Source organism: Cajanus cajan, chromosome 10 (genome assembly GCF_000230855.2).
Source record: "Cajanus cajan strain Asha chromosome 10, NIPB_CcT2T_4, whole genome shotgun sequence".
Classification (NCBI taxonomy): domain Eukaryota; kingdom Viridiplantae; phylum Streptophyta; class Magnoliopsida; order Fabales; family Fabaceae; genus Cajanus; species Cajanus cajan.
The window spans coordinates 47,127,867-47,188,814 of NC_138526.1; the positions used below are offsets into that span (position 1 = coordinate 47,127,867).

Below are 60,948 nucleotides of genomic sequence, written 5' to 3' on the forward strand. Positions count from 1 at the left end.
TTCTGAAAGTTTTCCAATTCACGCAATATATTTTGAAATGTATAGTGTAAAAACACGTTTTTTTTATATAATGAGAAACTTACACGTGTTGGTAAAAATAACTTGCCTTAAAAATTCAATTTGTTAATAATTACTTCAAGCAATTGTTCACACTTGTCTTTCTTTTAATAATGTCGAGTATGATTGATTAGAACTCAAAATCTAATAATTTTTCGAATGTTTTGAAAGGTATTTTGTTTGTCCATAAATTTAATTTGTTTCTATATATCTTATAAGTTCAGACTATATATAGTCTATGTAACAATTTGCCACGATCATCACATTTATAAATAAATTATAATTATTAATAACGAAATTATCTCATACTAAAGGATTTATATTCAAAATCACTTGATATATACATATTATAACATATATATATATATATATATATATAAATATAAACAACTAAAAATAACTTTACAATTATATACAATATATATGAGTTAATCACTTATACATTGCTAGTGTAAAGTTTTTTTACACTAGCAACCAATTATATCTTTTAATTGTGTCATGTCATTATAAACACACTTACTTTTAACAGTGACATGACACAATTAAAAGATATAATTGGTTGCCAGTGTAAAAAAACGTTACACTGACAGTGTATAAGTGATTAACTATATATATATATATATATATATATATATATATATATAGTCATCTAGTATAAACAATATAAAATCTTAAGTTTGTGGTTACAACTAATGGAGATGCGCATTGCAAAGAGGGAAAAACTGTCCAACATCCGCGGGAAGGTGAAGCTTCCAACAGAAGAAGAAGAAGAAGAAGAGGGATATGAAAAATGGTATGCTGAAAACCAAAAGGTGAAAACATGGTTACTGATGTCCATGGAGCCAAAAATCATGAAAATGCATCTTTGACTACCCACTGCCCTTGATATTTGGAATGTTTTGCCAAGTCTTTGTCTTGAATCAAAGGGCATTGACTGCAAAACAAAAATAATAGAATACTAAGGACCCTAATGATGTGAAATCATATCAAAAGTCAATTGAGAGATTGGAGGTACATATATTCCTTGCTGGACTGGATAATGATTTTGAGCAAGTTCATGGAGAAATCTTATGCAAGGAAGTAATACCTGATTTAAAAGAACGTTATGCCTTGATTAGGCGAGAGACAATCTGACGAACAACATTGGAGACAAAAAATATGAATTCAGATTCCACAATTATGATGACAAGGAAGCAAGCCAAACAATCAAAAAAGGTTATGAAAAGGGTATCTACAAGTGTACTCAGTGTAATAAGGATGGACACACCAAGGAATAATGCTATGAAATCATTAATTGGATATCCCGAGTGGTGGGATCATAGTCAGGCATCGAAGAAGAATTCAAAAAAAACATTCAATTGTTGCTACTATAATTACCAATGAGAAAGAGGATGACAAAGGCATGTTACTTGCTACAATTATAGGCAGTGGTGACCTTAATGGTAAGGCCTTAATAAGTACATCCATTATTTTGAATATTGACTTTGCATGTTCCGATCATGTGACTTTTAACACTAGATATATTAAAAATCTTAAATCTTCCTTACAAAAAAGAATTTTCACAACCAATGGCAATAAATATCCACTATCATTGGAGAGGGAAGTGTCTCTATTTCAAACAATTTGAACCTTGTTGTTCCTTCTCTAAAATATAACATATTATCAATCTCTCAAATAACCAAAGCGTTATTATGTGTTATAATTTTTGGACCTGACTCTTGTGTTTTTAAGGACATTCAAACCAGAAAGATGATTGTTGTGGTATTAGATGAGGAAGCTTGTATTACCTAGATTTGACAAAAAAAATATTTAGAGAGCCTTAGTCAAGTGCTAGCAACAAAAGGGTCTCAAGAAGTATGAAAAGGCGATGATATTTGGTAACGGCATAAACGTTTAGACATGCATCTTTTGGTTACTTAAAGAAATTATTTCCAAATATAACAAATAGACACTTCAACTTTGAATTGTGATGTTTGTGAGCTTGCAAATAGTCATAGAACTTATTTTCTTTTAATTTCAAGCAAGTTCTTTTTTATTTATGATTATTTGCTTTGATGTATGGCGTCCATCGAAGGTTCAATACAAGAAAATTGTGACACAATACGTATCACTAAAAACTACTTTTACTCACACAATAAATATAATATATGTTGGTATATTGTTAAAAAGTGTAGGTATAGACTATAGTGACACACAAAATATGTTGTTAAATCTCATTCAAAATCAACACTAAAATTGTATGTAGCTATATGTCAAATAGGTATATACTTATATATATTATACCTATAGTGACACTTTTTGTATGTCACTATATGGAACATTTTTTGTAGTAGTTACAACGTTGGGTGGCTCAACATGGTTTGTAATGTTCATTGATGATTGTACTCAAGTGACTTGGATTTGTATGATGAAGTCTAAAAGTGAAGTTGGATGACTATTTCAAAAATTTTGCAAAATGATTGAAACTCAGTACAAAACACAAGTTTAGGTACTACCTAATGACAATGAGGAAAAGTATATGCAATTAGAACTTCAAAAAAAAAGTTATAACTAAAGGAATTGTTTATCAAATGTCTTGCGCCCAAATACTCCACAGCAAAATGGGGTGGCAAAATGAAAGAACCAGAGGTGGTCTGAGTTGCACTAATTGGAGCTCACATGCCAGCAATATATTAGGGAGAAGCTATCGTATGTGTTGTATACATTATCAACTAAACATCATCCAAATTTCTTGAGTATAAAATACCATTTCAATCACTTATAGATACAGTAGTAAGTCCTAGAATTTTTGAATTGGCACACAGAGTTTTTGGTTGTATCGCTTATGTTCACTTACACACGCATCAAAGAAGTAAGTTGTCTCCTAGAGCTAAAAAGTGTGTGTTCCTTGGCTATGTTACTCATGGAAAGGATATCGATGCTACCATTCACAAACCAAGCGAATGTTCACTACTATAGATGTAATTTTTCATGAGATATTAATGTATTTTTCATCGAGTCTAAAATTCAAGGGGAAAATTGTAATGAAATTCATACTTTTGTCCCTCAAGAAGTTAATACTAAGGTCACATTGGAGAAAGAAATTACAAAGTTGTACTAAGAGAAGATGACAGTGTGCAACAATCTGGCAATCTGCAGTCGCATAATAAAGAAGAGGTACATCATAAAAGATTTGAACATATCGAGATTGAAAGCTTTCCACTTAATATTGACAATGTACCACACCAGTTGTTTCAACAAGAACCAAATACAGTTAAAAGAATCTTATCATATCGTGTCACTAAAGGTGTCCCTAAGCCTACTTATGATCATGACCTTATTAGTAAGAATAGATACCATATGAACAATTACACTTATAAACAAAATCTGTCTGTCTCAAATAACGCATTTATAAGTCAATTATCTAGTGCATCTATTCCTAATCGTGTGCAAGAAGCTTTATCTGACTCAAGGTGGAAAGATATTGTGAATGAGGAGATGAGATCCTTACAAAGAAATGAAACATGAGAATTGGTGGATTGTCCATTTGGAAATAAACTAGTAGGATGTTGATGGGTTTACACAGTAAAATTTATTGCAGATAGTATAATTGAGAGATTCAAAGCTAGATTAGTGGCAAAGGGGTATACACAAGCATTTAGAGTATATCATATTGAAACGTTTGCTCCTCTAGCCAAAATTAGCACAGTTTGAGTTTTATTGTCTCTAATTATAAACCTTGATTAACCCTTCCAACAATTTGATATAAAAAATGGCTTCTTACACGAAGAACTATCTGAAGAAGTTTATATGGAACTACTATAAGGATGTTTGATCCCAAATACACATAGTAATAAGGTGTGCAAGCTAAATAAGTCATTATATAGACTAAATAAATTGCCACGAGGATGATTTGGAAGACTCACCAAGTCAATGATTGCATTTGGATATCGACAGAGCAACCAAGATCATACCATATTATAAAGAAAAAAGAAGAAAAGATTACAATTCTTATTATTTATGTCGATGATATGGTAGTCACGAGAGATGATCTAGAGGAATGCAAGGTGTTGAAAGAACATTTGACAAAGAATTTCAAGATGAAGGATATTTGACCTTTGAAGTACTTTCTTGGAATTGAGGTCTTAAGATCAAAGTCAAACATTTTTCTATCTTAGCAAAAGTACACATTGGATTTATTGAAAGAAACTAGGATGACAGCATGTAAACCAACAAATTCTCCAATTAAAGGGGGATTGAAGTTGTTTATTGAAGGAGATCAAACTCAAACTAACAAGGGAAGATATCAAAAACTTGTAGAAAGATTGATGTATCTTGCACACACTAGATCAGATTTAGCTTAATTATTCTCTTAGTATGGTTAGTCAGTTCATGCACAATCCAACTGAAAAACACATGGATGTTGTCATGCAAATCTTAAGACACATAAAGGTTGTTCCTGGAAAAGAAATTCTATTCAAGAAGAACTCCAACTACCAGGACGTGATGGTTTATATTAATGTAGATTAGGCAGGTGCTCTTGATGATTGAAGATCAACCTCTAGATATTTCACATTTGTAAGAGGTAACCTTATCACATGGAGAAGCAAAAAAGCAAAGTGTTATAGCTAAATCCATTGCAAAAGCTGAACTCAAAGAATGGTTCTTGGACTCTGTGAAGGTTTGTGGCTCAAATTACTTCTCCAAGACTTAGGGTATGTACATACGTGTCCTATTCAATTATATTATGATAATAAAACTACACGTGACATTGCCCATAACCCTATCCAACATGATTGTATGAAGCATATGTGGAGGTTGATAGATTTTTTTATCAAAGAAAAGCTTGATGAGAATATTCTAAACAAGTATTCTTACCAAAACTGACAAATATTCTTACCAAAACTGTGAGAAGTCATATTTTTGGGAGATTGTTAGACAAGTTGATAATGCATGATATTCATTATTTACCAACTTAAGGGGAAGTGTTGAGATGAAGAAATCTAATTAACTAAATTATAGGTTTGTATGTGTGTACAAAATATTGTACAATTAAGATTTCTTTAATTTTGTCCATAATTAGTAAACTTCCTTATTTAATCTTAATTTAAAGAAATAAAATATTATAAAAATAAAATATTATATATGTCAAAAACATGAATAAAAATTATTGAATTTATTTTATTTTTTATTCATATTACACACTATAACTCAACTTTATTTTTAGGAAAATCTAATATCCCAATAATTTTTGTGAAATAGCCACAAAGCTCATTGTGCAATGGAGCTTGAATTCTCCACAAAACAGCATCTCATGTCATACCTTCACAGCCACAAAACAATTTAAGAATATATGTTTTGCAGAGTCACCCACTCTACACCTCAAGACAACACACATACATTATTTTACAAAGGATAATATTATTTCAAAATAAATTGGTCTTGGAGAGAATTTTATTTTGCAGTAATTGCCAGCAAAATGGCAACACTTTGAAAGGAACTTTTCTCCTTCACGTGTCAAAACCTCATTGTTCTTTGTTTTAGCTTCTATTGACAAAATTTTATATGCTGACCTTATAGAATAACCACCACCAGGCTCTCCTTTTTACACCTATCTATATTGTTAACCAACATTACATCAATCGTACTAATGTGTTTCTCTACCTCCTTTACCATATCCTTCTCACATTCGAACAATTCTGTCATCGGAGATTTTATGAAGAGAAATTTACTTGTTTGGTTAATTTAATTTTTTTTTATCATTTCTCGTTTGGTTATTTGAATATTAAAAATTAATATAGTATGTATTTTATATACTAGTAGAAGGAAAGGGGGAAAAAACCTTTGTACTTCCTTCAAAATAATAGAGAATAATAATTTTTTTCACTATACTTTGTTAATGGGTAATTTTTTATTTTTAGAATCATGTAGTATAATGTATATTTATTAAAGATAAAAGGAGTAAGAAAAATGTGGACACTAAATGAGATTATCTTTTTTATTGATAATTAATAATATATATAACTATTTATATTTTCTTACTTTATATATTTTTCATATATATGCGTACGTATAAGAAAAATATGACTAAAAAATAGAGAATAACTATCATTACACTGTTTTGGTTGTTTAAAAAACATTTCCCAAATTTTAATAGACCAATATTAAAAGTTTTTTTTACTCAACTTAAAAGTTAAATCTCAAGAAACGTTTTTTTAATAGACAGATATTAAATTTAAAACTAAAAGAATTGTGCGGTTCTTACACTGTTGTTTGGATTTTAATTAATTATTAGTTTGATTTTTCTGAAAAAAAATAACTTAATTTTACATATAGTCGGTATTTTAATATCGACAATTTGGACAACTTACTATCTAAAAGGTATTAAAAAAGAAGTATTTACTCCACGTAAATCTGCTGTGCAACTATTCACCCAAAAAAAAAAAAAAAACCACCGTGCAATTATGTCTAAAGTTGAAAAAAGTAGACATGAACCATGAGTTCAAATTATAATGTAGTAAAAAATTGACATTATTGATGAACATTGTTCAAAAAAAACAGCTACTTGAAGTTTGAAAGAATTCATTATTGCTTCCTAATTAGGTTTTGAAAATTAACTTCCGTAATTAATAAATTAATAAAAACCTTCAACCAAATTAATTGAGAAAATGAAGTTCTTGCATATATATATAGTCAACACAAGACGTACTCATCAAAAAAAATATGGTCAACACAAGTTTTTGACAAATTAAGACCATATGTACTTGAGACGTCATTTTTTTAGTGAAAAATATGTAAATTAATTATCGATTACTAATTACGTTTATACCAGGATTTCTCCAATATTAAAATTAAGAGTGAATTTTAAGAAGAAAAAAAATACTTTTTTGTTTTTTTAATAACTACAAAAAATCTTATCATATTTTTTTTTACCTTTCTTTACATTTTTCTTTCTAAAATTACACGATATACTATTTTTCTTCTAAATTGTTTGCAGATATATCTTAGACAATATTTTTTTGGAGCGAACATATTGTTGTTAAATTCCTGTACATTAAGATTGATTATTTATTCTTCAGAATTACAATAATAACAATAATTCAAACTTAAAATACTATGTATATTATTATAATTTCTCATGCTAGGTTAACTCTAATGATTCATTTTAGTAATTATTTATTAAATTAAATCAAATGACTTCTCTTATATGTTAAACATGTTAATTTTTATTTTATTCATTACCCAATAAAAATATGATTTTTTTTTTGTAAAATATTATTATACATGAGTTTAGTTCTTTCTTAAATAAATTTTTATTTTTTTTTTTAACATGACAACTCAGATAAAGTTTAATTTTTATGTGTGTGAGATAGAACCGTTTTTTAAATCAAGAGAGATATTAATTAAATTGACAGTGAAATCTATTAAAATTTGTGTTTTTTTAATAAATTTTAATTAAAAATAATATTTTTAATGCTATTAAATCAAGAAAGATATTAATTAAATCAGTAGTGAAGTCCATCAAACTTTTTTTAATATTTTAATTAGAAAACAGTATTTAAATGCTAATTAATATGTGTGTCATTTATTAAAACTCATAAATTTTTATAAGATTGTTTTAAAATCAAAAGAGATATTAATATAATTAAAAGTGAAACCCTCTTGTGTGTATCAATTATTCAAAATCATAAATTTTGTTAGGATAGTTTTTAAATCAGGAGACATGTTAATTAAATTAAAAGTGAAATATAAAAAAAATATAATTTTCAATAAATTTTAATTAAAAAGTAGTATTTAAATTTTAATTAATATTTTGGTTAATATTTCAACGTTTAAGTTTGCAATTATATATTAAAATATAATTATAATTAAAATGAATATTTTGAAAATTTTAGAGTAACAAATTTTTAGAAAATACTAGAACGATACCCCGTGCATTTAGACAGGTTATTCTTGTTTTTATGTCTGTTTAAAATATATTTATTTATAAAATTAATATTTTATTTTAAGATAACATAATTAATTGTTTAAATTTTTAAGCATTGAAAGAATAAAAGTGTTCAAAAACATTGAATTTTGGTTAATATTTTAAAGTTTAATTTTGTAGTTATTTATTAAAATATAATTATAATTGAAACGAAAGTTTTCAAAGATTTAGTATAACAAAATTTTAGAAGATATTAGTTTTTAGAAGAAAAAATATTAAGAAATTGAATAAATTGGAAAGTTGGGTCTAAGTTAAAAAATCAATATTAAACCAAAATAAATTGCTAATTCAAAAATATTTATATTTAGTATAAAAAAATTAATAAAAAATTAAATTATCATAATCAACTCATATATATTAAATATGAACATCTATCTTATGCAATAGTGTTTGTAGGAATTTTTTTTCGATGGAAGAGTTTGTAGAAATTTTTATAATTTCTTATTTATTTTTATTTTTATTTATCATAATTATTTATTAATTAAATATTAATATTTTAAAATAAATTATCAAAAAAAAATATATGCTACAAATTATTTATCATAAATTTAAAATATAATTTATGTATTGAAATATTTATACATACTTATTTTAAATATAATTTATATATTCAAATATAATATTTTTATATATATAATTTATTATTAATATATATATATATATATATATATATATATATATATATATATATATATATATATGTGTGTGTGTATGTATGCGTATAGTGTTTATTAAATTAAGTATGTGAGTATTGAAATTAAATTGTTAGAATAGTTTGTTTGAGTCATGTTTTAGGCTTCCCAAGACTCCAAAATTCGCAGCAACCCACTCTATGTTTTTTTTTCCGCTCTTCATGGGTTGTTTTCCCTTTGAATCCGAACTAGTATATTTCTTTTTTCTTTTCTATAATGGGCCACGTGACCTGCTTCCTTGAACCCAAGTGGGCTGAAAGCCCCGCAAAGCCCACAACTCATGAGCTACGTTAGGTATGATCTAACGGTAGTAATGATCTCTTGGTTTTGGACCATGGAATTGTACAGTGAGTGGAAATTTTAAGGTGTAATTTATTTGCTTCATTCATTATTGCTTAATATTCACGATATTTCGGTTACTCTTCCTCTTTTCTAAATTTTATGTTGGTGCTCTATTTTGATTTGTGTACTGCCGTGAAGTTTAATTGACGAGTAAGAAAAATTTTATTAATCACAAAGAAGATCTCTATCAAAGAATTTAATTAATCATTTTTAATGAAATTATCTCTTTTCAACTGCTTTTTTTTTACACAAAATTTGAACTGAAATTTTTTAAAAATATTGAGTCCAATATCACTTATATCAACCAACGATTTATAGGTACATAAATAATAGGGTAATAGTCATATGTTATTAATTAAAAAAAATTACATTATCAATCAATTAAAATTGTAATTTATATGATTTTTAAGGTTATTATTATAAAAAAATTATTATGATTATGTAAAATTATTTTACGATATGAATGTATCACTGTCCAACTCGTTATACTTACAAGCTTTAAAAACTCATGGATAAAAAACAATGCTTTAAACTTATTAGAGTTTGTGTCTGGTACTATGTACTTAGAAGGAAAAAAAAAGTTATTGGCATTTTTTGTGACTCGAGATTTTCACTTTGTGGTGAATTTTGTTACTAAATATTTTTTTATACAAATTTTGTATATATTTTTTTAAGAATGTTATGAAGTATACTCATTCAATTGTCCATTAAAATTATAATGGAATGTTGAAGTAACATTAAACTTAATTCTATTTTGTACCTGCCAAATTTTCATTTTATTAAGAATTTTGTCCCAAATAATTTATTTTGTAAATTTTTCCCTTAAATTTTAAAAATATTAGGGCATCTCCAATGGAAACAATTCATTTGAGTTGCTTCATGCATTGAAAAATGAAAAAAGTGGTTCCGAGTGTGCCATGTCAGTATTAAGCAACTCAAACACAAATTTACTCCAATGGTAAGAAACTTTAAGAAATTCAACTTTTAGAATTTTTTTTCTAGTCATTTATGAACCAATTTAAATTTTTATTAAAAAGGGTAATTGCACTACAATGAAAGAAAATAAATTACGAGAAAAAAATACACAATAAGTAGATATTAAAAATAAAATAAAATAATAATAAATACATAGACATTATACGAAATTAATTTTCATCATTATTATTTCCGAAACGTTCCCAAATATGTTCAATAAGATTTGCTTGAAATCTGGTAAGGAGCGGTTGCTTGAGGAAACAACTCTCTCTCTTCTTCAAGCAACTCATGTTGTCACGTCAGAGTCCTCTAATGATAAGAAACCGGGGGTTGAGTTACTTCATGGGACAAGGAACTCCCATTGGAGTTGCTCTTAAGAATTATAACTCACCGTCAAATTATATTTAACATAATTATAAATAATTATTTTGAATTTATATGAATATTCATATAAGATAATTCAATACATTGATACAAATATTACATGTATTTGCATATACTAAATTAGTTTAATTTTTTAGAAGTGTATTGATGTAGTAATCTTTTCTTCTATATTAATGAATTGTTTAATTAAATTGTGCTTTTATTAAATTTAAGACTTTTGAATTGTCACAACATATACGTTTTAAAATATAAATGTTAAATTATATTTTATTTTTTTTATTTTTCTTAATATGTAATTTTGGTTCTCTGTTTTACAATAGAGATATTCAATTCATTTATTTTTAAGAATACAAAATTTTGATCCTTATATCAAATTAATATTTATTGATCGTTAAATTTTAATATTTTATCTATATTTAAGTGATGTAATATTTAATGACATGATATTTATAAATAAAAAATAAATAAATAAAATGCAAAATAATATATATTAATAAAATTTGTATCAATCACTCATTAAAATGAATATAATTGAATATCTTTTATATTTTTTTTTAAATATTTATCTTCACATATCACGTCATTAAATATCACATAACATAAGCAATGATTAGCAAATAACATTAAAATTTAATAATCAACGAATATCAATTTTATAATAGAACCAAAATTTTGTGTTATTTTTTAAATAAGGGACTAAATATCTTTATTTTAAAATAGAAAATCAAAATTATAAATTGACAAAAATGAAGAGACTAAATACAATTTAGCTAAATATGAAATTGATAAAAATGTACACCAAAGTCAAATTATTAAAATATTTTAATTATTTATTTATTTATTTATTTATTATTATTATTATTATTATTATTAACATTATTACTATTTGTGGTATATAGATTTTATTTTAATTTAGTATTTTTATTTTAGGTATACACTAAAAGCCAATATAATAGAAAATGTGTCGCCTTTGTTAAGCATTGAAAAAATGAGATGAGAATAAATAAAATAATAATAAATGCAATGTGTGGTTAAAAGAATGGGGGGAAAGTAAAAGTGTATGGTAAGAGAATGAATAACGAGTTAAAAGAAATAATGAAAAAAGATGTCACAAAAAGAAATGAAGAAAAACAAGGTTTAGATTTATTCATATTTTAGTTCTTTATTTTTGTCACTAGTGGTAAACATTTGCCAAAAAAAAAAAAAGAATTTCTACGGTACCCTCTATAAAAAAAAGGTATCGGTACTGTTGATGATGTGTCACTTACGTGTAAATCCAAGTCATTTATAATTTTTTAATTATTTAAAATTCACATCCACGTCAGTTAATATGAAGTTCACATTTTTTAATTTTTTTTCAGAATGTTTGCTTCGTGTTTCTTCCCGGGCCGGCGAGATTGCAGGGCATAATAAAGAATAGGAAGCGAGGTGATTCGAGCGTAGAATAGAATACCGCAATCCAGAGAGAAGAGACCTTGATGCGAAAAGGAGGAAGTGGAAGAAGGCAGAGTTGGGTAGCGCAGTGCGATATTGGAGAATGTGTTTTGGAAACCCTAAGGGAATGAAAAATGGTTATACAGTGAGAGCAAAAGGAAGATGCGATGGGTAGAGAGAAGAGGAAGAGGGAGGAGAGTGGTGATGGGAGAGAAAAAGAGCAAAAGCCAAACAGGGATGAGTGGAAGTTGCAACGCAAAAAGAAGGGAAGAAAAGTGAAGTTTGGGTTTGGATTAGAAAGGAAAAGAAGGAGAAGATGAAAGTGTGTGAAAGTGAGGGAGAGAAGGAAGGAAGGAAGGAGGGGAAGTGAGTACTGGGTAGAGAGACTACAGAGAGACGATTGTGATTATAGGAGGGAGACGGAGGGGAGAGGAGAGATCACGGTGCTCATCGTATAATTATAAAAATATTAATAAAAACTTAAAAATAAATAATATAAAAATTTAAATAAAAAATAATTCTTATTTAAAAAGCTGACATAGCATTTAAATGATGTGTACATACACATTAGATACAGTACCAAAATCCTCATTTATCGGGGGTACAGTAAAAACTCCAAAAAAAAAAAAGTAAAAAACATATAAGAATATTTACTACATTTTCACTCGCTCTTTATTTTTATTTTAAAAAAACCTTGAAAGGCATATTTGCCCGGGTAATTGATTTGTTTGAACTTAACACATAAATGAAACCTACATCACAAGTTTCATTTGGTTGAATCCAAATGTAGTAAATACTTTCGTACTATAGTTGCCAAATTGGAATTATTTTATCACCGAATATTCAAAAAGAGTATTACCCAGTAAACACGTATTGCTTGATATTAATTCCCTAATTACTCCTTACCAATGAAATCTCTTCTATACATCTTATGCACTCTATAATCAACCATATATGTGATTTCATGCTAACTAGATTCGGGCAAGCTAATCACATACCATTACCCTCAAGGCAAAGGTGCCCCCTATGTCTCTCAATATTAAGAATGAATATAAGAGTTTTAATCAATAAATACATATTGTGGATTCACCATTACATTTGACAAATTTTCAATGCACTATACTAATTTTAAATTTCTTCAACTTGTACACAACTCATAAAAATAATTTTCAAATAAAATCGTAACTTCCTATACAAACACTACAATAGATGTGACTTTCCTACTCAACCTTCTTTTTTAATGGTTGTGGGCCAAATTACTAAAAATGTCTTTCTTAGCGGGTAAATCAAGAACTAATTGCTATTAAAAAAGGCAAACATTCCTAAACGATTTAAAAAATAAACAAATAAGTAAAGAACATATATAAAGGGAAAAGCTTATACCCTTCGTTGGTTTTGGTTCGACAAAGTTGAAAAGCTAGTTAAAAGTTGTAAATTAATTGAAATTTCACAAATTAGCTATTAATTGAAAGTTATTAAGTTAGTCTATTGAATTATAAGTATTTTATAAAATTATTTATCGAACATTAGTGAAAAATAGACCTTTTAAATCGATTTTTTTTTTTACCTCCTACATCAATTGTTTAAAAAAAATGTTGAAATTAATAATTATGCATTGAATAATGCCTTTTTTTTTTAATATTAATAAGGGGGCTTAAAAGTCCAATAATAAACTATAATCCACGAGAAAAAGAAACAGCATACCTATCAGTTAATAATAAAAAATGCATCCAACTTAACAGAGAGTTAAAACAACGCATTCCTTCAATGAGAGTTAATCCTAATTTAGCAAAATTATTAACTACTTAATTTGCTTCTCAGAAGACATAAACGCAATCTAATTCAAAAAAATCTCCCGACATCTTGACAATCTGGTTGAGAAGAGAGTAACATGGATGTATTAAGGGACACCCATCATTCAAGAATTGAATAGCAATATAGGAGTCAGATTCTATTATAATGTGATAATGTAAGTATTCATCCTTGATAATCTGTAGTCCATGAAAAATAGTCCAAAGTTCGGCTTGTACAACACAGCAATTCCCAGTCATTCCAGAAAATGCTAGTATGAAGGTTCTATTACTATCTCTCAATACATTACCACAAGAAGCCAAAGAATTATTATAAAATGCTCCATCACAGTTAAATTTCAGTATACTGAGAGGGAGTGAGACCCATCTAATTACTGACATGTGTGAATTGTTTTGAGATGAAACATTAAGTTGTCTAAGGTAAAATTTGTCATTTTTTAATTGTTATGTATGTTTTAATTTCAAAAAAAAAAACTTGTATTATAAATAAAACTCCAAGTTGATTTATTCATATGATTCACAAAACAATCATCCAAATTAATATCTCACCATATTTAATAAAAATGACATTAAAATCAACCAAAAGTTACTCCTAAATTAACTTTAAACATCTACAAAACAACATTTAATTATACATTTCATACATAACTACTAAACAACTATAATTTGAGCTATAACAACCTAAAAGCATAAAATTGTAAAAGGTAAACATATAAAATTATAAGTATTTTTAATCTAAGAGTATATTTGGATAAAAAAAATTAAATGGAATATTCATTTTAGAATTGTAAATATTTTGGAGTAAAATTCTTTATTTGGATGAATTTTTTTTAAAAAATTTGAAATCCAAACATTTGTAAAATTTCTTAAAGTAGTATAATTTCAAATTCTTTTAAAAAATAAGAATTTAAAATTCTTTATATTTTTTTCTTTCTTATCTCACCTATATATTTTTTAACTCTCTTTTACTCTTATATTTCCTTTTATCTCTCTTCCAACTCTCATACTTTATTTCATCTCTCCCTTCTTTGCTTTCTCTCTCTCTTTTTCTTTTTCATTTTCTTTTATTATTTATTGAATATTCAAAAATATTTTTAATTAATAAATACTATCTAATATTAATTTTTTAAATTATTAAATATTTAAAAATTAATTAATATTTATTTTTATAAAATTTAGTATTAAAATCTTAATATATATAATCAATTTTAATCATGGTAAAAATTAAATTATCATATTCAAACTAAGAATTTAAAATTTTAAAAATTTAAATTGACTTATCAAATCAAAATATTTAAAAAATAATAATAATTAAAACTAATGTAATTAAAATTTTAAAAATTTAAATTTCTTAAATTTTTCATTAAAACACACCATAAAGAAAATATCTTCTCATTTTCTCATAAGACAATATAAGCAGTCATTCTAAAACAATTAGAACAAACAATAAAATATTAATGCATAATGTATCATAAATATTAAATTACAATTATTTTAATTATCAATGTAAAAATTATATTATATACTTTCAAAAATCAAGGATTACTTACTACTTTATCAATTAAGTATTACTTTATTAGAGATGGTTAAAAAATATTTTGATTGAATCAAGTATTACTATATATTTCACCTCATCTTGTTCTTATCTCTAATAATACTCACATTAATTACGGTCTTCATTCAGTGCACATCACATACTAACAGTCCTTATATGTGTCATCTATTTCATTAAAATGAAAATTAAATTTAATAATATAATAAACGTTATTATAAAAGAGAATAATTAATGCATTAATTAAAAGATGATAATGTTAGTGACTCACTTCAGGAGTAATGAAAGTAATGTTCTTTCCTATTGCATTGGTCTGCCACCCATAATATAAATATGACTTATTCTCTGCCAGTTTCATTTATAGTTGAGAATTGATTTTTACATTTTAATTTTATAATGTAAAGACACGTTGTAATGCAATTTTCTTGGTTTAAAATTGACTAAATAGACTGTCTATGATCGCAGAAGCCTACTTTAAAGGTCAACTAAAGAAAAGATAAAATGTTTAATAAAAATATGTTCATATGTATTCAACATTTTCACACTTAATTTGACTTTTCAAGATTAACCCTCTATAAAAGGCTAGATGCATACGACCCCATTTTCCTCACTCCACATCACTACAAACAAAAATGGATCGTGTCATGGCTTTCCATGTCTTTGCTTTCAGTTTATTCACGGTGATCGTTTTGCTCTTTCACCCGGCAAAGTGTGGTGAGAAATGATATGTTAAATTGAGCAGCAGTATTACAATTCAATTCAATCAGCATTTTAGTTAGAAAAAAAAGGAGATTAATCATTTTGTTTATTGAACTTTTTGCTTTTCTGATAAGTGAAGATATTTGATTTATTATTGTTTATTTTAGTTTAAAAATATGTTCCTTAACTTAATTATTAATTAATATTTGTGCATGCGTCAATTAAGTGCAGATGATGAGTATAATTATGATCTTTCAAGCAAGAAAGGGCCACTTAACTGGGGAAATATTAAAGAAGAATGGTTTTTGTGTAAAAATGGAACAAGGCAATCCCCTATCAACCTGCAGGGAAACAGGGTGAATGTGGTGTTCAATTCTTCAGGGATTCAAAGAAACTATCAACCCGCCAACGCCAACCTTATTAGTACGGACCATGACGTAATGGTAAGCAACCAACTAAATATTTTACCATTATGTGTTTTTAATGCTTTAAAACATTCCAAATTACATTTTCTCTATAAATCAAAATTAAATATGATTTTTAATTTGCGTGAACATGAACACGATCATTTTTAGTATTTTAAAAATAATTTATCTTACTAAACATTATTAGTATAAATGATTTGATATTTGTGTGTTTAAATTAATAATTAAAGTTTGATTTTAAATTTATATATAAAATTATAATCAAAAATATCATTTTATCTAAAGAAGTTGACTTAATGATAATGAGCTATATTTTTTATTAAATAAAAAAAAATCATCTTCTTTTAATTTCTCATTTTTAGGAATGTATTATATGTGATCTTTGCTTCCAAAAAAAATTATATTATCCAATTTATAGAATTAATGGAATGTGTTATATTATATGTGATTGAAAATATTTTTAGAAATGTGTTATATGTAATTGAAGAGTATAATGATTCAATAATAAAGGGAATATCTTCTTTAGTTACCATTTTAGGTTCTATATATTAAATTATTATATCTTTTTAATTATTAATTTTTTATAAAAATAATTACTTACTCCATTTCTTTTATTTTCTTTTTAAAATGATGTTAATCTATATATCTATATATATACTAATTAATACATAAAGGAAATTTGCTCTTTAATAATATTTTTTATCTCTATATTTATTGAATTATTATATTTTTCAATTGTTAAAAATATAGAAAATTAAATTTTAATAATTATTCACTCTAATATTTTATTTTATTTTAAAATAAATATTAAGAAGTGTTTTTTTTAGTAATGATAATTATATGCTATGACGAATCTATGAACATACTCCACACAGTATAATGTTATCTGGTAAACATACATATAAAAACTTAAATATTACATTTACATAATTCATTTTTTATTTTATATTTTTTTTTTTGCAAAATACAGGTAAATTGGACTGAGAACGCAGGATATATTATAATTAACGGAACACAATACCAACTCATACAGTGTCATTGGCATTCTCCCTCTGAACACACAATTAATGGCATAAGGTTCTCTCTCTTTTTCTTTTATATATTTATCACATTATATGTAATCGCATACAGAAAGAAACACATTACATATGCTTTAAAATTTTCAAATACTAATGAAATTGCAGGTATGATCTAGAGTTACATTTGGTGCATATAAGTTCAAATGAAAACATTGCAGTGATTGGACTTCTTTATGAGACTGGGAACCAAGATCAGTTCATATCAACGGTAAAGCCAGGAGAATTGTGTTTGTGCCTGTGATTGACTCTGTTCATTAATATTTAAATGATAAACAATTAAGATAACAGCATCAAAAGGAAATGAATAATATGAATAAGTACTTTATTTTTTAATTTGAGTAGATTTGTTCTTTATGAAAAACATTATTATTTTTAATTTGATATATAATTTTTAATTATTTTTTAACTTATTTAAAATATAAAATTTGTTTCATTAAAATTACTTACACGAAGTGGCGAAGATTCTTAAGAGTGAGAAGGAATCATGTCCAATTTTTTCTTTAAAAAAATTATAAACTTTTTTATATGCTACTGTAAAATATTTAAAGTACATGTATTTTAGTCTTTTAGCCCCCAATTTTTTTTTTAGTAAGATCTATCACTGCTTAATGAATATTAATTATTGGATGCAACTTATGTTTAAATAAAAAATAATTTATTAAATATGATAAAAATGTGTAAAAATGAGTCTAAGGAATAACTAGAAAATTAGAAAATATATATAATTTCAGAATTAACATTTCTTAGTTTCTCTTGAAATATACTTTTATATGTTTTTTACTATCTTTATAATTTTTTTGAGTTCGAAAATCAAATGAGTTTCACAATTTTTATATAAATAAATTTTATAATACAAGTTTCACATATTAAATTATCTATAGCTTCATTTAATAATGTCATAAAATTAAAAATAATTATTATATTAAAAGGTCTAAATTCATCTAAATTTAAAATATAAAAAAATAAAATAAATATTTTAAAATTTAAGAAACTAAAATAATTTTTTAAAATAAAATAATAACCAAAAGTATAAATTAGTTTATAAAATTTTATTAATAACAAAATTACCATACACAAGGATATATTAAAAAAATAAATATAATAAAGAATTTAGTAAAAATTCACATATGAATCATTAATGACTGATAGTTCATTTTTTTTCATCTATTCATTTTTTTTAATTATTTAACTCTCAATTAAATTAGTTTTATTCTATATATAAAGAATTCATACAATTAATTAAAAGTAATTCTCTATTTTATTTCATTTGTAGATAGAAGATGATTTAAGATTGATGGCTGCAAACATAACCAATATAACACAACTAGGTGTGGTTGACCCAGAGCAGATAGCAGGGATAACAGGCGACAAATATTTTAGATATAATGGTTCTCTTACAGTTCCTCCATGCCATGAAAATGTTACATGGACCGTTTATACTAAACAGGTTCGTTTTTCTTTTAATATTATTAATTATTCACTGTCATTTTTATTTTTATTTTTACATTTTCATTCTCACTCTCACTCTTTGACTCTCTATAAAATGTTGAACCTAAACTTCATTTTTAAAGTATATAAATAGAATGAACATAGATGGAGAAAAAAGTAGACGGAAAAGATGATAAACATAGTAAATTATGTATTAAAAAAAACAAAAATAAAAACATTATATATATTAATAATAACTCTTTCAATAATATTGGGTTCAGAACAAAACAGCTGGACGGGAACAAATCAAGTTGCTTCAAGCAGCCGTCAATGGGGATGTAAGTTGTTTCAATCTTCTCTATTAAACATTTCTCATTACTAAAATCTTTTATATCACACCACAATCAATGCATAAATCACAGGGTTGCCACAATTAAAATCTTAATTTTTACTAATATATATGTTCATTAAAATATAACTTACATGTTATATAATATTTATTAATTAAAGTTTTAATTATGATAATTTATATATTCAAATATATTTGTATTATAGTTTTAGTTTTATAAAATTAATATTTATGTTATGCATTATATTAATCACCTTTTCTTGGTTTGGTTGGTCTTGTAGGAAACGTACACGAATTCTAGACCTTTGCAACAACTAAATAATCGCTCAGTGCTACTCTACGTACCTAAAGATCGCGAAGGATACTGAAGCAAGAAGTTGACATTTAATTTGACCATGCAAAACATAAGCATAAAATAAAAATTGCTTCGCAACTCCATTAATAATAATAATAATAATAAAATGTTATGTATGCTAACAAGAATAATTAATTAAATAATTATTGTACTAACTTTTGTCTAAACCATGTATATAATTTTGTGCTATTAATTTTTTATCTTTATAGACAGTGGAGAATATCTAGACATGCACCAGCTTGTTAATTAGTTCAATCCTCTAAACACATGAAATTACTCTTCTAAAAAAAATACTAATTCCTGGGACATTATAGACAAATTTTTATCAGCCTATATTAAGTTAATTAATTTTAAAATTATAATTAATTTGTTAAAAATTCTTTCCTAAATGACACTTTTCTACATGTAATTATTAATAATTTTTTCAAAATATGTAATTATTAAGGAATTATATTTTATAATTAATTATTAATGAAATATACTATATGTTTATTAATCACTTATTCTGACTAATATTATATGTCATCATTAACTTTGATAGGTGGCAGAATTCATTTTCTTGCTGAGGAAGATAGAAATATATTATAAACTCTGATAGATGGTCTGAAATTGTTTGGAGATGTAACTGCTCATGTTTCATGTATAATGGCCCAATTTTTTTTTTAAAAAAAAAAATATATATATATATATATATATATATATATATATAATATTTATGTTGTGTTAAAAAGTAAATAAGATTATTTTTTTTATTTTAAACCTTGTGAAAATAAAAAGCTTTGCTATCTTTATTGTTAGTTTTTATTTTCTTATATTTATTACATTCATGAAAGGATAAAATACATTTTAATTTAGTCATAATTTTTTTTTTTCAAAACTTGATTTTAGTATAAAAAAATGCTGTCTTATTTTAGTCATTTTAACTTGGTGATGTAACACTTTTGATATTAAAAAATATTGATATAACATTTTATTATAAATAATAGTACAAAGTAAATTGAATGAATATACCTATTTAAGATTTGTTAACACTATTATTTTATAAATGCAATAAAATATGTTATTTTTAATTAAAAATTAAATACATAATTCAAACTCTAAATATTTTAGGAGTATTTAATTAAGTCCCTAAATTGATAAAAAAATTGTAATTGAGTTTTTAAACTTTATATATATATATATATTAATTTAGTCCATAAGATTAAAATTTTGTTTACCAATTGTGAAACATGACATAATATTTTTATATCATACATACATAGACATATCATATTATTATTCTATATATCATCATTCATATCTAACATGTTTTAATTTTCTTGTAAAAATTATTGTAATAGTATTAATCATATAAAAATTATGAAAGTAGAAAATTTTAACATATAGAGATTACAACTTATTATACATGGATGATTGAAATACTAATTTAATATGGTTGTCCAAATACGAGATATAAAGAATGTTTTGTCAAATTTCATGAATACTAAACAAATAATCTCAAGGACTAAATTATAAAAATATATAAAAAAATAAATAAAGATCTGCTTATAATTTTTTTAATACAGGAAACCTAACTAAAATTTTAAAAAAAAATCAAGAACCAAATGATATATTAAACTTTAATTAAATCACACACACATATTATGTTATAAATGTTTATATTTTAAAATGTCACTACCAAAAAATTGTCATATAGTAATACAATATTTGTTATTAAAAATTATTTTTTAACTACACTAGAAAATACTATATATGTTGATACATTGTTAAAAAATATAAGCATAAACTATAGTGACATATGAAATATGTTGTTAAATTTCATTTAAAATTATTATTAAAAATTATTTTTTAACTACACTAGAAAATACTATATATGTTGATACATTGTTAAAAAATATAAGCATAAACTATAGTGACATATAAAATATGTTGTTAAATCTCATTTAAAATCATTATTAAAATTATGTAATTATATCAAATAAATTTATATTTACATATATTATATAGATAATAACACATATATCATAATTTATAGTATTTTTTGTAATATGTTTATATATATAGAAACTCATATTTATTATTTTACTCGGGATCGATGAAATGTCCGGATCAACACCGGATAAAAGTAGTATTGTAAGTCATCGATAAATATAAAAATAAAAAAATAGCAAAATGTTAAAATAAAACGATTAAAAAACATCCAGGAAAAAAAAAGTATACAATTACAAAGATTATCGAATAATAATTTTCATGTATTTCATTTGGATATAGACAACCCAGTGGAAACTCACTGTTATGGTATTACTGAAGAAGGAAAAAGAAAAAAGAAAAAAAAAAAGTTGTGAACGACAGTAATAATGAGAGGGAGAGAAAGTATCATGCCTATGAAATCATTAAATAAGCAAGAAAAAAAAAACTCAAAAATTTAAAGAAATTGATTAACTTACGTCTTGTAACAAAAAATATTGTTAGAGGTGGGGGAACAAAGTAATTTAATTGACTACAAATGAAATGAGCTAATCGTTAACTGTGAGAAGTTGAAATCAAGCGTTGAAAACAAAATCTAATAATCCTGTTTCTTATGCTTTGTTTGGGTAAGAAAAAAAATAAGAAGAAAAAAGTGCAGTAGAAAGAAAGACAAGAAAGAATGAATATAAAATAAGTTAGTTTTTAAATTGTTTGATTTAAGAAAAAATAAGACAGAAGTAGTATAAAAAGTAAAGTAAGTATAATTGTATAATAACATATTTATCCTTATATTTTTTTTATATAATAAAAAACAAAAGGCTAAATTTGTCATTACATTTAAGTAGCCCCAAAAAAAATATTTTTTCTTTTCTTTCATGAAAGTCTCTTTTCTTGAGGAGAGAGTTTATTGTTGTGTGGGTTTCATCACATACATCTTTCTTGCTTATCTTTTCTACCTTTTTGACATTACAACAAAATTTGTTATTAACGACAATTATTTAATGATAATAATTTAATTGCTGTCATATATAAAAATATTAATGGCTAATATATAATAATTACTAAAAATGTATTTATATTACATTAAAGTTTACTAGCGACAATTATTTATTAGAAAAAACTTAAGTCCCGTATTGATTAGAAATAAGATAATTAAATAGTATATAAGTAAGTAATAATTATCACCTTACAAGTTCATTTTATAGGGTTGACTCCTAATTCACTATCTAAATTAATATCAAATCACCATTATTACCAAATTCAATAGTGTTATAAAACAATTAGAGAACAACTTTCACCTTATAAATCTCACATTTCTTAAGAGACAAGACAATTAAAAAATATATAAATAAAAGACAACCCTCATCTTACAAATCTCACATCGAGTAGAGATAAAAAAAAGTATATAAGTTATGAATTTAGAAAAGGAAATTATAGGAATAAATTATTTAAAGTAAAGGATACAATTGAAAAAAAAATAACTTTTAATAGCCTTTAAAATGGCTACTAGAATTGCCACTAAAAAAATAAGTTTTTCCGACAATTTAGTAGATCTTTACCAGCATTTTATATAAATGTCGGTAATAGTATTAACGACATTTGATACACCAGCCTTTATTTAAATGCTGGTAAAAAAATAATGGTCATTTATATGGCCGCTAAATAATAAATTAATTGCCACAAAAATTAATTTTGGTGCAGTGTGAATAACCAAAAATATCATTTTCTCTTCTACTTCTCTCTTTGCTCTACTTCTATCTTTTTGAAATCCTTTAAAAACAGTGTGCTAAGGTTTGAGATTAGTGAAATGGTCTACCCATGAAAATATATAGAGGACACTTCATAATGGATATTGAGGGAGAAAACTAAAACAATTATAGGAAGATGAAATAAAAGTGTTAAATAGGTAGTTTAGTAAAATTTAATTTTTATGGATGAAATATTATTTTAGATTAGGTTGATTTCACCTAAAAAAAATTACTCTTATTTTTTGTCTAATCTGATCCATGTCCAGTCATCAAGTTAACAAGTCAAATTGGTCTAATTAAAAAAATTAAATATATTTTTATAATGAAAAATTAAAAATTATAATATGATATTAATTAATATTATATACTAGTTATAGATGATTAGTCAGTCAGCCACAATCGTATAATTGTGGGTAGTTATAGATGTCTATATATTAGAAGTCAAGCATATTCTACATGAAATAGTAGTTAATACATTTTTTAATTTTTCACATTCAATTAAAAACACTTTATTGCGATTAATTGTTGAAATGTTTCTACATTTGGGTTTAAAACTATGATTTAACACTCTATTCTCTATCTAAACATCTTTAAATAAGCATAAATATATGGAAGATCATGCTTGGTAATACACCCAATAAGTGTATCTCTATAAGTCTAATGATTAAATTTTCACGACTTTGTTATCCAACATCTTGGTACTTAAGAGATTCACTACATTTAACAAATAATATTATGTCTTAAATGATTAGTACCTTAATCAGGACTAGAGAAACTCTCACAACAATTAACCCTAATTTTAAGTTTGTAACCAAAATTTTATAAGCAAATACAAAAGAGTAAAAGATTATTACTATTATTATATTTTATTTTATTATTTTATAATATATTGAAGATTTATAGATTGAAAATGACAATAGTTCAAATTATTTTTCTTATTAATTTAATAAGTCATCCATTAAACTTGCAGGTAAACTTGACCTGGACTCCTTTAACCTGTTGGACTTAGTGGATTGGTCCAAAATGGCTTGATTTTATTTGGGTCATCATTTCAAACTGATATAATTTGTGACTTAGTCCATCGAACTATGTCTAAATTGACAACTCTAAAACTGATAATTAATATTTGAAACTTCGTGTTCACTCATTAGAAATGAAAACTGTGATCGTAGACAAGGATGATAAAAGTATTTGTACCCAATACCTATATATAAAACCTATAAAAAATAATAAATAAATATTTTAATGGATATTCACACATAATTTAAATTGACATATTAATCAACTTTATATATTAAATGAATATTTAAGTTGCGTAATAACATTTTTAGAAGTTATTCTTTAATGGAAAGTTTTAAAGTATTATTTTAATTTTTTATCTAATTCAATTTTATTATTTATTATATTATTTATGGATTAGAATTTAATATTTTTAAGATAAATTATCAATAATTAAAAATATTTTTATGCCACAATATAAATTATTTTTTTAAAATTAAAAATTAAATTTATAAGTTTAAAAATATCTATTTATACAAGTTTTATATATAATTTATATATTCAAATATAGTATTTACTTGTATATATAATTTATTATAAAATATAGTTACATGTAATAAATATTTAACCTGTGAAATACACATACTAAAATACAAATATCCATTAATAAGTAGGGACAGGTATTAAAGTCTTTGAGAGTACCTATTAACTATCATATATATATATATATATATATATATATATATATATATATATAATAAAATTACCTAAATAAATTTATTTAATTATATAACACATTTTTATTGACTTTTTAAATTTTATTTAGACTTATATAAAGTTTAAATATTTTTTAATTTATTGACTTTTGTTTAGACTTATATATACAATGGAATTTATTTTTTATTTTTTTAACTATTATCTAAACTAATGAAATTATATTATTTTGGTTTATTAACATTTGTTTAGATTTATGGTATTAGAAATGATGTCTTCATAAAATTGAAATCTTATATCAAATGTATACAATATTAAAGATAGAATGAATGAAAATTAGTGATTAAAAGTATTGAACTCAAGAGTAAGAAAAATAGTATTTAAAAAAAATGAGGTAATGGATGTCTTGATTGTTAGAGAGAAATAACAAGAAATAAAAAAGTAAAAGAAAGAAGACATATGAAAAATGAATAGAGAATAATAGAGTAGCGAAATAAATAAATAAAAAGTGAAGAAAGATAGGTGAATAAAGTATATATTTTTAAAAATAAAATTTATTTTTAAACAATAAATATTTTCAATAAATTATTTGAAAAAAATTGAGAATAAAGCATATATATCTATTAGAAAGTGGAGATGTGTATAACATTTGTGGATTTTGAATCCCAAATACAAATATTATGTGGAAGGCAATATAGGCCTAACTAGGCCCATGACAAGAAGTGTCAAAGATTAATAAATAATGTGATTAAATTATTTTTGTACTCATCCCATTCATTTTGCTCTCTACAGTTTACCTTGTTGAAAACTTAAAATTTGGGTAGTGTATCTTTTAATCAATATTTAGGATTATTAATTTAATATAATCAATATTTTAAATTCATATAAAGTGTATATTTCTTAATATTATTATTGTTCTACTTTAACATTTAATATTTTAAAAAATTGGATTTCCTGGAGATGTTGAATTTGGGTGAAAAGTAAGAAAGATGGTATCTCGAGATATTTAGGGTTCTTTCATGCAGATTTTATCTAATGCAAAATCTTGAAATGATTCTTTGATATGTTAAGAATATTCCAAAAGAAAATCGTTTTTTTATAAGTAGAATCAAACTTTTATGATGTGACAATTATGTACGCTCTTATATGTTCAAGTAAAATTTTGGGTTTTCATACATAAATTCGAAAAAAACGACTGAAATTCTTTTTTTAATAATATAAAATAATTATATTCGGCTTCTTGAATTTTTACAAAGTTTAATTTGAGCGAGAAACTAGGATGGTGACACCATGGGAAGTGCAAGATTATTTTGTTTTTCGCCAAATTATCCAAGCAAAAATCTTTGAATGTTTTTTTTTTATGGATTAAAGTGAAATTTTGAGTTTCAATCCATAAATTGTTACGATTTAATACTATTTTTTCCTCTAACTATAAGATGTTTTAACTAAATTACACTTTTTAAGAAAAATTGATAATTTAGTTAAAATTATTAAATTTGTCAATAATTTTAAAAAATTAAATAAATATTTTTTAATTAATTAATTTTTCATCTACTAATTAATATTTTTTTAAAAATATTTATATGTTTATTTATTTTCTCCAATATTAATAAGATAGAGTCTCTATCCAATTAATTTCAAATATTTATTATCTTTTATCTAAGAGAATTATTAATTAAATAAAAGTATGTTAAAAAATATATAATTAATATATCTAACAATTAAAAAAGAGTTTTACAGAAAGGGACAACGGAAAAAGTGAAAATAATTTTACATATAGGAACAAAAACAATATGTTTATGACAATTATAAAATTTAAATTATTTCAATAATTAACTATATATAATTGATTATTATTAAAATTAGAGTGAATTTTTATTTGAACAAATTTGTTGTAATAGAATTTTGAGATATTTAACTTCATTTTACTTAACCAAAAACATGAACTTTTACATAATAAGAGTGAGTTTGGAACAATTTAAAAATTAAATTATTTTAATAATTAATTATATGTATAATAGATCATAATTAGAATAAACTTGTTGAAAAGTAAATTTAATATATATTTAATTAGAATGAATAAGACCTAACCTGACCCAAAGATGATTGAAGTATTTTGAATTTTAAAATGACTCGATGTCTTTTTTTTATGATTGATTCGAGTCGTTCTAATCTAATTTAATGTCTTGCTATCTTTTTTAAATAATATATTTTTTGAATAATTATATAATAATAATGAAATTATTTTATTTAATAAATAATATTATGCATAACATAATATTATATTAATAATTAACTATTTAAAAAATATTTCATAAAATATATCTTAATTTAATTTTTATACTTATTTTTTTCTACAATTTAATCATACATATTATTGATATTGATATATTAGGTTAAAATGTTGAGTAAACCTAATCTCATTTCATATTTTTCGATTATTGATCAAATTTGAGTTAAATTAATCAATTTTTTGGATCCAATAAAGTCAAATAGGTAAATTCGACATAATTTATCTCTTTTGCACTCATATTATTTAATTTTGTTTGGATACAATAAAGAAAATCAACTTCTACATGATAAATTAGTTTTAGGAGAAATAAGATGTTGAAAAATAATCATAAATTTTAAAATTTAATATACATGAAAATAACTTATTTTTTTTTAACAAATTTGAATTATTGTTTCAAACATACAATAATTGATTATGAGAATGATTGATTATTGTTATAATAGACTATAATGAGAATAAAATTTTGATTGAATAAGTTTGCTAAAATATAATTTTAAGTTGTTTAATTTTGTTTAGACACAACAAAAAAAAAATAATGTGATACACATTCTATCTCAACACATATAGTAATAAAATGAAGAATAAATTATCAAAATCTTGGGTAAAATGGTTCACAAATGAAACCTTCAAATAATAGTTTAATCAAAAAATCAAAATTTGAAAATAATAGTTTGCAATTATACTTAAATAAAGGAACATGAAGTCCCAAATACAATAAAAATTATCAAATAAAATCTCTCACCCTAATGTCACACTGTCAGAGCAATCCCTCAACCCAACTATCGACACCTTGAGTGTCACTCACATCCATAATTTCTTCACCTAAAAACAATCACAAGATGTATGGTGAGAAAAGAAGACATTTATATATAAATCATGATAGGAAAATCTAACCAATACACGCCCAATTAAATAAATAATTAAACCTTGGTTAATCATACTTCACATTATCAATTATAAGTTCATTCAATTCCCATTACCACATTATAATTTAAGTATACACCATGTCATACATCCAACATCGTGTCACGCTCGTGCCAAGACATCATACATAACATTCTCATACATCTTAATTTATAATTCACATTCAGAACCATTCCATTTCAACACACACACACCACCACCACCACACACACACACACACATATACATACACACACACACACACACACACACATATATATGTGTATGTATGTGTGTGTATAGCAACACATAGGTCATCCAACTATACACTTCATCTAATTACAATTCCATTTCTGACTAACGCCCGATGAAATTATAATTTTGCCCAACACCTAGTTCAACCGAGAGTTCCTGTTCTCGTCCATGTCCAACGTCGAGAAATATTGCTCGGTGATAAAGCCTGGTAGATATCAACTTAAGGAATTATGCCGATGAATGACTACTTCAAGAGATCATGCCCAATGAAATTACATTTTCGTCTAACGCAACCTTCTAGGTTCTACCTTTATCTCAATGAAGGTGCGTCCTGCACGAGGAACTAAGTACGACACTAATGCGACTTTCTACAATTATAAAAATGCAAACAAACATCTCATAATTTGTCAATCATCAAATAACACTATTTTCATATTCCAATAGGTTATAACTCATCACAACTACTTGAAAACACATTATAACACATCAATTTTATAGAAGCATGCATCAATTCCATAACCCCCAATTTCTCATAAACCATAACTCAGACACATTTCAATCAATGCAATCCATCATCCAAAACATAAATCATAGTAATTAACACCAGAAAATACTAGCGTAAATCCATACATAAATTATTATAATTATTAAACATGCAAATAGAAATAATTATAAATGAGGGTTAATTTGCTAATCCCTTTTTAACATTCCCTTAAACTAGGTCAACCCAATTCATTTCACTTCCCGACCTGCTTCTCTTTTTCCCCCAAATAATCAAATAAATAAATATAATATAAAATACTTTTCCCTAATAATAAAAAAAAATATTTTTGACCCAAAATATTATAATATAATTTTATAAAATCAAACTTTTAAATTTTATAATAAAATATATAATTAATTTAATTATAAAAATATAGAGGGTTGTATCTCATGTCGGCTCCTAAAATTATCTTTTAAAACATATAAATAATTATTAAAATGCTAATAAAAATACTTATTTAATACGTATAAAATAATTATTTAAAATGTATAAAATAATATTTCCCTATAATAATAAAAATAATTATAACCAAATACCATATAATAATAATAACAATATTTTTAAAAAATGGAGTCTTACGTGTTGTAAATTAGCTTAAAATAAAAAATTATTAAAAAATTTATCGCCTCAAAATTTCAATTTAATAAAAATAACTTTTTTTAAGAGAAAAATATTTATAAGTTTAAATTATTAGTCTAAAATTGACTTTGCAAGCATTTTTTTTCTTCAAAGAAATAAATAAAAATGGAAAAAAAATCTTTTCCAAACATGCTCTAAATAGCAAATATGGGGAAAAAAATTACAATGGTACATTTCAACTATTTTTAAAAAAAAAATAAAAGTTATTTGCAAAAAATGTTGTATATTTGTAATTTTTTTTAAAATAAGTATTTTCATGGTGTTGGAATTTTAAATTTATAGTTATTTGTCAACAACTTTTTACTCCATAAAGTTAATTTATTACATAAGAAAATATTTTTTCTTTGTCTAGATACGTAAAATGTGTAAGATTGTTGTTTAACAAATTTATCTATTTGCCAAAAAAATTATCTAAGCAAAAATTAATTATAATTATAATCAATTAGTTCATTGACCCCCATGATGCATATAATATGAATAATGATTTAAAATTTGGTAGTTTACTAACAAGAGAAGTTATACATGTAATTAAATGCTTATCCTATGAATCAATGAAAATATTAGAAGATCAACCCATAAATTCAAACCATGATTATTGGTTAAAAGATCACATGAATTCATCTTAAGAAAATTAGTTAAATGTCTAACTCAATTTTACAAAATTGAATTGTAAAATAAAAATTGGTCCTCACTTATATATATTGTTATAGTCTTATTTTTAGACAATGTGAGATCTTCAACACTCAACGTGAACTTTATAAGATTAAACACTTACAAGTAATTTGATAATGACTTGATAGTGGGTGGTATGATAAGACCAACAATAATTAATAATCGTTAGAATATAGACTCCAAAATTATTTATTAGATGTTGAGTATTTCTATGTGTTATAAATTTAGTCCTTTTCCATATTCACAATCATTGTTTTCTTTACTATATGAATTTTTATAGTAATCATCATCATTGTACTTGCACAAGGGTATTTCAATAATTTTATCATTCTTATCCTTCTTTTTCTGTTTTTGTCTAAGCAGTGCTTACCTGTCCTTCCCAACTCATAGCTTTGGTCATATTTGTGCAAATAGGATAGAGTGATACTTGCAAAAGACACTCCAACGCTCAAGTTAGTATTCGAAGTCAGACAGGTCAATGACAGTTAATTCTAGTAATAATGGGAATGTACCTTTTATGTCACTAATCATGATTATTTATACCGACTTAAATGGGCTTGGGCCCATAAGTAGGCCCATCATAAGGTCCATTAGTGTTAATGTTTGAATTATCAATTTGTATGAGCCATTGTAATGGGTCGATGACTTCTGTATTTGTTTCTTATGCTTGTGATAATGTCGAAGAGTCCTCAACTCTCCTCTTATACATATATGATATAATCACTATCTTCACTAGTGTACCTAAGCTTTGCACTTGTCTTCTCAATAGACTAAACATATAGTTGAATAACTGACAAATATATAACATAATATTAAACAACAAACTCACTTTGATCAATAAACAACATAAATTAATGCAGTGAAGAAAATAATGATTATGAATATGAAAACATATTTGAATTTATACACAAATAAATACTCAATAACTAGCAGATAGTATCGAGCCTATATTCTAATGATTATTGATTGTTGTTGGACCTATCGTGTCATTCACTATTGTATCATTATCGAACTATTTGTAGATGCTCAATCCTACAAACTTCATGTTGAGTGTTAAAAATCCTATATCGTCTTGAAATAAGACCATTAGGGGTGGGTATATGGACCGGTCCGGCCCGTTTAAGGCCCGGTCCGTAAAACCTGCGTTTTATACGGGCCGGATAAGTCCGGTCCGTAAAATAAATGGACTTATTTTTTAAGTCCGTATCCGGCCCGCCAAAATCCGCGGATAACGGACCGGTCCGCGGGCCTAAATAATGGTTCAAAAAAATAAAATTTTAAAAAATAAAAATACATAAAATTAGAAGAAAAAAATATTTTTTATTTATAAGCTAAATTTTATCATACTAAAATTTATCAATAGTTAAAATGGTTTAAAATACTAAATATTAAAATACTAAAATAAAAATAATTACAAATACTTAAATAATAGTACCAAACTTTCAATAATAAAAGCATCAAAATGTCATAAAAGTAATTCAAATGACAAATACCTACCAACTAAACATAATTTTAATGTCATAATAATTTAAAAAATTAAATACACAACTTAATATTAAAATCATAATATTTAAAAATATTAATTAGTGAAGTCCGCGGACTAGCCCGCGAGCCCGCGGATTAAATCCGCTAAGTCCGCGGACTTCACGGGCCGGGCTCAAAAATTAGACATAGTCATACGGATTTGAAAAAAACGGGTCCGTTATCCGCGAAATCCGCGGACTTACGGACCGGTCCGCGGACCCGAGTCCGTCTACCCACCCCTAAAGACCATATTAGTATACATAAGTGAAGAGTAATCCTCACATTATAAGCGAAATTTATAAGGTTGAGTTAGACTCTTAACTCACTTTTGTAAGAAGCATGCTTAATGTCCACATAATATTATAATTTCTTTCAAGTTTTGTTTTTTACATTATAAAAATAAAACATGCCAAAAAGAAAACATAAATATTCAATATAATAATATAAAATGATAAACTTTAACATCATATAACTTAACAATCCATCACACCATTCATTTGATTTGTCTTTCAATTTGTACAATGAACAAAATGTAGGTCCAACTCACCCATGGAATGTCTAACATTTTTTAACTTACATATGTTTGAATTCAAGTCATTGGTTGGTGAGAAATGAAACTATTTAGTTAGACAAATCGATGCATCTTAAATAAAAACACTTGAAATTTATAGTCTTTTCAAATTCCTTGAATCTGGTCTTTTTGATTAAACTCTAGTTATAACCCATCACCATTCATTAAATTTGTTTTTCATCTGTACAATGAATAAAATGTTTGTCATAAAGATCAATGATATGTCCCTAATATCATTTAGCATACTATCAAATGTAGAACTTAATATTCTAATTAATGAAAAAATGTCAATGATATGTCCCTAATTTCTTAATAAAGCTTAAAAATAATATGAACTAAGGAAGTGTAACACACCAACAAAAACAGGGGGCTTACATGAGGTAAAAAAGCAAGTCTAAAAAATAAACAACCTTGACAGCCTCTTCAGCCACTGTTGTTAGCCAAGATGGCCATCCAGTTGCAATCTGCTCCCCTTGCATGACATTGGAAACACTTTTAGTCCCCCATATGTTGGTGAATGGTGAGCAACAACACACTTCGTTATTCTCACCTTCTTCCCCTCAATAATACATATCACCTTGCAATTGCACATAATCGTTCTCATTTTATCAATCAAAACAATTCTCAAATCATTACCATCACATCTATCTTTTATCCTATACGTGTTTTCCTTCCTTGATGAAGCACCCCTCAACTCACGAGATTCCAACAAAACCTTGCTACAAAACCCTAAACCATTCAAATTTATTTTTCCTATCTTTTTTTTCCACCTATTTTAAAATCATTTGTCTCCAAATCAATAGAAACAAACATAGGGTGAAACAACATTTTCTTGCGCACATAGTTGGTTCACATGTAAATCGCGTGTGGGTCATTAGGATTTAGGAGACAGACAAAATATTCGATGGAATGCCATGTGAGAGTGTGTACGTCGAAACGCTTTGCTCATTGGGACTTTGGTTTCCTAAAATGCCCCCCTTGCTGCCTCTTCCTCTCTCTCTATTGCCTCTTCCTCCTCCTCCCTATCCCTCCGCTCCTCTCCACTTGCGCCACCATTATAAGAGAAGGGAGATCATTTTTCAGGTTGCCTATGGGAGATTGTAGTGAAATAAGGAAAAGAAAAAATCAACTTGGTATTGAAAGAGACCATGTTAACGTAGGAGTCAAATAAATCCAATGATCAAAAAGAGCGGTGCAACGTAAATTACCTATAACTATGGTTGATAGGGGTGTTCATGGATCGGTTTTTTCAAAAAACCGATCCAAACCGAACCGAACCGTTTTATAAAAGTGAATCGGTTAACCGATCCATTTTTTATAAAGTGGATCGGTTTGGTTTTTTTAAAATATGGATCGGTTTTTTTGAAATTGGATCGGTTCGGTGCGGTGCAGTTATCCACTTTTTTACTCATATATGGATCGGTTTTTTTAGAAAACCAAACCGAACCGAACTGATCCACTTTGTAAAAATGGATCGGATAACTGAACCGGTTTTATAAAGTGGTTCGGTTCGGATTTTTTTTCAAAATGAATCGGATTTTTCAATATGGATCGGATCGGTTATGGATCGGTTCGGATCAATTTGGATTTTTTGCACACCCCTAATGGTTGACAACAACATTTGTTTATATAAATTATATTATAATCTAAATGTATAACAAATAAATATTTTAGACATACAAAATATATTTTCAATTACGATAAATAATTTATATGGTAATATAATTTTGTAACTATTAATAATTTAATTTAAAAATAGTTATAAAATATAAAAAAAAATATATACTAAAAAAAAGAGGTGAAGAAAATCCTAAGACTACTCACATTGAAGAAAATCACCTAAAATTGTCCTTGGTGAATAATAGTTACTATATATATTTTTTTTTCAAGATAGTTATTGTAATTTATATATAAAAAAAGAAATTTAAACAATTTTATAAACACAGTAATATCTATTAATACTACTAAATAGTCTATATATATATAAAAGATTATTATTAGTAATTTCTTTCAGTAAAACAAAATTTTGAATAAAAAAGTATCAATTTTTTTTCTTCATAATTCACATATCACGATCACACATTTTTAGTTTATCAAATATCCTTATCATAAATAGCTCGACATTTATATTTGTTAATCAAGAATTTGATTTAATCTTTGACTTATACATAAAATTATGATTTATTAAAAAATATAATCCACATGATAAAAAAGAATTATGTCTATTTATTAAAAAATACACGATACTTTTTATGTAACAAGAAACTATATGTTCAAACTAAAAATCACGAGAAAAAAAACATAACAAAAATATTTACTAATAAAGCTATTTGAATTTCAATTATAAGAGAATTAAAGACTTGGGGACCTTAACACATCAACCATTTAACTAATATAAGGATTCAATTTAATCTCCGACTTACACATAAAATTATGATTTATCAAAAAAATAGAATCTATTTTATAAAAAATACACGCTCTAATATGTCTTTTACTCGTGAGATTCTATTTTTATTTAATGGCCCAATATGAATTTTTCTCAACAAAAAAAGAAAGAAATGAGATTATTGCGGTAAACAAATATGTTAAATGTAAGTGTTCCTCTCGAAATTTCTCTTGTTATATCAGAAATTCGGAATATACAGCGCCATAATTAATTTTTTCTGATACACTGCTCGACTCTAAAATCCTTCCCCTCTCTCTCTCTCTCTCCCTCTCTCTCTCTCTCAAAATTCGCCTTCTTCAATCGATTCATGAAGGTTGTTTACTGTTACTGTTTGGTTTTATTCGTTATATGTATATACTTGTATTACTCTAGTTTTTTTAACCTTGTGAACTCTCCATTACGTTGCTGTGTGATCACCGTCTCTGCAATTCTGTAAATTAGGGTTGGTTTGAATAATTTGTGGCGAGTGTGCAGCGATATTTGCATTGGTTTGAAATTCTGATTTTCCATTGAAAGGTGAAACCCTCCGAATTTGTTAGCATTCCGTTCTGTTTGATTTGGCTGCATTTTAATCAATCTTCCTAATATCAGTCAGAATGCGCGTTCCGTTTTTCAAGGCACTCGAAATTTCTGGAAATTTTTAAGCAATAAATTTCGTATGCTTGCTTGATTTGCCATGGGATGATTGGAAGCGGTCATGCAATATCTATATTTTTATGCGTGACGTTTTTATTCTTACATGTTCGTATTCCGCTTGTTTCTTTTTTATCTTGTTCGTTTTTCAATCTGCATTTGCAAGGGTTATTGTATCTGTGTTGGTTGGGATAATCTGTCTTATGGAGATTGATATATTCCTTACAAGTCGACAGTTACTCACTTATTTTAGTTGCGTTAGTTTTTGAGATAAGTGTTTTTCCCTTGTACTACCTGAGCAAACAGAGGTTTTTTTTATTTTATTTTCAATTGGTGGATAATGGTTGAATTCTGTTGATGCATATTTCTGGTGCCTGTGTCTTAACACAGGTCAATATTATTGCTTCATTTGTTTTCCACAATTCCGTCTTGAATATTGATAAATAGCTGAGTTTCATTTGATAATATCCTTTTTATTGTCCTTCTCAATTGGTACTGTGCAGGGTACTTCATATCTTCATGAAGTTTGCCACATGCCGAATGACATTTGTGGATTGTGTGATAGTTTCTGTGTCTCTATACTGATCTAAAGTATTATTCTGTAGGTCACACACAATGTTCCGATAAACAAATGGCAAATAGTACTCGGTCTAGTCACAGGGCTAAGGATGAAGGAAATAATAATGGGAGGGTGACGCAAAATGGTGAGAAAGGAAAAGTCAAATCACATTCTAATGTATCAGATACAGCTAGTCTCAGAAGGTCTCCTAGAGAGACATCATCAAAGAAGATAAGTCCTGGTGGACCTAGCCCTTTAAGTATTTGTAAGTCTGGGCGTCCTGTAAAGAGAGCACCATTGACTCCTGCTGTTAATAGTAAATCTGAAAGGGTAAAAAAGAAGAAGAAGATGCCAAGTCCTACGAGAAGATCCGGAAGAACTAGGAGTCACTCTTCCGCAGGGTCATTGAGTTCAAACCCTAAGCCAAAAAAAGAGAAGAGTGTGAGACAGTTGTCATTTGAAGCTGAGGAAGTAAATGAAAATGAAGAACATGATCTGCGAACACCCCAGGATAAAATAAAGAGAATGACTGTTCAGATGTATCGGTCATTCTTTCCATCACTGAAGAAAGGTAATAGTGAGTTGTCTAATGTCATTATTACTTCCACAATTTTGTTTTCCTTTATTGAGCCATGAGTTTTGTTACATATCTAAATGTAATAAAAGGCAGTGCTAATTTGATGATTAACATTATGTGCACTGCCATGTAATAAAAAAATTAGTTAAAGGTGCTGGTAATGCTAGGCCTTTCTATAAGTCTCTTGTTGGCTTTTTTGTTTTCATCAAAATGAAGATAAGTCAAACTTTTATCAAGTGAGGCATGCTAATTATTATTAGGTTTTATTTATATTAATATATTATTTTTAATTACTTGACTAAAAAGATTGTGTTGCAGAGGCTAATAGGATTGATAAGTCAAATCAAGGTGGCAACAATGGTGGAGGCAAGATTGATGAGTGCTCTAAAGGGAGTCGTTCTGATTGCAAAGAGGTCTCCAAGAATGGTGTGCTATCATCTGAAGATGGAAAATCAAAAGAGATGAGAGTTGATTCTGGGTTGAGTGAGCCTGTGAAAGATCTGGTTGAAAATACTGTGACTCTAGGTTCATTGGCACCATCTAATGCCACTAACTCCGAGATTGGTTTGGCACCTGAAAGCATTCTTCCTGATTGTTGCAGAGAGGAAGCATTAAAGATGTTAGCATCAAGCAATTCCATATTGGATGAAGATTTAATCAGGAACAGTGTGGGGGATGATAAAGGACAAAAATCAATACCTCCTAAGAGGAAGGGAACCACTGTTGATGTGGATTTGGATGTTTCTGCCACATTGGCGAAGGATGACAACTGCAACTTGAATCTTGATGGTAGCCCATCAAGGCTAGGTGTCAATACTATGGGGATTGACAGGCCATCTAATGCGGCAATTTATGAGACTGGTTTGGTACCTGAAACGGTTCAGCCTGATGGTTGCAGAAAAGAAACATTAAAGATGTTACCATCAAGCAATTCCATATTGGATGAAGACTTAATCAGGAACAGTGTTGGGCATGATAGTAATGGTGAAAAATTAGTACCTTCCAAGAGAAAGGGAATCACAGTGGACACAGAATCAGGTGTCTCTGCCATGTTGGCTAAGGGTGACAACTGCAACCTGATTCCTGATGGTAGTAGCCCTTCTCAGCCAGGTGGCTATATTATGGGGATGGACGGTCCATGTTCCAAACGAATGAGGTACTTTTTACTTGTTGGAAAATGGTGGGAAACAATGTCATATATTTCATTATTCTTGACTTAGTATGACACATCTCTGTTATTATATTATTTTCTAGAGTATTTTCAAATTCATGATTGATGAATCATAATCATATAACACCTCTCTTTTATTATATTATTCATATGACACATTGTGCTTGATATTTCATGTTAAGCATTTATAGAATAAAATTGTAGCAAGGATAAAAGAGATAGCTATGAGTTGAACAGTGAGAGGGATTTAAGAATCTGTTAGAATTCCATTATGTTCAAAGTACATGATATTAGAATTTATATGACATAGCTGTATGACTAACTGCTGACTCAGCATATAGTTATGACATGTAACAGAATCCCAAAGAAAACCCAAAAAACTAATTCTGTTACAGTTGTACATTAGTTGTGTAATTTTAGAGAAGAAAATGATCTATATTTTTGCAAATTGGTTAGAATTACGCTAGAGAATTATATAGGCAAGGATGACTAGAAGAACTCCTGACCAACATGCTTACTAAATAAATATAAAGATAAGATAGTAAGAAAATAAAGGAGAATCAAATCCGAGCTTAATAATCTAATGTTGATCTTAACTAAATCTCCTATAATAACAAGAATTAAACCAAATCAGATTAAATCTGATTTCGATATTAACTACCTAAATTTAAATTTTAATAAAAGTACATTCAGCTATCAATACCCCCCTCAAGTTGGTGCATTACTGCATTGATGTCCAACATGCCCAACTTGCTGACCAAGAATTCAAAAATAGGTCTAAATAGTCATTTTTTACGAATATTTGCCACTTGTGGTGATGTAGGAGCAAACATCAGGGAAATTTGGCCTGCATCAACATTCTCTTTTATAAAATGTCTGTGAATTTCTGTTTGATTTGATCATGTTGAATTTGATTGTGGGAAATACCAATTGCAACCTTATTATCACAGTACAATTTCATTGGTAGAGTCATAGGAAGTTGTAACTCTTCTAGAATCCTTTTAAGACAAAATTTCACAAACTCCTGCCATTGCCCTATATTCAATCTCTGCACTACAAGCCACTACTTTGTGTTTTTTGCTTCTCCAAGTAACCAAAAATTTCTATAACAAATGTACAATAGCTAGATGTTGACTTTTGGTCAGTAATGCATCCAGTCCAGTCCACATCCCTAACACTTCAATGCTTTACTGCCTAGTTTTCTCAAAAAATAGTCCTCTTCCTAGAGGCTAGAGCACTTTTTAAATGCATCAATTTTTTACACTGCCTCAATGCATTATTCATGCAGTGAGTGCATTAATTGACTCACTAAACTTATTGCAAAGATTATGTTTGGTCGGGTATGTGATAAATAAATTAATCTTATCTCTAATCTTTGTATTGAAGCTGCCTATGCTGCTCTTGCTAATATTGCAATGCATATACTCTGTCTTACTCCTACATAAAATCTTCTCTTGATTCATCTATCATGACTATATTATTTGCAAAAAACATGCTATTAGGAATAATTATTTTTTGTATGCCCTTGAAAAGCACGTCCAAGTCTAGATTGAACAAGGACGGACTAGGACAAATTGACTATTTGGTGAAAAAAGTGGTGGATGCGTGATTTTCCTGGTTGAAGACTGAATTATGTGGACAAGCCATGGCTTAGATCCACTACAAGCTCATGATACCATGATAGATTTGCAACAAGGATAAAAGAGATTGCTGAGAGAAAGAGAGAAAAGAGAGTTGACACAGAGAAATTTGAAAATCTTTTAGAATAGCATTATGTTCAAAGCATAGTGATATTAGAATTTTGTATGAAATAGCTGCTGACTCAGCAGATAATTATAAGAGGTAATAGAATTCTAACTGAAAACTGGATAACTAAATCTGTTATAGCTGTACTAGTTGAAATTACAAATGCATGTGAAATGCATCGAGTATATCTCTAATAAGCATTTTTCGTCCTTTTAGATTGTGTAGTCAAACATGTTGGTTTTGGATGGTGTTGGGTTTTTTAACCAATTACCTCAAGTCTGATTTCTCCTTCGCCACAAGTCATCTGCAGCTCTAAAGTGTTCCTTTGGTTTCTATTCCCCAAACCCTTGCTAATTCTACATTTGATTGCAGAAATATGTAAAAGCATGTGGATGTAATCATTTGCAGGAATTGTATCATCTGCACCTTGTATTTGTTGACCACTGCATGATGATTTACTTGCATTTTGGTGTATTAGGTTTCAGGCCTAATTAATTTGTTTTCTTTGCAGGTTGGATTATAATGCTACTGTCAGGGAGTCTTGTAATCCTTCTGCAACTGAGGTTGGTTGGATTTATTTATTCCTCTTTGTTAGTATCATGCACGTGATGTGATTCGGTGACTCAAGTAGTTAGCTTCTATAAGAAGTTATCTGCAACTAAATCAGTCAGCTTCAGTTAGAAGTTAGGATCATAACATAACCAGTTAGTTTTTTGAAGGGTGTTAGGCAGTTATCGGTAACAATGTTTTTTAAAAGTAGACTGGTCAGCAAAATCGCTCAGAGGTCTAATTAGTAGATTACTAATTAAATTGCATGATCTGGTCTCTATTGAATTTTTTAAAAAAATATTCATGTCACATATATTTCATACTTCAATAAAATTCATATTATTTCTTAAAAAAACTCAAAGATTATAGTTAATATAATACTAATAGAACAATAGTTAATCACCTATACACTGCCAGTGTAAAGAAACTTTACACTGGCAATCAATTATATCCTTTAATTGTGCCATGTCACTATAAACACATTTACTTTTAACAGTGATATGACACAATTAAAAGATATATTGGTTGCGAGTGTAAAAAAACTTTACACTGACAGTGTATAGGTGATTAACTCATAGAACAATCAAATTATAGACAAGTTAAACTTCATAAATTAATATATAATTGAATGTAATTTTAAATTTAAATTATACTATATAAACTATTTAAATTAGTTATATAATAATATAATATATTGGTTTAGTGGTCACTAATATGTTAAACAATACAATGTCTCCCAACCTCCCAGGACCGGCCTGAGGGTTGGAAAAAGAGGCAGCTGCCATGGGCCCATCATTGGTGGAGTCCAAAAATAGAAATACCGTTCCAATTTTTCAAACAAGAAAAATACCTCTTTTATGTTAGTTTCTTAATTAAGGAGTGCTAGTAACACATTCTTTAACACACTCCTCTTAACATAGCTAATCTTATTGGTTATAACTTATAGATGACTACAAAATCAGGAGAAAGAGTCAATAAATAGGATGGAAGACTCACTAAATTTTGTGTTTTTCAATTAATTTCAACCAATTAAAGTGTGTTAGAGAGTGTATTGCTAGCATTTATCTCTTTAGTTTTGTCTCTTGTTCAATTTTTAATTAGTTAACCACAAATTCTAATTAACTGATTAAACATTTATTTTTTCTAAAACATTAAAGAAACTTTTTATCATTTTCTAAATTTGTGATAACAAATATAATTTTTTTCTATATAAAAAGACATAAAACATAAGAGGATTATATTTTTCACATACCAAATTATAAGGGGCACTCATGATAAATTGTGTGTTTTGTTCTTTAGCTGATGCATAACACAAAAATTTTAGAAAACGTATTTTGTTGATGATAAAAGATAGCATAAGAGTTTTTCAAAAGAAAAAAGTTTTAATACATATTTTTATAGATTTGTTAAAATCTTGTTCACATCGTGTAAATTATTTATTTATTTATTGAAATTACATGTTTATTTTTTGTATAATACATATTTAACTTTGGAAATACTTATAAATAAGGGGTCTTTATCTATTATATTGCCTTGGGCCCACAAAATGTTAGGAACAATCCTAATGTCTCCATGCATGAATTAATATATATATATATATATATATATATATATATAATTAAATACTTAAATTATAAATTTTAAATTAAAGACATAATAATAAAATAAGTTGCACACATGCTAATTAAGCTTGTGGTTTGGTTATTGAACCTCTAAATAACCAAATGCATGTGGGTTTGATTCCTTCCCACTTTTCATCTTTTTATTATTACTGTATTTTTATAAAAAAACAGATGATATGATTCACCATCGTGTTGGTTGCACTTCACGAAAATCAAGAAAGTCCTGGAAAATCGTCCAGTTGACCCCGGGTTTACACTGGGTCAGTGACATCTCTGATTCAATTACAGGCTTGGACTGGTCATACCACTGGTTTCTGGTCAAACCACTCTGAGCCGGTTTTTAAAAGCAAAAGTAAATTAAAAATAATAGAATATCAACTTAAATAGTTAAATATCAAAACAATAATATCATAATTCATTAAGTCTCATAAATATAATTGGTTAAAACACAACAAAAATGTTGAAAGACAGCAAGAGACGTTTTACAAATAAAATTTTAATCATCCTTCTCATCCTCATAATTCACCTCATCTTCCTCTATGTAATATAATTGATTAAAATACAAAAAAAATGTTGAAAGACAACAAGACATGTTTTATTAATTTAATTTTAATCATCCTTCTCATCCTCATAAATCATAATTCACCTCATCTTCCTCTATGTAATTTTTGATGTTAGAACAAAATGGGAACTCAAACTGGACCCAACAAATGAAGGAGATGAGGTTAGATGAAGGAGAAGAATAAAAGATAAAGAATGGGAACTCAAATTGAACAAAATAGATGAAGATTCGTTGAACAAATGAGGAGGAAGTAGAAAAAAAAAGAAAGGAATAAAAAAACTAAAAAAAAGAACCTATCTTGAACCTCACTCCAAAGTTCGCTGGAGTGAGGGGCTACTGTGGTTCAAGTTGCCAGAGTTGAACAAAGATTCAGAGAACCCTAGGGTAGCAACAACCTTCGGGGTAGGGAGCAATAGTGTTTTGTGTTCAAAGCAAAATTGTTTCTTTTTTTTTTTTTAAATGGGTTGGGCCTAGGTCAGAAACCTCACTCCAAAGTTCGCTGGAGTGAGGAGCTACTATGGTTCAAGTCACCAAAGTTGAATGAAGGTTCAGAGAACCCTAGGGCAGCAACAACGTTCGGGGTTGGGAGCAATAGTGTTTCATGTTCAAAGTAGATTTGTTTCTTTTTTTTTTTTAAAATGGGTTAGGCCTAGGTTAAAAACCCTAAAATGTATTTTTAATAAAAAACTGTGATATCTGCCGTGACTGCCATAAACCTTTATGGCATGATGGCCATGGCGGATATGGTGGATGCTGCCATAAAATGCCAAATAATGGATGGGAAATGGCAATTTTCCAGGAGACCGCTCCGCGATTCCATCATAGTGGTTATTTGATAACATTGTGTATATTCATATATGTGTGTGTGTGGGTGTGGGTAAGTCTTTGATCGATTTGTATTTTTCATCAGCTTCAAGATGGAGAATGTATATATGCAAACTTGCCGCAGAAGGATTCTCAAGTCAACAATGAAAACGAAGCCAGTTTAATAAATAATTCTGATATTCAACCGAAGGAGAGGTTGTCAAGTCATACTGCACAAGGATGCAAGTCTGACTCCTTTAGGTTTGTTGAGTATTGGGTTCCTGTACAAATATCTAATGTGCAGCTCGAGCAGTATTGTGATATTTTACTTTCCAATGCTTCAATTCTTCGCTCATCATCAAAGGTTGATAGTGGGGAGGCTGTTCGAGATGTTCTTATTTCAATTCGAAAGGTTAGGTTGTACTTTTTGAATATGTTGCATGCATGATATGAGATCAAAGACAATATAAAGTTGGTTTAGTTTTATAATCTAGATGTTTTATGCTGCAATATTTGGTTGCACCATCTTAATTAATTTGCATTTATTATTAGATATTTAGTGGTAAACTGTTAATAATTCCTTACTATTGAGTAAATATTTACTATTCAATTATAGCATATATCAAATAAAATCAATCGGATACATGCTTGATTAAATAATAATGAGAAATAGATTTGATTTTAAATTGAATCTACTTTAAAGTGTAAAATCTTGTTCTGTATATGCTATGATGCTTGATTTAGTGTTTCTATTTGAAAATTAAAATGAATTTGATTAACAAACATGTACTTTTTATAGTTGATTTGTTGTTGCTCTACTTTTTTAAATTTACTTCAAGCTATCAAGTGATTGTTAATTTTTTTAACCGTTAGTTTTCTTGTGGTATCTCTTGACAGTGTTGTAGTCTTCCCTATCTTGTTGATCCCAAACTGAAAGATTCTCTTAGAAGGGGTCTTGAACCAATTGAATATCTGGATTTTGAAATAAAATCAAGTGGCAAGGTGCAACTTCTTGATTCAATGCTCAAAGAGTTGAGAGAAAATGCTTCAAGGGTGCTCATTCTTTTTCAGGTACATGTTTTGCAGACTCTCTTCTCAATACATCATTGCATCATCATCTATTAGTTTCTTTAGCTCCATAGTTATCAATCCCAAATCACAGTGAGGAGAGGTCAACCTCAAAAATGCATGGCAGATGATTATACATATAGAATAATTAATTTATATTATATGTATATAAATGTTCAAATTTAGACACATTCATAATTTAGTGGGCTGAGAAAGAGAACATTGGAATAAAGTACAAAAGATTGCATTGATAGATAAAAATGGAACATGTTAGATACATGAACAGAGACAAAAAGGAGTTGGAAAAAAGTATGAAGGTTTGTGAGTGAAGAGCAGAGTGAACAGAGATATGGATGCTCCAAAGCAGTGGGTCTGTTGGACAATACTGGGGTTGGCTGGAAACAATGTGGTGAGCTTGGCCAGGTGGCAGGTGTGAGAATTGAAACATAAGCTGAGTTCACAATTTTGTAGAATTGAAGTAACAGAGAGAGAGATAGAGTTGAAACTTGAAAGTGAGGAGAGACATTATGAATATTCGATTTAGAGAGTATTCAAGGGAGGAACCTGAAAGTGGATTTCCTGTAATCTGGATCTGAACCCCAGTTAGCATCGGCGAATGCTGTACGAGAGAAGGGTTATGATGCTGGTCTGAGACTCTAAGAAGAAGGCCAAGATGAAGAGACCCCTTTACTGCAGTCCAATTAGTGTCAAGAGGCTGAGAGAGGAATTGACTGGCTTTATTTACTGCATAACTAATTTTTGGTCTAATAATAGTTGCATACTATAGAGCACCCACTATATAGCTATAGAAGGAAGCATTAGAGAAATAATCAGCATCATGCTTGCTAAGTTTAACATTGGCTACCATAGGGGTTGAAATCCCTTTTGCATCAAACATTTTGGCTTTAGAAAACAGATCACCAGTGTACTTGGACTGTATGAGAAAAGGAATTGCATTGATTGAAAAAGATAATACAGGAGAGGTATTATCTACATATATAAACCTAACGGACTTAACTAACTCAAGAGTTAGTTAGTCAACAACAGTAACTAACCTAAAGATAATAGCAAAATACAATCAGAAAATATATTTGGATACACGTAAATAAGACAGCAAATAAAAGTATTTATTATCCTATATTCTCTTCTCTAATACACCCCCTACAAGCTCAAGGGGGATGAAACAAAGTAGATGGATCAGTAACATTGAGGTTGGAGCGAAGAAGAAGAAACCGCTTGGGAGACAGGGCCTTGGTCAGAACATCTGCAAATTGATGTTGGGCAGGTATATGCGAAACATTGAGGGACTTGTTGAGTACTTTTTCACGAACAAAATAGATATCAAGCTCCATATGCTTGGATCTGGAGTGTAGAACAAGATTGTGTGAGAGTGCAACAGTACTTTGATTGTCACAAAGTACAGTAGGAGTATTTAGAGGAACCTTTAATTCCTTCAGCAGTGACTGAATCCACAAAACTTCAGTTATAGCTTGAGCTAAGGCTCTATATTCAGCTTCAGTGCTGGATCTGGCAACAAGTAGTTGTTTCTTGGACCACCAAGACACAAGATTAGGACCAAGATAGATGCACGCTGCTGAAGTTGATCTTCGGTCATTTGGATCAGACGCCCAATCAGCATCAGTGAAAGCAGTGAGATTGAAGGGATCAATGTGCTTTGCAGGCGAGAACACAAGTCCATGACCGACAGTTCCTTTGAGATATCTAAGAATTCGTTTGACAACTTTCCAATGCTCTTTCCATGGGAGAGCACATGAACTGGCTTACCTTATTAACACTGAAGGCAATTTCAGGTCTTGTAATTGTAGCATACTGCAATGCACCAACTACAGACCTATATAAGGTAGGATCATCAAATGGAGTTCCTTCTTTAGCAAGTTGTTGTCTGCCAATCATGGGAGTGGAGATGCTTTTGGAGTCTTCCATTTTGACTTTAGTAAGAAGGTCAGTAATATACTTGGCCTGGGAAAGGAGCAATTTTCCCTGAGAGAGAGACTTGACTTCAATACCTAAGAAGTAGTCCAAAGCACCAAGATCTTTGAGAGAAAAAATATCGTTGAGTTGGGTAACAAATTTTTGCAGCATGGATGGGGAATTTCCAGTGAGAATGATGTCGTCTACATAGACAAGCATGAAAATAGTGACAGTAGAGGTGGAGAAGATGAACAAACTGGGATCACACTTGCTTTTGCTGAAACCAAGCTTGAGTAAAACAGATGTAAGTTTGTCAAACCAGGCTCGAGGAGCCTGTTTCAGTCCATAAAGAGATTTGTGCAATTTACAGACAAGATTTTTATTGGCAGAATCTGTAAAACCAGGAGGCTGAGACATGTAGATGTCTTCCTCAAGCATGCCATTGAGGAAGGCATTATTAATGTCAAGTTGTCGAAGAGACCACTGAAAGGATACAACAAGAGAGAGAACAGTACGAATGGTAACTGGTTTTACAACAGGAGAGAAGGTTTCAGAAAAGTCCAGACCTTATATTTATTGATAGAACCATCAGGATTTTCCTTGACACGAAAAACCCATTTGCACCCAATGGGTTTTCTGCCACTAGGTAGGGTAGTTAGGCTCCAGGTGTTGTTGGTGTGTAAGGCTGTAATTTCAGCTTGCATGGCAGCACGCCAATTAGGATAAGCCAAAGCAGTTTTGACTGTCTTAGGCACAACATGCGACAGAAGAAGTGTGGGATTTCGTCTGGGTTGAACAATTCCATTTTTGGAGCGTGTAAGCATTGGATGAACATTAAGTGGTCTGGCTGGTTCTGAAGCTTCAGTCAAGGCAGTAGAGGTAGAGGAGGAGCTGTGTGATGTGATAGGTGAAGGAAGTTGAGGGTCAGCAGACTGAGTGTATGGGAGACCATCACCAGATGAAGCAGAGCTCTCAGGTAGAGTGGGTTGAGATGGGTTGGTAAGAGACGGAATGGTGGAGACAGAAGTGCAAGGATCAGATGAGGTAGATTGGGGAACAAAGAGGTCATTGTAGGGGAATCTGTCTTCATTAAACACTACATCTTTGCTGATGTAGATACGGCCAGACTTGCTTAGGCATTTGTAGCCTTTGTGAGTAGGAGAGTAACCTAAGAAGAGACACTCCTCTGACCGAGGTTGAATTTTGTGCTGGTTGTAGGGTCTGAGTAGAGGAAAATAGGAGCAGCCAAAGATTTTTAGAAACTGATAGTCAGGGTCTTTGTGATGGATGAGTTTGTAGGGTGAGTTGTGATCAATAGACGAAGAGGGAAGTCGATTAATGAGGTACACAGCGGTCAGAAATGCATGATCCCAGAACTTGAGGGGTAACGAAGCATGATGAAGCATGGCCAAGCCAAGTTCAACAATATGACGATGGCGCCTTTCAACCATGCCATTTTGATGATGAGTGTACGGACAGGTCAGTCGATGCAGTATGTCTTCTTGTTGCAAAAACGGAACTAACGGACGAAACTCACCACCACCACCATCAGTTTGAACCGCCTTAAGTGGAGCTTGAAATTGTTTCTCAGCAAGGGCTTTGAAATTCAGAAAGTGAGTGTAAACATCGGACTTCCGATGAAGCAGATAAATCCAAACATATCTAGTGCAAGCATCAACACACGTTAAAAAGTACAAATAACCACAGCTGGAATCTAATGATGCAGGTCCCCAAACATCAAGAAAAACGAGTTCAAGAGGTTTAGAATAAACGGTGGTAGAGGATTTAGAGGGAAATTTATGAGATTTGGCCACACAACACGAATCACAAAAGTTGGAAATTTTATTAATATGAGGAATCCGAATATTACACAAATGTAGAGCTTTGATTAGTGCATCATGATGAGGATGCCCTAACCGTAAATGCCATTGTTTGTAAGTATGAGAAACACCATTTTTACATTGTTTAGAAAGAAAAATACAAGGTGCAGAATTAGTAAAGTGTTTGGGTATGCTGCTAGAGTGGGATTTATTCGTTTCAAAAATTGGCTGAAAATGATAGAGACCATCTTCACCAAGCTTGCCCTCAAGAAGAGTCTCGTTCAAATCATGTGATTTGACAAAGCATGAATGAGGATAGAATACAAAGTAGACATTATTATCTTTGGCAAACTTAGATACACTGATTAGATTTTTTGTTAAAGTAGGAACAAGTAATAAGTCTTTCAGGCAGAAAACAGTGGAGGGATGAATGGGGGACCTAAACACATTAGAACCAATTGAAGCTATAGATGTACCTTGGCCATTGGCCATAGCAATGTGCTCGGTTCCTGTAAACTGGGCACTTTGAAAGAGATGTTGAGGATCTGGAGTGGCATGATGAGATGCGCCAGAGTCTGGAATCCAAACTGTGGCAGTGTTTAGGGTAGGCGCCGCATTTGGAGCAGAGGAAGTGGAACTAGAGTAGCCTTGCTGAGTAGGTTGTGACGTGGGAAGATGGAATCCAGGTGGTGAAGGATAGTAGCCAGAGGGAATAGACCCAAAGGATCCACCGATGGTGGGGGGCGGCCACGAAGGTTGACCAGAGAGGCCAAGCATGTTTGCGGTGCCAAACTGTGGAACAGTGCCAGTGTGAGGAGGATAGACAGACCCAAAGCCAAAGGTAGGGTAGGGAGCAAGCATTGGAGTGAAGCGTTGATAACACGTGGAGGCTTCATGACCACGTTTATGACAGATTTGACATTGAACCGAAGCACCACGATTCCTGCCACCACGACGACCACGACCACCACGACCACCATCGTGGTTCTGATTAGGAAAATTCTGAAGCGTGTTAGGCTGAGTGTGAGCGAGATGAGATTGTTGAAAGGAAAAATTAGCGTTCTGAGTCACTTGAGGAACAGGGACAGGCTGAGCAAGATTGATTGTTACAGGTTCTTGGAGAGTGGCGATTTTGGTTTGATCAAGTCGAGCCTCTTGAGCAAGAATTACGTGCTCAAGTTCTGCAGGGGAAAATGTGTCATCCCTGCTAGCAAAGGCAGTGACAGTGGAGATGAGTGAGTCGTATTCGGGTGGCAAACCACCAATGATGCATTCAGCATGCTCACGAGGTGAAACAGGACTGCCAATCGAAGCTAGCATTTCAATAATGGTGCTAATGCGGAGTAAGTACTCGGAGCATGAACGTGTCCCTTTCTTGATGGTGCGGAGTTCAAGACGCAGTTGAGCAGCTTTAACCTTGGTGAGCGAGTGGAAATGTTGGAAAACAAGATCCCAAATCTGATAGGAGTGCCGACAGGAGACGACACGAGCCTGTATAGATTCAGAGAGGGTTGAAAGCAGCCAAGAAAAGAGTAGCGAATCCTTGTGGTCCCAAACAGTATACTCAGGATTGACATTGTTGGAGTCACGATCTTCAGCAGTCAAGAATTTGAGTGGAATTTTTGGATTAACCACGAAACGTTCGAGGTCATGAGCGCGGATCACAGCAGTGACCTGTTGTTGCCAGGTCATGAAATTTTTGTCATCCAATTTGCATGTAACAGATTGGGAAAAAGTGTGTGACGCGGAATGGTCAGAGGAAGCGGAAGCCATTGAATCACGGAGGCAAGAGACGACAAGATGGAAGAAGTCACACGATGAAGAGAGTGTGAACGAATGACAAAAACAGGACCGAACGCGCAAGCAAGATCAGCGTCGAGGCGCGACGAAACAAAACGCGCGAGCAAGAACAGCGACGAGGCGCGATGAAACGCGCGAGCAAGAATAGCAAGATCAACGAAGCAAGATCAGCGACAAGGCGCGGCGAAAAACGCGCGAGCAACAACAGCGAGGAGATTTCGCGCAGCAACAGAGGCGCGAGCAATTAGCAGGATACGACGGAGAGGTGGGTTGAGAAACGGAACGAACCGTGCTCACGATGATACCATATGAGAAAAGGAATTGCATTGATTGAAAAAGATAATACAAGAGAGGTATTATCTACATATATAAACCTAACGGACTTAACTAACTCAAGAGTTAGTTAGTCAACAACAATAACTAACCTAAAGATAATAGCAAAATACAATCAGAAAATATATTTGGATACACGTAAATAAGACAGCAAATAAAAGTATTTATTATCCTATATTCTCTTCTCTAATAGACTGGGAAAAGTAACAAGCCATCCTTCATATGACGAAATTCAATTTTGATAAAGTAATGTAATATCTAAATTCCCAAGCTTTTTTAGGGCAAATTGATCATCGAGTAATGGAGTAAGGTGATAGGCAAATTGATCATCCTTTTGTAGTCATCAAGTTTGGTTTTGACTTGCCATTGTCCTAGATTTAAGGAATAAAAGCGATTGGGAGTTAAAATATGGATCAATAGAAAATGGAAAATGATATTGATACTAAACAGAATTAAAGGAAAAAACGGAACAGATAAGGGCAAGTAAAGAAAGATGGTGACAAAACTGAATTAAAAAATAAGAGGGAAAAACTGAATAAAAAATTGTGAACAAGAGGTTGAGAAAGATAATTTTTTTAAAAAAAAAATACAGAGACATATCCAATAGTGATAATTGGAGTTTAGGATGTTGATATGGAAACCATGGGTGGCAGGTGGAACAAGAATAGAAAAAGGACACACTGGTGACCAAAACAAGACTAGTAGCAAGGTTGGATGATGTCAAGAAGGTGGTGGGGTGCACATATGGACATATTAAGCTGAATTTGGTGGTAGAGCTTGGTGGGGTGCCTTGTCGGTGGCTTAAGTTATTGATGGAGGCATTGCCTTGGACAGTGGAGAGCTATTGAGAGTGGGCTAGTGGTTGAGTCAGTGTAGCCCAATGAATTGGACCATGAGTGTCCATGATTGCGAAAGGAAGAAAAGATTCTAATTGTTGCTCTTGATAGCAAGTTGAGACCAAAGAATGATGCTAGACATAACTTTATGGATAACAATGACATTTATATACAAGTACGAGAGAATCAATCTATAAATTTAGGTGTTAGAACCAAGAATTAGAATCAATCATTCTAGGGAAATAATGGAAAGAGAGCTGAATTTCTCTAATAAACAAATGTTTAATACACCCTGATTATACCAAACATCTTGACAATATTTCCATAATATCTCAACACATTATCATTCTCTGATTAGAGATAGAGTGATATATGGTGATTTATATATATATATAATATTATATATATATATATATATATTATATTTTGGTATGTTCATAATTTTCAATTGGTCAATTTTTCATCTGTTTTCTTTAGTTATTAAAGTTGTTTTTGGATTGTATGAGTAAGGGCTATTAGATAAGTTTGTTAACAAGATTTTATTGAATGATCTCACTAAGGCTTGGAGGTCATTTTTTTTCTTCTGGTTAGGTCTGTTTTAGCTGTTTCCTTTAATTTTCTCCCTTGCATGTGTGCATGTTAGTAAATGAGACTATGATGTCCCTTTTTCTCTTATATGTCATCATTCACTTGAGGGAAGGTAGTTCATTGAGTCGTGTTAATTTATTACTGAATTTACAGTCTATTGGAGGTTATGGAAAGATTTCAATAGGAGATTATTTGGATGATCTACTGCTACAAAGATTTGGTTCAGATTCATATGAAAGGATTGATAAATGTCTTTCAGCTTCCCAGAAGCAAGCCGTGATGAAGAAATTTAACGATAAGAACAACAGGCGTTTTGTCATTTTGTTGGAAACAAGTGCTTGCCTTCCAAGCATTAAATTGTCATCAGTTGACACAATTATTATATTTGATAGTGATTGGAACCCAATGAATGATATAAGATCCCTTCAGAAAATAAAACTTGATTCACCGTTTGAATTGATAAAAATATTCCGTTTATACTCATCTTTCACAGTTGAAGAAAAAGCCTTAATCCTTGCTAAGCAATATAAGACACTTGACATCCATTTTCAAAATATAAACTGGAGTACCAGTCATATGCTGTTGATGTGGGGTGCTTCTTGTCTATTTGATGAACTGAAAGTTTTTCATGATGGTGAAACTTCTTCATCAAATGTGAAATCCTTGTTTGGACAATCACTTTTGAAAGAAGTAATGCATGAATTCTCATCCATACTATCTCGGGCTGGAGGACATATTGAGTCAAGCAACTGTTCAAATTTATTGAAAGTACAGCAAAATGGGTCAACGTACTCAGCAATTTTTTCTCTGCATGGCGAGCTGAAATTTAGGGTACTGGATGAAGAGTCACCCCGATTTTTTTGGGCAAAACTTTTGGAGGGAAAACAGTTTCGGTGGAAGTACTTAAATAGTTCATGTCAACGGAGCAGGAAGAAAGTTTGTCATTTTGACGGTTCAGTCAGAGGGCCTGATCTCTTAAGTGAAGGAGCAGCAGCAAAGAAGCGCAGGAAAGTGAGCAACAATATATTGGATCAGTCTTCAAAAGCTGAGAGTGAAAAGTTATCCACTGGAATCAAGGCAGGTTAGTGGTCACATTTGTTACTTTTATTTTATTACAGCCTTTCATTGTTCAATGAAGTTGACAAGTAGTAAGAATTATTATAACTTTGGAAACTGTTACATACTTTTGCAGGAACATCCGAAGATTTAGTGGGTAATGTCTATCAATTCTTGCTTAGTTCAATTACTTGTGTTGCCAATCCATTCCATGTTATTTTTTGTCCTTACTCAATCTGTTTGCTTGATCAAATGTCAGATAGATCTCAAGGAAATAATATTGAATCTGAGCAAAAAAGTAGACAACATGATGAGCAGAGGAGTTTACATCTTTTGCTGAAGCCAGAGATCACAAAGCTTTGTCACATTTTTCATCTTCCTGTATGCGACATGTTTTTTCTTTGTTATGTTTCATCTTCCAGTAGATTTTGTATCCTTGTGATTTTGACTCAGAAAATTAATTTTTCCATGAATTCTTAAAATTCAACCCTGCATTTCACCAAGGATTGATTTGCCATAAATCTGACCTAATCTGAATTGTTATTCTGGTGATGTCTTTGTGTAATGCAGGATAACGTCAAGAGCATGATCTATAATTTTCTTGAATATGTTATGAACAATCACCATGTCAATAGGGAACCATTGCAAATATTGCAGGCTTTTCAAATATCCCTGGTCAGAATATTTTCTTGATTTTTTTTCTATTTCATTCTTGTTCCCTCCTTTGTTGCCCTTATCCTTTGCTGTTGGGCATAGGTTTTATTATTATTTTTTTTTAAGAAAATTGGTTGTTTTTATAGTCTGGGATATATGTTTTGTGAGTTAACAATCTTGGCTTATTTTTCCTCTCCTGCAATAACATTTTGTGGTATATGACTAATTTGTTAATCTTGGAATTGTGTATCTTGTCTTACATCTCAGTCTTGTAAACTTTTACATGATTGCCTGAGTCATCTACACTTGTCAAAATTGAAGAAAATGGTTCCTGGACTTGGTAAACTTCAAGTCTTATAGTTTGAGTCTTGTCAATTAGGAAAACATGTTAGATCTTATTTTCCAAAGAGAATTGAAACAAGATGTAATTATGTTTTTTCCACCATTCACTCGGATATTTGGAGTCCAAGTCATGTCACATCTTTTGGGTTTAGATACTTTGTTACATTTATTGATGAATATTCTCAATGTATTTAGGTCTATTTAATGAAAGATCGATCTAAAATTTTTCCTATTTGTGTCCTTTTTTAATGAAATTAAGAATCAGTTTGGAAAAAAAATCAAAATTCTCAGGAGTGATAATGCTAAAAAATATTTTTCTTTAGACTTCATCTTTTTTCTAAACTCACTTGGTATTTTACATCAATCTACCCTTCCTCACCCCACAACAAAATGATATAGTAGAAAGAAAAAAATAAACATCTAGTTGAGATTGTGGATACCTTATTGCTGGGTGTCAATGTTCTCATGCATCATTGGGGTGATGCAATTCTTACTGCTTGTTTTCTAATAAATAGATTGCCATCCTCCTCTTTTCAAAATAAATTCCACACTCAATCCCTCTCAAGAGTCTCTTAACCAAGACATAGATCCAAGTCATCCTCCAACTACTAGTCCACCTGGGTCATCTCCACCACCTCTCATTACTTACCAATGAAGATCTCAAAGAGTTGGTATAACATCACAAGGCAAGCCATTTGCTTCATGTCCTTCACCTTCAGTTGGCCCTACAATAGTTCCAACACATAAAGATTCTAGTTGGCCATTTGCACTTTGGAAAGGCATTCAATCTACTTGAAATCATGGTAGTAAGTATCGTAGGAATCGCGATTCGTATCGTACGATACGATACGATTCCGTGCTTCAGCGATTCGAATCGCATGGTGTATCGTTTTTGATCCTGAATCGTTTCCGAATCGTTTGTATCGGGTTTAGAATCGGAAAATCGCGATTCTGGAATGTCTCGCACGATTCTGGGAAGAAACGGGTCGCGTCCGAAACCGAGTCGGGTCATGCGCGACCCGGTTCTGAAAACCCTAAAAAAATGATTTTTTTTAAATAAAAAAAGACGAAACTGAGACAGAAAATGCCGATACCCATTCCTGTACATGACCCACTTAGTGGGTTTCACTTTTAGTGGTCCCTTTGTCTCGTCCAGGTTCGTAGCTTCGTTTGGGTTGCTGTTTGGGTGGCTATATTGCTGATTAGAGTAGCAAACAGTCCCTTGTATATGCATATATTTAACAACAACAATGATTTTTTTGGAGGCTTTGTTGTTGAACTGTGCAGTCATTTCTTTTGGCTTTGAGACTGTTATTATTTTTATAATTCTATCTTTGTTTGTATTTTGAAGCTTATATATTACTATATATTTATGTATGACTTCATTTTGTCTGTTTCTTTATATTAAAATGTGCTTAGAGTGCTTTTATATGTCTTGTATGCATATATATACACTATGTTTTTATTGATCATGAATCTTACGATTCACGATACGATTCGATTCACGATTCAAAAAATAAGCTTTCCGATACATTATGTGTATCTCGATTCAACTACCATGCTTGAAATCCCCATCCTTGTTTTTTGAGATATCATGGGTTTCTCCTTCATATTGTTCATTTGTTTCATCTTGGTCTTCCATTACCATTCCTGAAAATATCAATGAAGCACTATCTCATCCTAAATGGAGACAAGCCATGGTTCTTGAGATGTAGTACCTCTTCCACTTGGGAAGAAGAATGTTTGCTGCAAATCGGTCTATGCCATTAAAGTTGGGCCTAATGGTGAACTTGATCGTCTTAAGGCCTGATTGGTGGCTAAAGGATATACTCAAATATATGGGCTTGATTATTGTGATACCTTTTTCCCCTTGGCCAAAATCACTATTGTTCGGTTGTTTCTTGCTATGGCTGTCATTCGTCATTGGCCCCTCGATTAGTTAGACATTAAAAATGCCTTTCTACATGGTATTTCAGAGGAAGAGATCTACATGGAGCAACCTTTTGGAATCGTTGCTCAAGGGGAGTGTGAATTAGTTTGTAAATTGCATCGGTCTCTTTATGGGCTCAAACCAAGGTTGTCAAACTTGAGAGCCTACGCAAACTCGTGGAGCTTCTATAGAATCGACTCATAGACTAGTAAGAGTCTACCTAATATTAAAAGATATTAAAATAACACAATCAGCAGCACCTATAAATCGGAACAGAAGGGATGGAAAAAGTTTGAATAAAATAGCATAAACACAATAGCAATAGCATGGATGAAGGAGTAAACACAAAGGAAATGAAGCACCTTTCCAACGAGTGTGTTCTCAACCTGGCAAAGGTGAATGAACGATGCTGGATGAGCAGGAAAACATGTGGACGAACAGCTCGTCGAAAATTGCAGGGACAATGCCGGAAGCTGCAAGGACGGCGTCGGACGACAGAATGAAGCCCGAAGTTGTTGTGGGAGCTCGAACAGAGGCAGATCGGAAAATGTGGAGGGAGGGAGAGTGTGGTTTTCGTATGCAGAAAGTGAGAGGTCGAAGAAAATAAAGAGGAGGCTAGAAACCCTCTTTGAAACGACGTCGTTTTGGGCATTTAGGGGGGAAAAATTAACCTGAAGCTGACTCGTGGACTCGCCCATAGACTCGCGATTTTGAGCGATTCTACCCAAGTCCTGCCAAGTCTGCTTGAGTCTACCAAAAAACAATTCCAGAAGCGAGTTAACCAGTTTTCCTACCCTGGATTCGTAAACTCGTACGATTCTCTGAGTTAACTCGTGAGTTTGACAACCATGGTTAGGACCACTTCTACTATACATTCTCATTAGGAATGAACATTTGAAAAAGTAGGGTATTGATAACCTCAACTATGCAGCATCAGCTAAGTTTAGCATAATGTTTTTGCTGCCAATGGTACTAGTTGGTAGGTTTGTATGCCAAGTTTAGCAATTGGTTAATTTTGTCTTGTAGATTTGCTAATTGCTTCTCTCGAACAAAAGGACCAAATTACAATGTCTAAAACAATCAATTTTAAATTTGAGGAACCAAAAATAAATTGACCTTATTTGTTGGGACTAAAAACATATTTAAGCCTTATAGTTATCAGTATGTGAAGTAGTCTTGTGAATTTGTTTGCAGGGCTTCTGTTTCCCTCCTCATAAATGCATGTATTTGCCTAATTGTGTTCAGTATGTATTAACCGATACGGTTGTTCTTTTATTGTGCAAATTTCAGTGTTGGACTGTAGCTTCTTTGTTAAAGCACAAACTTGACCACAAGACTTCTATTGAGGATGCAGAACGAGATTTGAACTTTAAGTGTAAGAAAGAAGAGGTGGACTACATTTATTCTATGTTGCGTTGTCTGAAGAAAATATTTTTGTATCGTACAGGAAATTATAATGATACTGGTTCTCCAAAAGTTTCTGAACCATTGAACAGGCCTTATTCCTGTCCAAGAGTAGCACGGGAGGTTGAATTGTTCAAAAAAGATATGTCCAGAAGTATTAAAGAAATTCGGAAGAAGTGCGAAAAGTATCTGAAGAAACTACAACTTTCACAAGAGGAAGAGAAACAAAGGTTGAGAGCAGTTATTGAGGAAGAAAAGGCTAAATTTGAGGGAAGTTACAAAATACAGTCTGCTGTTATTCGATCCTGCTCTCCCAATGATGTTATGAGAATGGAAAGACTGAGGCTTTTAAATATTGAATATGGAAAGGGAATTGAAGAACTAAAATACCACCATGAAACATGTCTGAGGGATCTTGAGGACAAGCAATTAGCTGAATTAAGGAAGTTTCAAGATAGGGAGGCCATTTGGGTAGATGATGTGAAATCTTGGGCACAAAATGAATTGTCAAACATAGCTGATTCAAAGGAACATGGGACTGGGGTTGAATCCTTGCAGACTTGTGATCAAGTACAGCCTCAGAATGTACTAAAGAATCATTTTGCAGAAGGAAAGCATCGTGATGATAGGGTTGAAGCCATGGCAGAGACTGTCACTGATAATTCACCTTTATCTGATAAAAGACTTGCGAACAGGGCGACATTAAGTTTGTTGGATAGAGAGGAACTTTTGAGACTGCATGGGGTTGTCAATGTTGATCGTCTAGTAAGTTGTACTGCTGTGCAGCCTTCATCCGTGGAGCAAAAATCCGATGGAGGGAAAGTAAATGAATTTTCAGATAAAGAATTGAGACTGAGTAATTGTCCAGATAACAATATCCTTTCGAGTCCACGGCTTGATGGTGTCCCATCAAGCATACTTGATGGCTATATTCCAGTTGAGGTGCAAGAAACTAGTAATGAAGTGGGCACTGACTCTTTATTAAACAGAGAGGTACCTGTGGAAACACCTGGTATGGTCAATTTTACTGATTGTCCACTAGATGTCCCAGATTTAGATAGAGTTTTATCTCCGAGGGCTTGTCAAGCTGATAGTTCAATTGATGGTACAATTTCGATTTCAAATCCAGTTTTGGAGCAACAAACTGCTAATGGAGTCCCTTTGGTGGATAAAATGACTCCATCAGACCAGCTGGAAGGAACACCTAAAACCATGACAGAATTGTCCCAGGAGACTCCAGTATCTAGATCATTTAATGTGACGAATCCTCCAGAACATGTGCAGCAATTATCTGTAGAGATCTCTCCTGACCATGGGGAAATGCAGCATTCTTCCGAACAACATGAACTGATATCTAGTGCAGTTGATGTTGTACCAGCCAAGCAATCCAATAAGGTTTCACTGATCGAGAAGCCTTTAGAGCAGGTGCAACAGTTACCATCTGCAGAGCTCCCTTCCCATCTGAATTCAACTAATTTTCCGTTGGTAACTGAAGTTGAACATCAGCCAATTGTGGTTCCAAATCAAGATGAGCAACCTGACTCAAATTTGGTACTTGATTCTCATTCACATGAAGTTGTTGTGCACGCTGCCACAAATCCTGACCCTGATATTGTTACACCTAGTGAAGTAAGAACACAATCTTCAGACACTATAAATTTGTCAACTCCTTTGGCTATCAATTGTCAACACATGCAAGCAGAAATTCATTCAGCTTCCAGAATGCAGCCACATTTGAGCTATGATCCTCTCAAAAATGAATTGGATAGAATTCGAAACATGACAGAACAAACAATGAAATACTATGAAGATATGGTTAGTTTCTGTTTTACTTATATTTCATTGCTGAAATGATTTTTAGGTTTCATCTTTTGTGATTACTATAATATTATTCCTGCTGGTGCAGAAATTGCGGTTGAAAACTGATTTTGAAAAGGAATTAGAGGGACTCCGCAGGAAGTATGATACTAAATTTCAAGGAATTGAAGTTGAATTTAAACAAACAAAGACGACACTGGATACAAGTCTTAATGTAGTTCAGATGAATAGTTTATTGGCAGATGCTTTTAGATCTAAATGCTCAACTCTTAAAGCATCTTGTACATCTGCAATGCTGCAAGGTATGCTCAACTCTTAAAATTTAATATTTCTTTTATTGCCCTGAGTTGTGTTAAGAAAATCTAATCTCACTTCAGTTCCACTCCCCCGATGTTTCTGATAGTTATAGTGGTTTTCCTTGCCAACTACTATTCTCTTGACTGATCAAATTTTAACCCAAGCCTGAGTTGGCCAATGCTGTGCAGATTTTGCAGAGTTGTTATTTATCCTCCTCTTTGTGTAGGCCAATATTAAACCTTCATCCACCGCCTGCCCACAAAACAGAAAAAAATCTGCACAAAATAATTTGGATGGACCACTGCCACTGCAGTACAGGCGGGGGCAGGGTTTTCCTTCATTTGGTGTTGGCACCTGCTGTTTTCATTTTTCATAGGCTAGCTAAACTATAGTTATGTAATTTTTTAAAGAAAAAAAACGTCAGTATGAAGCTAATGAATGCTATATGATGATTGTATCTGCAGTTTTTTTTTTTGTCTGGATTATTTTAATGTCGGGAAAAGGTGACAAGTTTATGTGCATTGTTTATGTATTCTACTCATTAGCAGACTTACATATACCTAACTGGATTCTTCCATTGCAGCACTGGGTATTGAGTTTTTGAGTCTTTCCTAACCACTATTTTAATGCCAGATTCAAGTTCCGCACAGCGGCCTTCAAGGCAACAGAGTGCTAGGTTACCCTCCCCGGTTGCTGGTCCATCTTCCTGTGGGCCCACCACAATGGGCAACCCTCAGCATATGGTACCACCTATACGGTCTGGTTACAGTACTTCAGGAAATTTCACCAGTGCTTCTACAAGATTGCCGATTATCAGCAACATCTCATTGCCAGTAGCAAATCTTCAAGCTGGCGGTGTCATACGTGCCCCTGCACCACATCTCCAGCCTTATAGACCATGACATAGCTTTTTCTTCTCTTCTCTCCCTAGTTCGGAGATTCTTGCATGAATTTTGGTGCCCAAATATTGTGGTGCTGATGCTGATGCTGATGCAACTAGTTTTTGGTTTTTTTCAACGCTTTGTTATGATTATTGATGTATTAAAATGTATATATGTAATTAATTGTCTGCCTAATTTTTTTGGCATGGAATGAATCATGAATGGCTGGCGGTTAATACGAGGTATGGTGAATTCGTGAACTGACTAATTCTTGAAACGATTAGCAGATTAATAGTATGCAACTGAACTGAAATTACCAGAGGTTGTGAAATCGAAACATCTAAAATATCTGAAAAATAAAATTCCTTTTTAAGTTGAAAATCAGATTTTAATTTATTATATCCTTGTGGGGCTTCTTAAACATCACTTGGATCACTAATTAGGAAGATAGCAATGGTTGAGATTTACTTAGACACATAACATTAATACTTGAAGGGGAAAAGAGATAAATGAAAAAAGTTTTTCTTTAAGTTAAAATTAGCCTATACATAATTTGTAGAAGTGGATTATAAAACATTGTGATTTCTATTAAATTTTAATAACATGAGTGTGTTCAACGAATTATATTAAAGAATGTTTAGGTATCATTTCTATAAAAAAAAATGACATTCAAAAACAGGCCGTGTTAATTAGTGTTTTTTTTTTTACTCCATGAGTTCTTAAAACACTGGTTAAAAAGTTAACATATTTTTTTTTTATTGAAAACTAATTAAATTTACACGAGTGCTATTACACTTCTGAATAAAAGATTTTTACTTTCTGTGATTCCTTGGACACTTTTCAGTGTTTTCCATACAAAAATAACACTGAGTTTATTATATTAGAATGAATTCATAGTGTTAATGATTATAACCTCGCTAATTTCACTAACAAAATGATAACAACCAATGACGTGATTTTATTTTGGATTGCCTATACGGTAAAGAAGGAAAAACTTGATCCTAACTGTGATGATGTTAAGAAAATTCACATTATTTGGCATCAGAACTGACACTTTCTTTAATGGACTTTCCTTTTTATCGCAAATAATATTTAAAATGATTAGACCTTGATAGATTTCTATTCACCATTTCATTATTTAT

The 60,948-nt window shown here is 30.0% G+C and overlaps 2 protein-coding genes across 3 annotated transcripts; both read left to right on the forward strand.

Annotated features, from left to right (window-relative positions):
- Positions 1 to 15,806: 15,806 nt before the first annotated feature.
- Positions 15,807 to 19,867, forward strand: LOC109812966 (alpha carbonic anhydrase 7). Its single transcript, XM_020377054.3, has 7 exons — positions 15,807 to 15,927; positions 16,144 to 16,355; positions 17,308 to 17,414; positions 17,522 to 17,624; positions 18,690 to 18,863; positions 19,126 to 19,182; positions 19,475 to 19,867. The coding sequence occupies exons 1-7, from the start codon at positions 15,846 to 15,848 to the stop codon at positions 19,559 to 19,561; spliced, it is 822 nt and encodes a 273-aa protein (XP_020232643.1). The 5' UTR covers positions 15,807 to 15,845; the 3' UTR covers positions 19,562 to 19,867.
- A 15,014-nt stretch (positions 19,868 to 34,881) lies between these two features.
- MOM (ATP-dependent helicase family protein) lies at positions 34,882 to 60,066 on the forward strand. Of its 2 annotated transcripts, none has more exons than XM_083065506.1 (13): positions 34,882 to 34,969; positions 36,063 to 36,587; positions 36,912 to 37,749; positions 40,022 to 40,073; positions 43,154 to 43,459; positions 43,945 to 44,118; positions 51,578 to 52,505; positions 52,617 to 52,637; positions 52,740 to 52,861; positions 53,051 to 53,155; positions 56,697 to 58,625; positions 58,717 to 58,930; positions 59,559 to 60,066. In XM_083065506.1, the coding sequence occupies exons 1-13, from the start codon at positions 34,897 to 34,899 to the stop codon at positions 59,825 to 59,827; spliced, it is 5,556 nt and encodes a 1,851-aa protein (XP_082921632.1). In that variant the 5' UTR covers positions 34,882 to 34,896; the 3' UTR covers positions 59,828 to 60,066. The 2 variants fall into 2 exon arrangements, with proteins under 2 accessions (XP_082921632.1, XP_020232594.1); XM_020377005.2 differs by lacking the exon at positions 34,882 to 34,969 and adding an exon at positions 34,984 to 35,137.
- The last annotated feature ends 882 nt before the right edge of the window (positions 60,067 to 60,948 follow it).

Bases quoted from the DNA above. Each gene is read 5' to 3' on its own strand.
- LOC109812966 (XM_020377054.3), top strand. From the start codon at position 15,846: ATGGATCGTGTCATGGCTTTCCATGTCTTTGCTTTCAGTTTATTCACG. The intron at 15,928-16,143 runs GTGAGAAATGAT...AATTAAGTGCAG, and splicing joins CTTTCACCCGGCAAAGTGTG to ATGATGAGTATAATTATGAT. The intron at 17,415-17,521 runs GTTCTCTCTCTT...ATGAAATTGCAG, and splicing joins CACACAATTAATGGCATAAG to GTATGATCTAGAGTTACATT.
- MOM (XM_083065506.1), top strand. From the start codon at position 34,897: ATGGCCCAATATGAATTTTTCTCAACAAAAAAAGAAAGAAATGAGATT. The intron at 37,750-40,021 runs GTACTTTTTACT...TTTTCTTTGCAG, and splicing joins CCATGTTCCAAACGAATGAG to GTTGGATTATAATGCTACTG. The intron at 58,931-59,558 runs GTATGCTCAACT...TTTTAATGCCAG, and splicing joins TACATCTGCAATGCTGCAAG to ATTCAAGTTCCGCACAGCGG.